Genomic DNA, 72,089 nt, shown 5'->3' on the forward strand with positions numbered 1-72,089 from the left:
GTAAAAAACAGCTAAATGTCATAGCTGGAGCTATCTCTGGCTATAGCCTCACTTACCTGTTGAGAAGGACAACAACTAAATGGTTTAGTCGGAGATTTAAAATCTTGCTAAGGATTTGTCCGATTGGCTGTCACAGTCGGTCCCGTCGCCACCAGTGCTGCCGCCACATCATTGATCAGCGCTTCGAGCAGACTGCCCGACCCTTCCAGTGCTGCTTTTGCATCTTCCAGGCCCACGACCGCCTGCCTCACGATCCCGTCCGCCACATCATCAAGCAGCTGTGCCCAGATGGGGTGGCAGGCAGTGGTGATGACGAGAAAGGCAACGAGAAGGGGTTTGGCACCCATTGTCCCTCTTGCTAAAGACTAGGGATGAAAACGGATTGGATACGAACGGATATCACCGATATTATATTTGTTTTTATATTTCTGTCCAGATTCGGATTTGAATACGAATAGTGCCAACTATGTTGGATAGGATACGATTGGATATCGACATCATAAATATGCGATTTGAGTATTCGGATACGAATACGGTATCGGATGTTGGATATCCGGACTCAGATACGGACAGATCTCAACCCCTCTAAACGGATTCGGTTTCGAATACGGTCAAAAAATATCCATACCGTTTTCATCCCTACTAAAAACTGATGTTGCAAGGGATGGATATGCTGGTTGGTTGGCACAATGGAGGAGTTGGCAGGGGTGGTATTTATAAATACACAGGGCATCCCAGTCCTCCCAACCAATGGAGTAAATTCGTAAATTTAATATGCACATCCATAACAACCAACGGTACCGATATAAGGGTGTGTTTGGTTGAGCTGTGGCTGTGGGAAAAAGCTGTTGTGGGCTGTGAGCTGTGGGAAAGCTGCTGTGGGCTGTGAGCTGTAGAAAAACTAAAAGCTATTTGGTTAAACAAATATAAAATATACCTTCTATCTTTATCTCTCTTGAAACAACTATGAAAAAGCTTTTTATGCCACCAATTTCGAAAAGCAGAAAGCCAAAAGCCAAAAGCAGGGTTAAACCAGCTTTCAAAAATGTACTACGAAAAAACAGCTGTTTCTGAAAAAGCAGCCTGGAAAAGCAGCCTCTTTGGTTGGGCTTTTGACTTTTTGGGCTAAAAGACAAAGCCAAAAGCCCAACCAAACACACCCTAAGTACCGTTCGTAATTGACGCTACTGGCCAGAGAAGTTGCACACAAGGCTGAAAAAATATAGGCACAGTGAGTAACAACCAACGTACTAGGATAGGGTGATTGGATCGCCATATTACATGATTCATTTTTCTTCCGCAAACTTTCCTTCCCTTTCTCTCTTTCTGTAATATATATGGTATATATGGCCGATTTAAGTATTTAACTCAACGACTTTGACACGTGTAATTTCTTTGAGTTGAGGGTCTTAGAGCATCTCCAACACTCTTTCCTAAATTCACTCCGTAAATTCTCATTTAGAGAGACATTCTAATAAAAAACTTTTCCTATATCTTCACACCGTTCAAGAGCTCTATATGGGGCAAAGCTCTAGCTCTAGGAAATATATATCTCTAGGAAATCCTGAATCTGGAGCTGTAAGCATGTAATGTGTATTTACATGACTTATTTCGTTTATATTTTAGATTAGATATAAATATTTAAACCACTTTAATTTAGTCTAGATATAAATATTTTAGTACTAGGATGATTGGATCGCCATATATGGGTGATTTAAGTATTCAACTCAAGGACTTTGACGCATAATTAATTTTCATGAATTGAGGTTCTTAGAGCATCTCCAACACTCTTTCCTAAATTTGCTCTGTAAATCCTCATTTGGAGAGACATTTGAATAAAAAACTTTTCCTATATCTTCTCACCATTCAAGAGCTCTATATCAGGCAAAGCTCTAGCTCTAGGAGATATATGGATTTCCTAGTGCTGGTCACTTGTAACTCATGGAAATCCTGAATCTGAAGCCATATATAGGCACCTAATGTGTATTTAATTTTTTATATTTTAGATTAAATATAAACATTTAGTTTAGTCTACAAATTACAGATCAAGCATCACATCTTAGAGCTAGAGTTGTGCCAAACATGCCCATCTTATACACACTTGGAGAGTTACTTCTGCTCTCTATCTTTAGGTAGTGAGAAACCAGAAATAAATGATGTTAGTATTTTAGGATCTAATTAAAAAGCTGTTGGAGGACTTTTTTATTCCCATTAATATGAAAGGATATAGATAGACTCGTCCCACAGAAAGTTCATATAATTTACAAATAAAGTCCGATGAAAACGAATATATTATATAAAAAGTGTAAAGCTTAACATTAGGTATAATTTTGTAGTTGACAACCTTTTTTAGACTCTTTATAGCCTAATTAGTCATTTGAAATTCTTAGGTTTTGAAATTCAAGTGTTTGATTCTTTCAAACGATGTTGGATGTTAGCACGGTACATACAAAAGATGTAACTCGTATCACTATTTAGAGCTTTGTAGTTGACCACTTTTATTTTGTATTTGGGATAGTTTAGAGGCCGCAAATGTTTGTTTTCATTTATCAAAATTTGAAATTCAAGTTTCAATTTTAGAACAGCTGATCTATATCGAAGCTACAGTCATTGACATGATCTACACCTTTGAAGTCGAATACTTTTTATTTGTTTTGGTTTAGTGGTCCAAATGTTCTTTAGACACTGTCATATCAATTTATAGATTTAGAGGTGCCTCGGGAAATCATTCCCACCAAAGCGTCTAAAGGAAATGTAGTTCTATTGAAATCACTAACATGCTTATATAGGGATGGCAATAAAGGCTCGCCTTAGGGTTGAGCTCTTGAAGTGCACGATTTTCAAAGACCTTTTGACATTGTTCATCTACTCGTGCCTAGGCTCCCATCTAGAATATACTAGCGATTTGCGCGCGCCCATGCGTGCCGAACAGAAAACCGGATTTCTAAACCATGCAAGATGTTCAAATACTACATATATATTACATGAGACATAAAGTACATAAACTGGATTTCTAAACCGGTATGCAAGGTATCCAAATAGTACATATGTCTTGAGACAGTCCTAGGAAAGGAAGCCAAGGAGGCATAAGGTCAATTAACCACAATTAACCAGAATTTTCCACAAAATGGAGTAAGGAACATAAGGTCAATCCTAAAAGCAGAATCTCTAGACTGAATGCTGAGATGCTTGGACATTACATATATTTTACATACATGAGTCATAAATTGAGGAGACAGTTTCTAGACCGAGATGGTGCAACATTGCATATTGTACATGGACAGTCACAGTACTTAGCATACGTGTGACAGGAGTGCAGAGCTAATGATGTTATTTAAGTAGTGGCTGCTCTTGAACTTCTCTTGAATTTCATGGCTGGTAATGGAGCTTCCAGCTCTAATCAGACAAACTTCCAAGTTCCAGCATGCTAAAAAAGGCAATTTTTCCCAAACCAGAATTATAATGAACTGAAAACTACATCGTGCAGTGTTGGAAAAAATTTATTCCAAGTCAAAACCGTAGAAGACAATGATAGAAGAATAGCATGTCTCTGGTCTACCTCTAGAGCTGTTGAAGGTTTGTTCACACTAAAATCATGATTGCTCAGGCAGCTCACACTTAGCTATTATATGTAGGGATGAAAACGGATCGGATACGGACGGATATCACCGATATTACATTTGTTTTCATATTTCTGTCCGGATTCGGATTCGAATACGGATAGTGTTAACTATGTCGGATAGGATACGATTGGATATCGACATCATAAATATGCGATTTGAGTATTCGGATACGGATACGGTATCAGATGTTCGATATCCGGTCTCGGATACGGACAGATCTCAACCCCTCTAAACGGATTCGGTTTCGAATACGGTCGGAAAATATCCGTACCGTTTTCATCCCTAAATATATGTAACATTTTTCTCTAGCTATAACTTCCAATACAAAACACATTATAAGTTTGAAATACCATATGAACCTAATAGAGATGATCTTGGCACCTGGGTTTTGCATCTTCAGAGACTTTCCAACAGCAGATCCTGTACTTTATGACTTATGTGCCTGTACCAGATACAGATATGCCCACGTTAGCAGAAATGTCCTAAAAAATTTCAGGTCTTGTATATCAATTTGTAGATAATAGGCAATGTATTATGATATCAGGTAGAATATAAATTCTAGTGTCCTTAGCACCAGTGTTCTTATGAATTTCAGGTCTTGTATATGATATCATTATACCAAACTGAACTCTATCAAACCTCATTATATTAGAGTGCAAGTGTCATAAGCTACAACCTGTGAGGAAACTAAAAAAGCTAAGCCATGTATTTAGTGACCAGGCATACCAATTTCATTGAACCAAAACATGAAGGGTAGAAAAGCATTGATTATTTTCAGAGCCCCCACCTAGGACTGATCATTGGTAAGGCAAAAATGCTAATGACAGATCATAATAAAAAAATTGTAAAGGAATGATTGCTTTTAGGTTATTAGGTATAGAGGAAACACGTCAGCCTGTCAGCCATGTTGGATTGCATAGAGGAAATAAAAAATAAGCAGCAGAAGAAACATAGATGAAAATAGCAGGACCTTTCTATACATAAAAACAGAACAGATATCTATGACGACGATAGCACGAATGATAGTAAAAAATATGAATCCGAAGCATAGAGGCACTGAGCAAGCATTAGTCCCCAGGGTGTGAATTACCGACCAGAACCGTACCTCAGTTCTACATGTTTTAGACCTAGAAGTTACTCCTACCCGCCAGAACCTCAGTTCTAGATGTGTAGACCTGCAAGCACGAAGTAGCGTAAGCAACTGCAATTGCATGGTAACCGCAACTCTACGCTGGCTCTAGGCCGCTAGGCAGTGGGCAACGCAGCCACAGGGCTGCGTCAGCTCTGGATTATGCGAGAAGGAACATTATTTCTAGCAAAGACTAAAAGTAAACAATATAGAAACTATATCCATCAACAAATAGTCAACTGCGTAAGATGGACAACATAATAGTCAAACAATGGTCTATACATAGATCAAGCCTTGTAAAGGAATACGTACCTAAGGAGGTAATCATCTCTCAAGCCTCAACAATGAACACTTGCCTCCGGTTGCCAGCAAACACCAATGTTGTTGATCCCTTTTTTAACCAATCAATTTCTTTAGCCATCAGAAATGTATAGTGGCTGAAAACAGGGGGATGTCATAATAGCTGAAGAAAAAACTGACTGACAAGGTGGTCATGAATATACATGGGCGCAAAGCATCCACAGAACATTCAGATCAAGATTATTCGGACCTGTAAAGTCCAACAACTATAAGCAATCTGATGGAAAACACACATGACCAGACAGCACATGGCAAATCTAAACAAACAAGACACACGAAGCAATTGAAATCAAAGAATGTACCAGCTCACCTCTGATTCTACTTGACTGTACGAATTGATTTATGGAAAGAACCCCTTCTCTTCCTTGACCACCCTGCATCACAGTACACGGAGGAATAAGCATCGGCAATCAGCAAAGGGAAATAGGAAAGCCCAAAATCCTAATGAACATAGAAGGTAAGAAAAGCATAGAGGAACCATGCTCCATCCGTCTCTGCCTTTTCGACCGGGCATGGCCCCTCCACTCTCCAAACCACAGTAGCATAGAAATCAAAATGGAGAAAAAGAAACGGAAAGCACACCGGAGCACAGACGAGAGCACGGACAGATGCATCGAGAAAGAAAACGTGGTCCGATCTCGCCGGAACCCCGCACGCTGGATCGATTGGTGTTGTTGGGAGGGGGGGGTCGCCACTGCACCCACCACGCCCTCGACCGGGTCACCGCCTTCCGCTCCCGTCGCTCCATCAGCCGGGAAGCCGCCGAGATCTGGCCTCAACGGAGGGAGCAGACGAAGCATGAGCCTGAGAGAGGACTGGGAGATCTGAGCTTCACGGAGCTAAAAAGAATGAGAGCGAGAGACAGGAGAGATGGTACTACCTCGCTGTCGACGCTAGATCCACCGCTGCCTGTGCCAGGGCTGCTGTGCTGGGCCACCCATCACCAGGGCCCGTCCTCACCATTGCGCCGCCACATCGGGGCCGCTCAGGCGTCCGCGCCGGGTTCCGCCCGTGCTGAGGCCACAAATACCAGGGCCACTGTGCAGCCGTTCTTCCGCAAGAGAGAGAGAGAGAGAGAGAGAGAGAGAGAGAGAGAGGAGGAGCAGACGAGCGTTGGAGGCACATGAGAGAGGGAGGAGCCGTGAGCAGAGTGGAGAGAGAAGAGAAAAGCTCGGCGGACAGGGCTGATATTCCTTTTCCCGCATGCCAGCGGCACAGGCTCCAACCAATGAGCGCTCGACAACGGAAAGCGCCCTGACAGGAACCTCGCGCTGGCCATTTCCCGCTCGACAGCGCACCAACGTAGCACTCCAGGTCAGCACCTGGCAGGGAACGGCCGTACAGTGCAAGCATAGGAGTTCAGACACCCTCCACCCGCAGATCAACGGGACACGAAGTTTTCACTGACGTAGATGCGCGTGGCGCCCTCCGGGGCCTGCGGCTCTCTTACTTAGTAATAATACCTAGATGCTGCTGGATAGTTGGAGGCCTCAAGATTAGCATCAGATGGTATCAATTCGTGATGACACCCTACGACTAGCATGTAGACTGTCTAGATGTTATGAATTAATAGTCATGGAGTAACCGTCTAACTTATATCACCACTACAACCACTACAAGCATGGGTTTTAGAGGTAGCTAAAACTAGCAATATAGGCGGTATTCACTACTACAAAAAAAACTTAACCGAGGCATTTTGCAAAGGGGCTCGGAGGCGGAGGATTTTTGAACCGCCTCGGTTAATGCCTAGGATTAACCGAGGCAGTCATTTTTCATTAACCGAGGCGGTCACAATCAACCGCCTCATAAAATCGATTTATAGAACTCCTAAAATATATTAATGGAGGTGGGAATACCCTCATTTTCAGAGGCGGGCCTCTTATAAGGCCCGTCTCGGTTAATATGGCCAAGCCCACCAGGAAGCCCATTGAGCCTAGAAATCAGGTCACACTATATAATGAAATGAAACCCTAAATCCACTCTCTCCCTCACCTGTCTATCTCCCTCAGCCGCACTTTCTCAGACTCAACCGTGCCCTCCCTTCCCCTCGTGATTCCAGCAGCGCCGCACCTCTCACGTGTGCCCTCCCCTCCCCTCCTCTCACCTACGCCCTCACTTCTCCTCCCGGCGGCGCCCCTCCTCTCCCCCTCCCGGTGCCCCTCCACTGAGTAGGCAGCGGCGGCGGAACCCTTCCCCAACCCGAGCAGACAGCGGCGGCGCCGCCCCTCCCCCACCTGAGCAGGCCATGGCCGCGGCGCCACTCCTTCACCCAACCAGGCCATGGCGCTTCTCCTCCACCGGAGCCACTCCACCCGATGACGGCTGTGGTGCTCCCACCACTAGAGCAATGGCGGCGGTGCATCTCCGAGCGTTGGATTCGTCTTGCACGAGGTTCTCTAGGCAGTGGCGAGCTGGATCCCAGTGGCGCGGGGCGGATTCGGCTTGGGAGTGGCAGATTCGGCCAGCGGCCCCTACGGCGGGCGCTCCGACGAGCAGTGGCCGGATTCGGTGATCGGGTGGCCTCCTCCAGCAAGCGGACACGACGACACTGCAAATCTGGCGAGTAGAGTGGCGCCCCATGGATGGGCTCGGTGGTTCCGTGGATGGGCTCAGCGGGCTTGTCCATGGGTTTTCATTTTTTTGGTTAACCGAGGCGGGCAAAGCAACCCTCGGTTAAGGTCTGATTAACCGTGATGTTTTGGCGGAGGCATTTGCGGTACCTGTCTCGGTTAATCCAAAACACCCACCTCGGTTAAACTTAGGGCCTGTTTGGCAGGGCTCTAGCTATGAAAACACAGCTCCAAAGTAGGTGCTCCACCATGGAGCAGCTCTACGGTGGAGCTGACCTTCTCTGTTTGGTACAGCTCTAACTCTATGACCTATATGTAATTATGAAAACATATCCAAGGGGACAAACATAAAAACCACTTCTTCCTTGTTGAGACCCAAGCGCAGCCATGGCTGGCCTCCTATGTGGCACATGGTGGGGCCAAGGCTGGCCCAGCGCAGCCATGGCCAGACTCCCGCGCCGGCCTCTCCCTCGGTCGCGCTAGCCCCAACGCGCTCCGCCGTGCCGGCCTGGGCTCGCCATGCCTAGTCACGCCGGCCTAGGCTTGCCAAGCCTGGTCACGCTGGTGGCTCCCCCACCGCTGCCAGAGCCCGAGGGATCACGATGCCAGCCGCACGTGGCTCCTCGGCCGCATCTCTGTCCCACGAGGCCACCTCGGGGACATCTCGGTGCTCGCTCGCACACGGTACTGTTTGGCACAGAGGAAGAGGTGGCGGGGTTGGTCGGTGGTGGGGCTGAGCCATGGCGAGGCGCACTCGTAGTGGGGCTGGTGTAAGGTTGAGATGGCAGACTAGAGGGGGGTGAATAGTCCTTTCTAAAATTAATCGCGTCGGCTAACCGAAATAAGTGCGGAATTAAAACTATCGGTCTAGCCAAGACTACACCCCTCTATTTATGTTCTCTAGCACCTTCCAAAGATCCTAATTAAGCAACAAAGGTGCCGGGCTAGCTAGAGATCACCTAACCAATTTTAGAAGCAAGGTCACACAAACCTATGCCACTAGTACTTTAAGCAACAAGGGAGCTCCTATACAAACTAGTAAGCAAAAGCACAAAGCTATCTAAGCTTACTAGCAATGCTCAATAACAAGGCAACCAATGCCAAATTAGGGAGTGCAATTACTTAGCTACACAAACTAAGCAATGTGACTAACAAGGTTACACAAACCAAATTAGCCACGCAAGGGAGCTACTTCTATGCTACACAAGCAAGAAGGTAACTAGTAAGCTACACAAGCTAACTAATTACAAGGGCAACTACACAAGCATAATGTATATAAAAGTAATTATAAGCTTATGTAATGAGGATGCAAACCAACGGGAAGAAGAAGGTTGACACGGTGATTTTTCTCCTGAGGTTCACGTGTTTGCCAACACGCTAGTCTCTGTTGTGTCGACGGCTCACTTGGTGGTTCGGCGGCTAATTGGCATCACCCGCCAAACCTGCACGTTGGGCACCGCAAGAACCTACCCCAAAAGTGAGGGTAGCTCAATGACACACTCAACTAGAGTTGCTCTTCGTGGCTCCCGCGGGGCGAGCACAATGCCCTCACGAAGCTCTTCTCCGGAGCACCGCACAAGCTTCTTGTGGGCTTCGACGAAGACCACCACCAAGCCATCTAGGAGGTGGCAACCTCCAAGAGTAACAAGCACCACCGGCTTGCAACTCAATCACCTAGTGCCACTCGATGCAACCTCACGATGCAATCGCACTAGAATCGTTCTCTCACACAATCGAATGATCACTATCAAACATATGTGAGATGGAGGGCTCCCAAGCACTCATAAGAATAGACACAAAGTCCCCTGAGGTGCTCAGCTCCAGCCATGGCCGAGACCATCTTCTATTTATAGCTCCATAGGCTAAACTAGCTGTTACCCTTTCACTGGGCAAATTTTGGGATGACCGGACGCTCCGGTCAGATTGACCGGATGTAGGACCTCAGCGTCCGGTCGCCCGATGCTTGCCACATGTTATTGGCTTCAAACGCTGTTCACCCGATCTCAACGATCAAGTGATGAACGGACGCAGCTGCTCAAAGTGACCGGACGCAGGACCCCAGCGTCCGGTCGTTTCTAGTAAGGTTCCAGTCGCGACCGGACGCGTCTGGTCGGCCACGATCGGACTCAGCATCAGCGTCCGGTCCTTTTCCAACTTTTCTGTGTCACCTACGTCACCGTACATCAACCTGACCGGACACACCATGCCAGCGTCCGGTCACTTTCAGCGCCAGCGTCCGGTCGAAGACCGACGCCTGTGCGCTCTCTGCTGCCACTGACCGGACGCAGGACCCCAGCGTCTGGTCACCACATGACCAGCGTCCGGTCCACTCTATGAGACCCTACCTTTTCTGTATAGGGCGCCGGTGGCACCGTCGGACTGTTCGCACTCTACGGGCGGACACTCCGCCGGTGGAGTTCGAACCCTTGTCTCCGTTCCTTCGTTGAGTTGATCCACATCAACTCCAACTTCATCTCCTTTGTAAATGTGCCAACACCACCAAGTGTACACCACCATGTGTATGTGTGTTAGCATTTTCACAAACCTTTTCCAAAGGATTAGCCACTCAACTTGCCATGCCACTCAATCCTAGCAATGATGCAAAGTTAGATCACTCGAGTGGCACTTAGATGACTGATATGCAAACAAGTTTGCCCCTCTTGATAGTACGGCCATCTATCCTAAACCCGATCATCAACTTCTCTACACACCTATGACCGGTGAAATGAAATGCCCTAGGTTATACCTTTGCCTTGCGCATTCCATTCCATCTCCTCCAATGTCGATGCAACACATGCACCAACATGATCAACAATGATATGATCCACTTCATATCATCACGTGATCATATTGGTTCATCGATCTTGACTTCAGTTGCTTTTCACCGTTGCCTTCGTCCATCAGCGTCAAGTCTTGCTCAAGCTTCACCACCACGCGGTCCATCGCTCCAAAGCCTCCGACTTGTCCTTCACGGTTGCAACCGGTCCATCAAGCCAAGTCTTGTCTTGATCTTCTCCACCTTGATCACATGACTCAATGTCATGTCTCATGTGCAATGAGCTCCTTCATCATCACATGTGTGAGCTTTGCAACATCTCTAAGCTATTTTCACCTTCATGGCATATGTTACTCATACATATGTACCTGTGGACTAATCACCTGTGTATCTCACATAAACACAATTAGTCCACCTAGATTGTCACTCAATTACCAAAACCACACAAGGACCTTTCAGCTGGGCCACGGCGAGCCGTGCGCCAGCGGCAGGGTGAACTCCGATGGCGGAGCACTGGCCGCGACAGGAACTAGCAGTGCACGCAACATGAAATTAGATGGAACCGGTATCTTTGTGTATTGATTGGCGGTGGTGGGTAATTTTCACCAACCCCACGAAATTAGAGTTTTCATAGCACCCCTTGAGGTGCTCCATGGATTTGGTAGATCTAGGAGCTAGATCAACGTTTTTGGCGGATCTGGAGTTCTCGGGCGGAATAAATTGGGAGCGAAGCTGTTTTTTAGGATCTGGAGGTACGTGGAGCTCTACCAAACATGCCCTTACTGTAATAGTGATTCTCACCGTCTCTACCTGTGTTATCTCTAAAAATATTCACCCGCCTCAAAAAATCAATTTCTAGATGCAGGTCGAATTCCTGCCACCTCTAGAGAATGATTTCTAGAGGTAGGACGAACCTTGCAGCCACTAAAAATTATTTTCCAAAATTTGTAAATCAGGGGAAAAATAGTAGTTTTTTAAACCCAAGAGAGGTCATATGTCCCACGATTTTTCACGCACGTGAGCCTATGAGGGTTTGAACTCAAGACCTCTAACCTTGCACGTTCCTTCCTTACTGCTGGACCTCAAAATTCCTTGTGGCCAACTAACTGATACATTTCTTTTGTATTCACTTGATTGAATATTGTAATGCACATTTGAGACCCTAAATGAAATCAAATGAAAAACCTTTGAATTGGAAAGTGTGAGACCTCTTTGAGTACTACAACTTTAGTTTAGGCCGCTTCTGGCAGCCAAGGTTGATTTTTTTAAAATTCAAAAAATATTCAAAATCATTAATCTAAAAACAAAATTTCAAGGTACTGAATGATTTTAAATTAAAAAGTTGTTGTATAGTACGAAGTTGCATATCATTTCGAGTAATACAAATATAGTTTAGGTCACTTCTCCATTCGAGGTAATTTGAAAGATAAAAAAAGAATTTCAAAATCTAAAATTTTAAATAGAATTTCTTGGCACTAAATGCTTTCAAATAAAAAATAGTCAACTATACTGTTGGAGATGCCTTCAAGTACTAGAATTTGGTCTAGATTGTTTCCGCAACCGAATTCATTTGAAAAAAAATATAAAATATTGACATTCCAATTATGACAACTTAATATATTTTTTGGGCCTTAAATTATTTCAAATGTAAAAGTCATTGAATACAAAGTTTTAGATACCTTCGAGTAGTACAAGTTTGATACAAAAATAGTATTCATTCGACTTGATTTGCAAAAAGTAACATATTTTTCTTTAGTCCACCTATTTTTAGAGGGGAACCAAATTGCGAGCCAGCTCTTAAAACAAAGTCGCCTCTAATAATTGATTTCTGGAGATGGGTCGGCTAGAAACTATTTCGAGAGGTAGATTTTAATAGAATTGTCTCTATCAAAAAAAGTGAGGCGCCTCTAAAAATGATTTCTGAGTGCCTAGGATATGCCTTTTAACAAAGTTGAACACACTAAACCCACCTTTCAAAAGTCAATATACTGGCATAGTGCCCAGACTCTATCTTATATATGCACTTTTGCGTGCAGGGGCGGAGCTAGAGTATATGTGAGGGTAGTGCATATGTCTTGTGAGTGTATAGCTTTCTACTGTTACAATGTGAATATGGTGAAAATCTGATTATAATCGATGTTTTTTCATTTTTTGTGGGTGTTCCCGCAACCCTTACTGTGTACATAGATTTGCCTCTATTTACATGTTGATCTTGCCACGGTGCGGGTCAGAGTCAGAGCAGCCTTCTGGAGGCGCTTATGGAGAAAAGCTGCACTAAATCAAGCAACAGATGCTTGGATGTGGAGTCAGGCGCCTGGACCCTATGACAATATAAAGACCTAGTTAAAATGCATTCGTCGCGTGTTGTGGTTCACGTTTACTAAAGTAGGCTGTTGTGTTTTTAAATTATCGAAGTAGCTGTTAGTTAGATGTTGTTATCTCCGTAAAAAAAATGTAATTTTCATTTCTTGAGGAGTCAAACAATTTGAATTTTAAATAAAGTTATATAAAAAAGTATTAATATTCATAATACAAAATAAGTACCATTTTAATTATGGAATATATTTTCATTGTAAATTTTATTAGAGATATAGATGTTAGTAATATTTATTATAAATTTAGTCAAACTTTAAATAGTTTGATTGGCTAGCACACCCGGTTTTAAAAACAAAATCAAATTCATCATATGTGTGCCTAGAAAGTCCACACATACAACAATAGAATAGAGGATATCAGAAATAATGTTATATAGTGGAAACATACTTATAATTAGCACTTACGTCAGAGTATAGCGGAACGGTTACTAATCTTTTCTTCAGGCTCCAACTTCACAGGGGACGGCTGACTAGGGTAACATACGTCTTCAGAAACTTAACCAAGCTTCACCTTCTGTTACCAATTCGGGATTTTTTCAAAGTAATTGAAAAGTAAAGCAAGCGTAAGCAAACCACCGCTTAACAAGCATAATATGAGGGGGATGTAGGCTCAAAAGGTTTGACACGACTGAACTGCGATAGGCAATTTTAGTAGATCAAGTTTTATCATTAGAACCTGAGTTGCTAAATTATGCTTAGCTCCAATTTTCACATGATCATAAGCAATGGCAATATGACAATAATTATTAAACATGAGCATCAACATCATAGTACAATAACAACCCATAATTCAGTGAGTTTTCTGTCACACCCAATTTTAAGGATAAAATTGAATGCACTAACTCATATGTGCCCAGGGATCAATCACACACATAAGTTGACAAATTACATAAAGTATCATCACGGTGTCTCTTACATCAAGAATCATAATATAACTTAGTCTTATACATCACAGCGAAAAATAAAAGGTAACTCTCTCACGTGGAACACCATCACAGGGAAGGTCAACTGGTTGACCACAAGCCTAAAAATCCTCCGGAAATTCCTCATACCCGTTGCCATCTGTTACCCATCCGGAATTTTTATTCAAATAAAGAAAATAAACAAGCGTAAGTACATCCCGTACTTAACAAGTTAACATGGGGTTATGAAGCTCAAAAGGTTGACACTAGTTTACTGCAGTTAGCATTTTTAGTACAACAAGCTTTTATTATCAGATATTATCAAATTATGCTTAAGCTCCCATTTAATCCCATAAGAACATATATCAGGGTCAAGTGTACCATATATCATCATAGAACAACTTAAATGATCAATAACAAGTAGTCAATTATTCTATGAGTTTTTCGGGCCGCTCGTAACCGTGAGCACGGCTGTTATAACAGTTTGTTACCCTCTGCAGAGGTGGTGCACATTTACCGCGAGTCGTGATCCCCATATGCCCGGGTTAATTACTCCCATGTCACTGCCAAGGTGGGCGAACAGGGTACACTATGAAGCCATTTCATAGGTTTCTCTAACAAGTTAGGGCCGCTAGGTTTCCTTGGAAGGCAGATGTAGGAACCCCCTTTCCTATGGCACATATCCATCGCGGCTATACTCATAGGAATAGAGGCAGCCCTATACCCAACGTGGCAAGCCCCATTTGTGCCAAAAAGGTAACCTCTAACTAGCTAGAAAAGATCCTATTACTGAGCTAAAGTCACAGCCATATGACTCTTCCGGTTGCATTGTCAGTCCCAGCTTTTGCCGACAGATAAGTCCTTATGGAGGGCCGAGAGCAACATGGTCAAAAGTTATTTGCACCTTCGCCCTATGGAACCGTTGTTATAAATCATGTTATACTTTTAGTTCCATAGAATCATTCATCATCGTATAGATCATGTTCATTTAGAGCACTAGCAATCTATCCATATGCAAATACCCCATAAGAGACAAGGAATTGGATAAACAATCACTAGGATATCCTTACGGGTATCAAATTAGACACATGCAAATGAGTAAATGATTAAGGTGAAATAGGACATCAAGGTAGGCCCATGCTATACTTGCCTTGGTTCACACACTCTTGCTGGTCCTACTGGTCGTCGGAGAATTCTTGGTCGCCAACGTTCTCCTCACCGTCTGAACGCGACCAACACGGCGACATACAACATTCCAAAGGCATTCATGCAAAGCAAACAATCCTATAATTAGAACAATACACCAACAGTATAGAAAACAAGATGAAATGTTTATAAAAAGAATCTACATCTCGCTACGATCACGTCAACACGAAGTTCACGAAAAACAGAGCCAAAACGCGAAAGTTATGAATTAAACGGGATTTCCTACCGTACTTTATTTAATTAAACCTAACCATGAAATTTAAAAGTTGCAAAATTGATTAACAGTGGTACTAACATGTAGCTTATGAAATTACGAAGCTAACGCAATTTGAACGGATCAATTCGGAGCTAAAACGAAGTTTTTATGAGCAAAACAAATCTAGTGGCATTTCTATAAATACTAAAAACTTATTTTAGACTAAAGCAGTGAACTTTACGCTTTCAAAACAAGAATGCGTATTCGGGGATTTACGCTATGGATTGTGGGTTCAAATAGATGAAAACCGAGGGGCTCTTTAGAGAAATAACCCGCGAAGGGGTATCAGCCACAGAGAGCCGTCGGATTTGAAATGAACGGCTCGGATTATATCAGAGGAGGGAGAGAGGAGATGATGGCCAGAACAGTAGATTCCGCGGTGGGGCGCCATTGCCGACGACGAGGAGCTCGCCGGTGCGTGGAAAACTCAGCCCACGGGCCACGGTGTGCCCAACCGAGGCCACGGGGATGATGCAGGGAAGATGGCGAGTCCACCCCGGGACAAAACACGGCCGGGGGATGGCTCGCGCGGCGCCCGCCATGACCGGCAGCGAGGAGGAGCTCGCCGGCGCACTTGTCTAAGGCCCTAGAGGCCACGATTCGACCAATTGAAGGCACCGAGAGATAGAGGGGAACAAGGCGAAGCTCACCATGACTTCAGTCAGGGCGGGGATGAACCGGAGATGATGAATGAAGAACAATGGTGGCTCGCAAGCTCGTAGTCTTCCCTGCTGCTGTGGTTGCGGCTTCCGCGCACGGCGAGCGTGAAGACGGGAGCGGGGGCAAGCAGCAGGGGGAAGCGGCTCGGGCCGGGCTTCCTTTTTGTAGAGGCAGGGGCACGGGGAGGCGCTCCCACGATGCGGACGTGGGAGCGGAGGCAGTTGCAGCCATGACTGGCTGGACCGGGTGCGGGGCAGAGGTGGGGGATGGCGCTGATTTGTGGCCCCGGGCTATCAGCGGCTGAGGGCGCGACGACAGTTGAGGCGGGCAGCGCGGCTGCGGCTCGGTGCTGGGCCAAGCGAGCAGCGGCGGTTGCTGCAGCAACGGTTTCTGCCCGCCTCGGGCGCGGGCGGAGGGAGGAAAGCAGCGCAGCTGGGCCGGCGCGGAGGAATGGGCCAGTAGGCCAGGCCAGCGGGAGTGGGAGCTGGGCTGCGCGGCTGCTCGGGCCAAAAACAGAGAAGGGGAAAGAAAGAAAAATATTAATAAAACTCCTTTTCTATTTCCTAAAACATATTTTCAAAACCAATTCCAATTCTCTTTGAAATTTTGATCAATACCAATCATTCACAAAATTATATGCAGTGACATGAATGCACATACATGTTGCTACTTTATGATAAATTTTAAATTCATGAGAAATTTATTTATTTATTTATTTCTACATTTCATGAGCACAAAATACAGAATTAAATCATTTTAAACCTATTTTCCAAAGGAGGCAAAATTTTAGGGTGTTACAATTCTACCCCCCTTAAGATGAATCTCATCCTCGAGATTCGGGTGACGTCGACTTGGAGATAGGTATACCCCGTCTTTAAACTCTTCTTGAACTCCTTCCGACACTTAGCTAAGGTCTCTTGATCCAAACTAACTTGAAAACTTCTCTGGTAGCTCTACCAAAATCTTGATGGTCTTGAATAAACCTTCGTTGAACCTTTAACCAAACCTCATTGAGACTCTGAGTTTCTCTCACATCTTTGGGTACCACCACGCTTTCGCTGCGCAAACAAGAACGTAGGACACTTCAGCTTCCAAATTCTTCAACTTGGCTACCCCTTAAGAAAAGATAGACTAGGGGACACCAAAATATAGCTTTCATCTACTTCTTGTAGATGAGCTAACTGGTATCAAGATGTTCTGACATCCCAACGATACTCTTGTATAAGGGCAAGAAACATGAAGTTCCTCGCGAGATGAAAAATAGCAGTGCAGTAAAACAGCTGTAACTCTTTTTCTGTTAATCTAATGAAGTTGTAGCTTATACCGTTAGAAAGCTTATAAAATTATCCACAACTTTCTTATAGAACACTTTTCCAATTTTCTACAGTTAACATGGTCGAAAACAATACACAACCGAAACTACTCCAGAATCCAAACAGCACAGATGCATTGCCTTGTGATTTTCGTATCTCCATAACCAAAATAGCTACAAAGGTGATTCTTTCGCTCAGAGAAAGACTTTGAAGTCTACTATTGTTCAAAATTTCTCATGATTTTTTTGCCATCCAAAATCAGAGATATAGCCGAAGAGTGCAGACTGCTCCGAAAAGACAGGATAGAAAAACAGAAGAAAACCAAAACCTGACTATTTATTTCATTAATCCTTATGCCTTAGGCCTATAACTAAATGAAATTGTGAGAACACCCAACAAGATCATTGCAATCATTACAAAGATTCAAAACAATCATAAGCATAATGATAAATCAACAAAGCAATAAAGGTGCACAACTCAATCATTAACTCAACTTGCGATACTATCATTCTCATTATAATAGGGATAACAATCCTAAAACTTATCTTCAGATTACGCAAGAAGGTGGTGAGGAATAGTTCTAAAGGCATGTCAAATCAAGGAGTGAAGATGAGAACAAAGACTTTAAAATAAGAACCAAGTAGAGATGTATAGCAAAGATAGAGATATAGTAGAGAAGAAAATATCAAGATTCATAGAGCAAGGATTTTATAGCAACATCTAAACCTTAAAACGACCAATTTCTACTAGGCTTGCGTCCTACAGTCAACATGGCTCTGATACCAATTTATCACACCTAATTTTAAGGATAAAATTGAATGCACTAACTCATATGTGCCTAGGGATCAATCACACACATAAGTTGACAAATTACATAAAGTATCATCATAGTGTCTCTTACATCAAGAATCATAATATAACTTAGTCTTATACATCACAGCGAAAAATAAAAGGTAACTCTCTCACGTGGAACACCATCACAGGGAAGGTCAACTGGTTGACCACAAGCCTAAAAATCCTCCAGGAATTTCTCATACCCGTTGTCATCTGTTACCCATCTGGGATTTTTATCCAAATAAAGAAAATAAACAAGCGTAAGTACATCCCGTACTTAACAAGTTAACATGTGGTTATGAAGCTCAAAAGATTGACACTGGTTTACTGCAGTTAGCATTTTTAGTACGACAAGCTTTTATTATCAGATATTATCAAATTAAGCTTAAGCTCCCATTTAATCCCATTAGAACATATATCAGGGTCAAGTGTACCATATATCATCATAGAACAACTTAAATGATCAATAACAAGTAGCCAATTATTCTGTGAGTTTTCCGGGCCGCTTGTAACCGTGAGCACGACTGTTATAACAGTTTGTTACCCTCTGCAGAGGTGGTGCACTTTCACCATGAGTCGTGATCCCCATATGCCCGGGTTAATTACTCCCATATCACTGCCAAGGTGAGCGGGCAGGGTACACTATGAAGCCATTTCATAGGTTTCTCTAACAAGTTAGGATCGCTAGGTTTCCTTGGCAGGCAGATGTAGGCACCCCCTTTCCTATAGCACATATCCATCGTGGCTATACTCATAGGAACAGAGGCAGCCCTATACCCAACGTGGCAAGCCCCATTTGCGCCAAAAAGGTAACCTCTAACTAGCTAGAAAAGATCCTATTACTGAGCTAAAGTCAGAGCCATATGACTCTTCCGGTTGCACTGTCAGATAAGTCCTAATGGAGGGCCGGGAGCAACATGGTCAAAAGTCATTTGCACCTTCGCCCTATGGAACAGTTGTTATAAATCATGTTATACTTTTAGTTCCATAGAATCATTCATCATCATATAGATCATGTTCATTTAGAGCACTAGCAATCTACCCATATGCAAATACCCCATAGGAGACAAGGAATTAGATAAACAATCACTAGGATGTCCTTACGGGTATCAAATTAGACACATGCAAATGAGTAAATGATTAAAGTGAAATAGGACATCAAGGTAGGCCCATGCTATACTTGCCTTGGTTCACACACTCTTGCTGGTCCTGGTCGTCGAAGAATTCTTGGTCTCCAACGTTCTCCTCACCGTCTGAACGCGATCAACATGGCGACATACAACATTCCAAAGGTATTCATGCAAAGCAAACAATCCTATAATTAGAACAGTACACCAACAGTATAGAAAACAAGATGAAATGTTTATAAAAGAATCTACGTCTCGCTACGATCACGTCAATGCGAAGTTGACGAAAAACGGAGCCAAAACACGAAAGTTATGAATTAAACGGGATTTCCTACAGTACTTTATTTAATTAAACCTAACCATAAAATTTAAAAGTTGCAAAATTGATTAACAGTGGTACTAACACGTAGCTTATGAAATTACGAAGCTAACGCAATTTGAACGGATCAATTCGGAGCTAAAACGAAGTTTTTATGAGCAAAACAAATCTAGTGGCATTTCTATAAATACTGAAAACGTATTTTAGACTAAAGCAGTGAACTTTACGCTTTCAAAACGAGAATGCGTATTCGGGGATTTACGCTATGGATTGCGGGTTCAAATAGATGAAAACCGAGGGGCTCTTTAGAGAAATAACCCGCGAAGGGGTATCAGCCACAGAGAGCTGTCGGATTTGAAATGAACGGCTCGGATTAGATCAGAGGAGGGAGAGAGGAGATGACGGCCAGAACAGTAGCTTCCACGGCGAGGCGCCATTGCCGACGACGAGGAGCTCGCCGGCGCGTGGGAAACTCAGCCCACGGGCCACGGTGTGCCCAACCGAGGCCATGGGGATGATGCGGGGAAGATGGCGAGTCCACCTCAGGACAAAACACGGTCGGGGGATGGCTCGCGCGGCGCCCGCCATGACCGGCAGCGAGGAGGAGCTCGCCGGCGCACTTGTCTAAGGCCCTAGAGGCCACGGTTCGACCAATTGAAGGCACCGAGAGATAGAGGGGAACAAAGCGAAGCTCACCATGACTTCAATCAGGGCGGGGATGAACCAGAGATGATGAATGAAGAACAATGGTGGCTCGCGAGCTCGCGGTCTTCCCTGCTGCTGTGGTTGCGGCTTCCGCGCATGGCGAGCGCGAAGACGGGAGCGGGGGCAAGCAGCAGGGGGAAGCGGCTCGGGCCGGGCTTCCTTTTTGTAGAGGCAGGGGCACGGGGAGGCGCTCCCACGATGCGGACGTGGGCGCGGAGGCGGTTGCGGCCATGACTGGCTGGACCGGGCGCGGGGCAGAGGTGGGGGATGGCGCTGACTTGTGGCCTCGGGCTGTGAGCGGCTGAGGGCGTGACGGCAGTTGAGGCGGGCAGCGCGGCTGCGGCTCGGTGCTGGGCCAAGGGAGCGGCGGCGGTTGCTGCAGCGACGGTTTCCGTGCGGCTCGGGCGCAGGCGGAGGGAGGAAAGCAGCGCAGCTGGGCCGGCGCGGAGGAATGGGCCAGCAGGCCAGGCCAGCGGGAGTGGGAGCTGGGCTACGCGGCTGCTCGGGCCGAAAACAGAGAAGGGGAAAGAAAAAAATATTAATAAAACTCCTTTTCTATTTCCTAAAACATATTTTTAAAACTAATTCCAATTCAAATTCCAATTCTCTTTGAAATTTTGATCAATACCAATCATTCACAAAATTATATGCAGCGGCATGAATGCACATACATGTTGCTACTTTATGATAAATTTTAAATTCATGAGAAATTTATTTATTTATTTATTTCTACGTTTCATGAGCACAAAATACAGAATTAAATCATTTTAAACCTATTTTCCAAAGGAGGCAAAATTTTAGGGTGTTACATTTTCCAAGCCGCTCGTGACCGTAAATACGGCTGTTATAACAGTTTTACACTCTATAGAGGTTGTACACTTTCACCATGAGGCTTGATTCACCCTTTCGTCCGAGGTGATCAGCCTCTTAACGCACTACCAAGGAAGGTCGGCAGGGTTCACTATGAAGTCTTACAAAGGTTCGTCTAACAAGGGTAGCCCGCTAAGGTTTCCTCATTAATAAGCATGAGCCCACACTCTATCTTATATATGCACTTTAGTGTGTAGGGGCGGAGCTAGAGTATATGTGAGGGTAGTGCATATGTCTTGTGAGTGTATAGCTTTCTACTGTTACTATGTGAATATGGTGAAAATCTGATTATAATCGATGTTTTTTCATTTTTTGTGGGTGTTCCCGCAACCCTTACTGGTACATAGATTTGCCTCTATTTACATGTTGATCTTGCCACGGTGCGGGTCAGAGTCAGAGCAGCCTTCTGGAGGCGCTTATGGAGAAAAGCTGCACTAAATCAAGCAACAGATGCTTGGATGTGGAGTCAGGCGCCTGGACCCTATGACAATATAAAGACCTAGTTAAAATGCATTCGTCGCGTGTTGTGGTTCACGTTTACTAAAGTAGGCTGTTGTGTTTTTAAATTATCGAAGTAGCTGTTAGTTAGATGTTGTTATCTCCGTAAAAAAAAAGTAATTTTCATTTCTTGAGGAGTCAAACAATTTGAATTTTAAATAAAGTTATATAAAAAAGTATTAATATTCATAATACAAAATAAGTACCATTTTAATTATGGAATATATTTTCATTGTAAATTTTATTAGAGATATAGATGTTAGTAATATTTATTATAAATTTAGTCAAACTTTAAATAGTTTGATTGGCTAGCACACCCGGTTTTAAAAACAAAATCAGATTCATCATATGTGTGCCTAGAAAGTCCACACATACAACAGCAGAATAGAGGATATCAGAAACAATGTTATATAGTGGAAACATACTTATAATTAGCACTTACGTCAGAGTATAGCGGAACGGTTACTAATCTTTTCTTCAGGCTCCAACTTCACAAGGGATGGGTGACTAGGGTAACATACGTCTTCAGAAACTTAACCAAGCTTCACCTTCTATTACCAATTCCGTATTTTTTCAAAGTAATTGAAAAGTAAAGCAAGCGTAAGTAAACCACCGCTTAACAAGCATAATATGAGGGGATGTAGGCTCAAAAGGTTAGACACGGCTGGACTGTGATAGGCAATTTTAATAGATCAAGTTTTATCATTAGAACCTGAGTTGCTAAATTATGCTTAGCTCCAATTTTCACATGATCATAAGCAATGGCAATATGACAATAATGATTAAACATGAGCATCGACATCATAGTACAATAACAACCCATAATTCAGTGAGTTTTTCAAGCCGCTCGTGACCGTGAGCACGGCTGTTATAACAGTTTTACACTCTGTAGAGGTTGTACACTTTCACCATGAGGCGTGATTTACCCTTTTGTCCGAGGTGATCAGCCTCTTGACGCACTACCAAGGAAGATCGGTAGGGTTCACTATGAAGTCTTCTAAAGGTTTGTCTAACAAGGGTAGCCCGCTAAGGTTTCTCCATCAATAAGCATGAGCCCCCTGCAAGGGTGACTAACAAAAGACAAATAAACCAAAGTGCACCCTCTTGGCAGACCGAGATCATACAAATCGGAGCCCCTCTTGCGCCTGAAAGCATCTAGGTCCCTAGTTGGGTTTCGATGATTAATGACAATACGTGATAACTGTGACTAACGTGTGTTTTGCAGAGACAATTAAGTTAGGTCACAGTAATGGAGATTCATTGGGCAATCATGGTGGTCATGCCCCTACGATGGAAATCGTTTTGATTTTCAAAGGATGGACGACAAGGTTAAGGATGGACTAGTTCTAACTGTCGTTTGGTGTTGAAGAGACACTTAGAGTAGTTTAGGACTTTGTTTTTCCTTTGGCCATACTATTAAGGGGGGTTTGGACGAGTAGCTTGACCTAGGTGAGTCTAGTCAGTTAGGTATGGTGTACACTTGCTAAATCTTGTACTAGGTAGCTCCAAAATAGCCCTTAGATCCATTGGAGCAAACTTCATTCACATATAATCGAGAGTTGGAAGTGAATGGAGGGTCAAATACTGACCGGACGCTGGCTTCGGTGTGACCGAACTCTGGCGCAGAGTCCGATCAGTTCATTTGATCAAGGTGAAGTCGTCTAGAAGTGACCGGACGCTGAGAGGTGAAGTAACCGGACGTTGAGTTCCAGCGTCTGGTCGACTACAATAAGGTTCCAAAGAGGGAAAATCACGACCGGACGCGTCCGGTCTTTGCTAACCGGACGCTGTCCAGCGTCCAGTCACCACTTAAACACTGGAGTTCGGGGTGAACTGACCGAAGCGTCCGGTCAGCATGACCAGAGCGTCCGGTCACCCCGCAGAGGCACATAACAGTTCGTTTTTCAGCCGGTATTATAAATACTTCCTCTATTCGTGTGTGGGGGTATGTGGGGGTACTTTTGCTCATTCCAAGAGCTAAAAAACACCTTTGTGAGTGCTAAGAAGAGCAAGGTCCTAGTGAGGTGATTGGGATTTGAGAATCCCAAAGAAAGCCCTCATTAGTGAGATCAAGAGTAGCAAAGTGTGCATCCAACTTTCTCATTAGGCTTGTCGTGGTCAAGTGAGAATTCATGCTTGTTACTCTTGGTGATCGCCATCACCTAGATAGTTTGGTGGAGATTGGGAGCTTGGTGATCATCCGGTGGAGCTTGTGGATGACCCAACTCAAGTTGTGAGCGGTTGTGGGTGATTCACCGTGACGGAGTGTCGAAGAATCATCCCGTAGAGAGCACTTGATCCTTGCACGGATCAAGAGGGAGCTACACCCTTGCGCGAGTGCTCCAACGAGGACTAGTGGGGAGTGGCCGTGTTCCTCCTTCCCTTTTTACTTTGAGCATTTACTTTGAGCAATTCAATTCTTGACATTTACATTCATAGAATTATCATGCTAGAGTAGGATTGGAACATAGATTACTAAACTTTTGTGCGTTAGATCAATAGAAACACTTTCTAGGCATAAGGGGTTAATTGGGCTAACCGTAGGGTTTAATTATTGCAAAGAAATTTAGAATTTGCCCAATTCACCCCCCCCCTCTTGGGCATCTTGATCCTTTTAGCGCCTTTTGGTAAGCTACTACTAGCTAGAAAAGCTCCTCATACTGAATTAAAGCCAGAGCCATATAGCACTCATAGTTGTATTGTAAGTCCCGGATTTTGCTGTCATATAAGTCCTTATGATTCCATGTTGCTAAAAAGCACATTTTGAACATCATTGCATATACCATTAGCCAATATTATGGAACTTTCATCATTAAGTAGAGCAACTAGCAAAACTACCACATGCATAAACTCCGTAGGTATCAAGGATCAAGATAACAATGTGCTAGCATAAAATACTTAAGGGTTGATCAAGTTAGACATGCATGGATGTATGGCATTAATGGTGAATAGGTATCAAGGAAGCCTCACATTATTTTTGCCTTTTACACTTGCTCAAACTCCCTCATACTTTGCTTCTGGTCACCACCTTCCGATCTTCAACGCTCACAAACGGTTCTCGTACTCGTAGCAAGCACTACGCATAGGCACACATACAAGCAACAAATAAAAGCAACCACACAAGTTAAAACAGCGTACTAAAAGAGAACTAGTGCTATGAGATCACAAGAAACGACGAAAACAAAACTATCATTAAAAAAACGATTACCGAGAGTTTTATATATTATACAAGAATAGAAAAGCCTAGGTGCTTTATTTGTTTTAATTAAACTAGATCACGTGAAATACATTAATTCAGATTAGTCACCGTACAGTTTAATTAGAAACCGAGCTAAATCTAGTCATGCTTTATTTCTATAAATATGTCTTATATTTATTTAAGTCATTCAAACTATAGCTTGCAAAAGAAATTAAAATGTGAGAGCATTTACTATAACTGCATATGACATGGGTTCAGCTAAACAAATTATAATTTAAAACACATGGATGGTAGCAATTAAATCATATTAATATTTACATATAAAACACGATATAGAATCTATATTGCTTTTAATTTGAAACTCGATTGTACAAAGCATTTATCAAATTAATGTTTAACCAAATATAAAATCATAAATATGTGGGCTGAAGAACGTTAGTGCTACTGCTGCTGCATAGAGCGCGTGGTTACAAAACTAATGCAACACGAACGGAGCAAAACGGAATTAGAATCATTAAACTGTGGAGATAACGAACCAGTGGCACTTCTGTAAATTCGTCATCTTCCTTCTTGGAACAGATATGCAGAACGTACGTGGCCTCCATGGCCATGGTCGATTGGAGCTCTGCAGAGACCCTTGGCCGTGCGGAGAAGGACTGCCAGCTGGGGTGCCACGGTCGCGGATCCTTGGCCACTTGGCCGGCCGGCGGCTTGGTCCGCGCGGGGCGGGGCTGGCCCCGCGCACGGGAGGCCGTGCAAGCAGGCGCGGCGCCGGCCTGGAGCAAAGCTACCGCACAGGGCAGCGGCGGCTTGTGTTGGAACCGCCCAGGATCAGCAGCTCGCACAAGCACACAAACTCACGCGAGAGAGAAGAAGCACACAGAGAAGCTAGCTAGTTCGAAGTGGACACACGCGCGAACACAGACTCTTGCGGCGACGAACGCCCTTTTCTTGTTCTCTGTATTAAACTGACACTTCTGAAAAGGCTTACATGATGCTTATAAAGACTCAATCACGTACCGTCGAGCAACAGCCTCAAACCGGGTCTCACGCGCACGCACGCATGATCTCCACACGGCCCGGGCTTCCACTCGTGCATGAGCCACTCACTCATGCGCATGAACCGGACGTCCTCCGAGCTGACCGGGAGCTACGCTCCAACGTGCTCCTCTACTTATGCATGCAGCTAACAAACCTGAAGACTCACTCCACTAACACATGCAACGTGCTAACTAACTAGCTAGATGATTAACTGACCCACACCAACAACTAGCTCATGCCTCCACGAGAACACATCTCGCCTTTCAGCAAACTGCATGCTAACTAATGCAAATACTCAAATATGAACAAGTCATGATTATTCCTAACATTGCCTCCCCTAATCTTGACTTGCGCACTCAACGCTTCATCACAGAAGGGTTGCTCCGTTATCGGCCTTCGCAAGCAGCGCCTCTTCCTGCTTCTTCTTTGGACATTCATGGGAGAAATGTCCTCGCTCGCCGCAGTTGTAGCACTTGCCTTTCTTGTTCTTTGACTTGCCCTCGCCGTACTCAGAGTAGGTGCTGTTGCTCCCGTCATCATCGTTGTCGCCGCCGCGGCCACCACCACGGCCGTTCTGCGCATCGCCCGCACGTGCGCCGTCCTTGTTGCGTCGCTGACGACGACGTGCCTCCCACTGCTCCTCCGTGAGAAGCAGTTGCCCGGTGCGCTCGCCTCCAAGCTCGACGCCGCCGCAACGCTCCTCCGCCACGCGCAGCCTGCCAACGAGTTCCTCCAGCGACATCTTCTTGAAGTCGGCGAACATCTCGATGGAGCATGCAATTTGGTTGAACCTCGATGGCACAACCCGCAGCATCTTCTTGACGACGCGCTCGTCCTCCATGTCCTCGCCCAACTCGCGCAGCTCCGCGGCAATGGAGCCGATCCTCACGGCGAAGTCGTCGATCGCCTCGCCGTCCTTGAACGCCGCGTTCTCGAACTGCTTGAGGAGGTGCTGCGCCTTGGCTTCCTGCACACGCGTGTCTCCCACGCGCAGCGACTTGATCGCCTCCCAAGCCTCCTTGACCGTCTTCTTCGCGACGAGCCCAGACTTCATCTCCGGTGGCACACCGCGGAGAATGACAGCCAGTGCCCGTCGATCCTTGCCGCGCTCGGCGTTGCCGCCCTCCACGGCATCCCAGAGCTCCATGCCCTCCAGGTTGCACTGCACTTCAAGTGCCCACTCGCGGTAGTTCGTCTTCGTCAGCTTCGGGATCTCGACGCCACCAAAACCGCGCTCCACCACGACCGTACGCGGAGAGCTGGTGCCTTCCTTCACATCACCACCGGCCATCGTCGTTGCCGTCGGACCTCTGCGTGGGATCACGCGCTTCTTCTTCGGCGGCTCTCGTGGTGGACTGAAGGAACCACCGTAGTACATACACCGGCTCCGATACCAAATGTTGGAACCGCCCAGGATCAGCAGCTCGCACAAGCACACAAACTCACGCGAGAGAGAAGAAGCACACAGAGAAGCTAGCTAGTTCGAAGTGGACACACGCGCGAACACAGACTCTTGCGGCGACGAACGCCCTTTTCTTGTTCTCTGTATTAAACTGACACTTCTGAAAAGGCTTACATGATGCTTATAAAGACTCAATCACGTACCGTCGAGCAACAGCCTCAAACCGGGTCTCACGCGCACGCACGCATGATCTCCACACGGCCCGGGCTTCCACTCGTGCATGAGCCACTCACTCATGCGCATGAACCGGACGTCCTCCGAGCTGACCGGGAGCTACGCTCCAACGTGCTCCTCTACTTATGCATGCAGCTAACAAACCTGAAGACTCACTCCACTAACACATGCAACGTGCTAACTAACTAGCTAGATGATTAACTGACCCACACCAACAACTAGCTCATGCCTCCACGAGAACACATCTCACCTTTCAGCAAACTGCATGCTAACTAATGCAAATACTCAAATATGAACAAGTCATGATTATTCCTAACAGCTTGCTCCTCTACGCGCGAACGGAGGGATCGAGAGGCGGGGTCGGAGCGCGCGGCCCGTGGTGGCGCGGAGTGCTGCAGCAGGGAGGTGCCGGGGCCACCGAAAACGAAGAAGAGGCGAACGTCCATGGAGGTGGTCACCGGAAAACGGTCAACAAAGGAAAACGGTCATACGGTGATGGATTGATACAAACGAGGACACTACTGCATAGAGAACAACGAGTCAGAACCTCATGGTGGTGGTGGTTTTCGCCGGAGTGACTCGAGGTGGCCGGAAAAGCTCGCCGGAGAGATGGCCAGCATATATATAGGTGTAGGGTTTGGAGTAAAAAAAACGAGATATTCTATTATTTTCGGAATTAAATAATTTTGTGAATAAAATAATTGCAGAAAAGTTTAGAATTGGTATTTAGTCCGCGGAAAATAGTCCGAAAGCTTCAAAAATTCGGGGAGAATTTGCAAAGACAATTTAGAACATAAGGAACCTGAATAAAGTATTTAGAGCTCATGAAAAGATATCATGGAGCATCTAAAAATTAGATTATGCTCCTACAAAAGTGGGAACAAATTCCAGAAAAATCCACGGAAAGTTTGTAGAGATAAGTTGATGTATGATGAACTCAAAGGAGTGATTTGGAGCAGAAGAAGAGCACCTTGGGATACTCCAAAGCAAAGATTAAGATCAAGAAGATTACAGAAAAGACGGAGACAAGCCGAAGAAAGATAAACGACTTACTAAACGTGTTTTAAAAACTTTACTCGCTCAGAACACAGTCAAACATCACATCATCCAAACGCCCGTCAAATTAATTCAGAAAAATTGGAAAACTCACACTTTTCGGTAACTAAGTTTGTGCAAACTTAAACTAATCTTGGAAATTTTATCCAAATAATAAAATCATTTAATTTATTTAGTGTTTTCTATTCACAACCCAAAATCGAAATTTTTGGAGTGTGACATTGGCACAACTCCCGTAGTTACATTCTTTTATGGACAGAAGGAGTACCATTACATAGGCGCTTCATGATATGTCATTCGCTTCTCTCTCTAAGAGCGTTTGCATTCTACACATACCCTTAGTGCATTGCATTGGTAAGCGGTCTCCTCTCAGCGCTGTAGTTTCCTCGGTCCTACTATTGTGCTAGCATATGCAAGGGTAAACGAAAGACTACCCACTTGCTCTTGTGATCCTAGACCAAAGAGAGACAAATATGATTTCTAGAAAGTGCCCTCCTTCCTTCCTTTATAGCAACGGAGCGAATGGCCACGTATAGTGCAGGGCGCTTTATGCGTAGTTGCTGATCCGTTTTGCCATGCTGCAAGTGATCCAATGAGGGCGCTTGGTAAGCAGAGTCGCCGCTCAACCACGTAACGGATGCTTCAACTATGAGTGCTGCACGCAAGTAGGCGCTTAGGCCAACAACCTTGAAAAAATCGTATGCAAGCGTTGGGAAGCCAGGCTCTTAAATGGGGCCGGGGGTTTCAGTTGTTAAGCGTCTATCAGACAAGAGTTTTGCATGGTAGGTTAAGCTCTAGCTAGTATTAATTCTCCCTTTTCTAAGACTTCATCGCCATACACGTGTCATGTTAAGTCACCTTCTGCAGTTGTTGTAACGGTTGTTATGCATATAAGAACACAAGTATTCAACGTAGCATATCTAGTAGGCTGTTAATTTGTTACTGCGTGCCGTGGAGCCATGCGCTCCTCCCCCGAGTCTCGGGCCAGCACTACTAGATTCTCCACCTCCACTTTTTGTCCAAGTACCGTTGCAGGCAGTGGCGACAAGAAAGAGGACGTTGAGGAGCTTTATACCCACCTCCATCGTACAATTTAATAAAAAATGCAAGACCATCCGTCACAGAAAATAAGCACACTCTGCCATATAGCACAAAGAATTTGTTTCTTTACAATGAGGACCATCCACATAATTCATTCATGACAGTTTCTGTTCAGAGAACAAGTTCCTATGGGAGTCAAATATAAAACATAAAGTGATCCCTCTTAGAATGCGAGCAGCCCTCCTTTCTCCTTCCTTCAGTTTATTCTAGCATTCCACTAATGTGACCATCCATTTATCTTCTTGACCTACAAATAAATGTTGGATTATTTTAATATGACACTTAAGAAGTAAAATCAGAATAGGTTACAAAAAAGACCATACAAAATTTGAACGCTATGAAATTTAAGATAAAAGCTGAAATCTAGAGACTGCAACAGCACAAATATAGAATCAATTCTATGGTGCCCATATAAAAATTCAAATAGGTCCTACCTCATCATATTAGTCCAAAGTGATGTGACTAGACAAAGCCAGGTGCCAGGTAACTGATAAGATGCAATCTGATTAAGAAAGAAATCAACAAAATTTTCCACACTGTCCATCCTCCCAACTGCACTGTCCCTGATTTGAAAATGTTAAAAAAAACTTGACCTTTTTATGCTATAAATTTTTATTTGATCTGTCACCCTGCATGAAAATAGAGTACATTCTTGTAAGTATTAGAGTTTTAGAATATGTCACTGTTAGAACATCTCCATATTTGAATAGTAACATTACTACAATACTTAAAGAAGCAAAATTGGTTAGCAGACAGAGACAAAAATTGTTTTATTGAACAAACATCCATATGAAGTCACGTTCATACTACAGGAAGAAAATACTTTAGCAAATACATGTGATCTGCACATAACACAACATAAAGGTCTTGTGTCACTTAACTTATTTAAAAAATAGAAACCACTGAGACTGAGATTACTGGATAGTCTCATTTCCAGAAAATATCCTAATTGTGTACATGAAAATTAAACTTCAGTACCTTGAGGAAATTCCCATGAGCATGACAGTGCACAAATGGATAAATGGTAAACCACATATCTGCAAGCCATTTAGGAGTACTCAGTTATGGCCAGATTGTTTATACAAGAGAATCATATTTCAGTCCTGTAGAAATATGTGGGATACCGCATCTTCAGTCAGCATACACATCTTCATAGTCAGGTCCACTATATTCCTTGAGAATACACAGAGAAACAAACCTGCAAAGAGTAAATTGTCAATACAAAATTTAACTTACCATCTTGTACTTCAGCGAAAAGTTCATGTGAAAAACGAAAAGAGTTGAATCCTCAATTTGATCCTTAGTCTAGTCATTGATTGTTCCTTTTGCATAACAAGCTACTGATACTGCTCAAGTAACTGACACTACATAACAAGCTTCATCTACTGATACTGCTCGAGGTAAGTAACTGATACTTCATAACAAGGTTCATATGTGCTTCTGCCTAGAAAGGATAATGCTCGAGGTAAATAACTGATATAGCTCATGCAAAGAAGCAACAATATAATACGGAAGTTATATTCCTGTGAAAATACAGTAAGAAAATTATACCGGTCTAACTATGTTAGGAAACTAATAGGTCTTCATCAGGTTTTCTTATGTAAGAACATTGTCAACAATGGGTGCTGCAAGAAAACACTTTTCAGTTTTATCATAATCAGAAGTTGTTGGTCTCTACTTTAATTAAACTGGACACTACAAATTGTACCAAAGTGAAAACATTACTGTCAAATTTCGTTCTTTTATGCAGATCCATTCTAATGCCTAGTCCATTACATGGTTGGAACAAATCAACTGCATCACTTGTACTGAAATTATTGTTAGATAAATATAGAATAACAAGGGGAAAGGAGTGTGAGTACGTCCAGATATTTCCCAACGTGGCTAATCAGATCTCAAATGAAAAATAAAATGTTTTAACTTCCCTGAGGAAAATAAAGCTGGTGCACCAAAATACACAGATCGATTCTAATATTCTTGGGAAGAGAGGAGAGATGGGGATCATACCTCAGTAGGAATCGTGGTGCCAGGAGAGGGCATTGTTTGGAGGGGAATATTCGTGGTAACGATGAGAAGGCAGCCCAGCATCCATCTTCAGATCTGGCAACCACCATCCCTTTCCTCGCCACAACTTGATCTGAAGAAGGTGGAAGGAAGAGGAGGGGTCTCTTCGAACCTGGTTCCCATGGGAGGAAGATGACAGTGTAGACTTGATGGACAGGCCAGACTGCAGTCGCGAGATCCAGCAGGGCAACGAGACAGTTGACGAGCTGCAGCCTGCAGGCATAGGGGAGCGCCAATGAGGATTTGAGTCCTGCAGTCCACAGCCGTGGCACGCCGATGAGGATTTCAGTCCCGTAGGCCGCAGCGGCGGCGCGCCGAAGGGAAGTTGGGGGAGGGGGCGAACCATATGTGCGGTTGTCCATAGAAGAGGAGGCGCGGGTTCACTCGGGATTCTTTTTTTAATCTTATATACGCGGAGGTGGGAGGGAGGGCAACGCATATAGTTTTTGTTCCAAGCCATGCGATGCTAAACAGGGGATCGTAACAAGAACCTACGAGACCCAGTAAAAAAAAAAAACTACGAAAGGTTGAGTTAGGCACGCCAAAAAAAAACCGCCAACGAATCGTAACAGCTACGAGACCCGGTCAAGAAAAACCTAGGAGAGGTTTGCCTTCTGAGTTCCGCACGCCGCGGCCGCTCCTCTCCATCGATCGGACGTTCGGTGATTTTGGTGGTTCAATTGTTTCTCGCCGAGTCGCTCCACCATAGTCTACACAAGCGACGAGTCCACATCAGGCATTCCAGGTACCGTTCGTTTGTCCAATTGCTCCTATTTCCCTTTGTTGATCTATGAAAAATAATCAACGTTTAATTTACCTCCAATTTTTTTCTCTCCTGTGGCGCTGCTTGCTGCCTTTGTATATAGGTAGTTCCCTAGCTTCCTGCCTGCCTTGGCTTTCTCTCCTCGGCTATTGGGCATTGGCCATCGCCAATCGTTGTCGGCGTGCTGTGTACTTTGCTGCGTTCGGGCCTCCTGCGCTGCGCGCCCTGCTGCTTGCCTGCTCGTGCCAACTTCCAAGAACCAGGGACGTGCTGCTTGCCTGATTGGCTGATTGCCTTTCTCTGTCCAATTCCATCAGGCATCATCCGATCCAGATAATTTATTTTATTCTATATTTATATTTTTTTTTGTTTGTATATTTCATGCTTTAGAGGACAATGCTCTGGATTTTGGTTCCTTCAGTTTTAATAAAATAGCTGGGGAGCAATGCTCCACAGTTTTCAGTTCAAAAAGAATTTAACTCCAATCATGTATTTATTTACCTCCAATTTGTATTCTTCAGAGGACAAGATTTGACAATCCCATAAGACATACGGTTCAAAGTGCATACGTGCAGTTAGGGCATTCTGATCTAAGAGTTGAGACTATTTAGTGGATAAGCATTATCTCAAGTTGTCAACTAGGTAATATATATATATATATATATATATATATATATATATATATATATATATATATATATATATATATATATATATAAGAGAGAGAGAGAGAGAGAGAGAGAGAGAGAACTACTATCCTGTATCTGGCTACAGAATAACTTATTCTGTAGCCACTTTGAGTTATGATAATTACTATGTTAATTTACGAGATTATAGTAACTCCTTACTAAGTGGTTTAATATAACGTTATGGTAAATATCCCCATGTGTTATAGTAACCCAACTATCATAAATATGTATTGACATTATAGTAAATTAGTATATAAAATTATAGTAAATGGAAGTGGCTACAGAATAACTTATTTTGTAGCCGGCTACTGAATAGCCTCTCCCTATATATATATATATATATATATATATATATATATATATATATATATATATATATATATATATATATATATATATATATATATGCATGCATGCTAGCTGATACGTCTGTATATATGCACTTTTATTTTTAACACATTTGATAGAATTCTAATTTGTTTTTGTTTGTTGTGATCATCATCATGCAGAATAATGTCACGTGATGATAGGAGTTGGATGCGCTTGTCTCGTTCTTCACCTGAGTGGATGGAGAAACTCCAACAATTTATGGACATCATATTTGGCGGCACATCGAGAGGTGGAACTGCCGCGTATCCCTATCCTAGATATGTATGCATGGCATACAGATCACGGTCTGTGGTTCAGATTCATTTGCTTGCTAGAGGGTTTGCTGAAAGCTTTATCAGGGAAGGGGAAGGGTCAGATGTGGGATTACACAACGAGGACATACAACCGGCTGATGTAGAAGTACACAATGATGCACCACCACCGGTTGATGCAGAAGTCGACAACGAAACATCACCACATGAAGTTGGAGTAGACAATGAAGAAGGCGCACCGAGTGATGACCGTGGTGCCACTAATTTGGTTAGATCCCTAATCAGAGGCGCTATACATGGAGAGATCAGAGATACTGATGACAATGAACAGCCGAATGAACATACGAAGATCTTCTTCAACTTATTACAAGCGGCAGAAAAGGAATTGTATCTAGGTTGCACGAATGCTACTAAGGTCTTTTTTATTGTGGAACCTTTTCAGGTTAAGTACTTGTACGGTATTAGTAACAGAGCATTGAAGGGGGTACTTAATCTGTTCTCAAGGTTTCTCCCTAAAGGCTACTGTGTCCCAAACACAATGGAGAAAGTGCAAACGGTGGTTCGAGATCTAGGCTTGGACTATGTAAAGATAGACGCATGTGAGAAGGTTTGTGTGTTATTTTGGAAGGAAAACGCAAATCTAGATGCATGTCCCAAATGTGGTGAGTCTAGGTGGAAAACGCCCGACGACGGTGCTCATGATTAGTGGGGCGATGTGGATGGTGGTGCTAATACAACAAATAAGAAGTGTGTCCCATGTAAAATCCTACGTTACTTTCCTCTTGCTCCTCGGCTGCGAAGATTATATATGAATGAGAGCACATCATCACAAATGCGATGGCATAAGGAAGAATTGGTCAATGATGGCAAAATGCGTCACCCTGCTGACTCGAAGGCATGAAAGCATGTGGATAGGAAGTATGATTGGTTTGCAAAGGATGTTCGTAATATTAGGCTGGGTCTTGCTTCTGATGGCTTCAACCCCTTTGGCATGCAAAATGTTACATACACCACATGGCTTGTTATCCTAATCCCTTACAATTTGCCTCCTTGGTTGTTTGAGAAACAACCTTATTGGATGATGTCGATGTTGATACCCAGTCAAAAATCTCCTAGAATGAATATTGATGTATATTTGAGGCCCCTCATTGATGAGTTGAAGGAGCTTTGGGAAAAGGGTATTGATACATGGGATGATAAGGTAAAGAAGAATTTTAAACTACATGCTATTTTGCTTTGGACAATTAATGACTTTCCTGCATATGCGATGCTTTCTGGTTGGAGCACAAAAGGAAAATTTGCATGTCCATACTACTACAAGGATACAAATTATTTGTGGTTGAAATTTGGGAACAAACACTGCTACATGTGACATAGTCATTTTTTCCCTCAGACCATCCATGGTGCATGAACAAGATCAGCTTCAACAATGAGGTGGAAACCAGGGAGGCTCCAGTACCACTGTCTGGTCAACAGGTATTGGAGCAGTACAAAACTTTTGATCAAGTGAGTTTTGGAAAGGCGGCATCAAAAAAGAGGAAGCGTGATGAAGATAAAAGAAGGCACAATTGGAGGAAGAAGAGTATTTTCTTTGAGATCCCTTACTGGTCTTCTTTGCTCATAAGGCATAATTTGGACGTGATGCACATTGAGAAAAACATATGCAAGAGCATATTGGGTACTTTGCTTGAAATTGAAGGTAAATGTAAGGACAACGAGAAGGCCCGGCTTGACATGGAACAGCTAGGGATAAGGCAAGATCAGCACCCTATGATTGATGAAGATAATTATACCTTACCACTAGCCTTGTACTTTTTAGATAAGGATGGTAAAAAAAGTTTATGTCAATTTCTACAGGGAGCGAAGATGCATGATGGGTTTAGCTCTAATATAAGGAGATGTGTTGAGGTAAATGCATGCAAGGTATCTGGACTCAAAACTCATGACTACCATATTATTCTACAGAGACTATTACCCTTAGTCATCAGAAAGATTTTGCCAGAAGATGTTGTCGCGCCATTGATTTAGCTTAGTAGTTTTTTCACTGCACTTTAAATATTGTTTCATCACTTGTGTAATATGTTTCTCATTATATTCTGTGATAGCTCGGAACAGACATGGACTATGTCTTTCATTTGCAAGGGGGAACCAGGGGGGACAAGAATTTGCTCAATATACAATAGACAGGGATTCGATCACATTTGGTAACTTAATAACAATGAAATCAAATTTGGGGTATGGTGCCAGGGACTACTTGTACTATAAGAGGAGATGTGGTAATGCTGTAGCAACACTAAACGAGATCGAATATGATGTTGATGCAAATGCAATGTTATCAAGTAATGTGGAGGAGAGGGAGGTTAGATTAGTATTGTCAAGGGATCAAATAACAGAGCAAAATGTAGAGATAACACCCATTAAATTGCCAAGAATGGCATCAATTAGTGAAGACTCCACACATGAGTCAATTGATGATTACAAGGTGTGGCTTCACAATATGCAGGAAGAGCACCAATGCATGGGTAAGTTATGTTGCTGCCCTATTTTAAATGGTTATATTATATTATATTATATTGCAATGGCCACATCACTAATATCAGTATGGTTTTCATAGATTTTAAAGATATATACAGGGAAGACACAGTCAAGACTTACAAAGAATGGTTAAGAGTGCAAGGACAACTCGATGATATTAGTAATATAATAATTTTTCCCAAAATTATTATCAGTCCTTCACGAACCATTTATAGCTTACACATGTGACCTATTGTCTGCAGGTGCATATGACAACCGTAGGAATCAAATAGATTTACTTAATTCAAGACAAGATAGCAATCCAACACCACCTCTGAACCTACCATCTCATGCTCGCGCGTGAGAAAACATAGGGAAATAGTAAGTAATGCTTATTGTGATTTTATTTTGAGGTTCAGTTCAGTTGTCTCTATGTAAATGATTTTATTTAATCTTTTGCATTGTATATTGTTTTGATTGACAAGACTTCCAAAAGAGGAAGGCACGAGGTACCGTGAAAGGATTGACAGCCACCCACAAGAGATCTAGGCAGGGCAGTCATAAGCTTAAACTCCAATTCTCTAGACTTGGAGGAGCTGCAGGTGAGAACACACGCACATTTACTGATGAAATAGTAGTGTTTACAAGGAAAAAAGCACCACTCATTGGAGTGCGAACATGGAGAGATATCCACGAAGATGTAAAAAAATCAATAGCATCTAATATGATGGTAAGCTGTTGATTTGTTTTTGGTTGTGTGCACATTTTTGTTACCAAATTATTTAAGAAGTGACCTAGTATTTATGTTTAATGTTGAAAAGCATAAGTGGGACATTGAGGATAACGAGAAAAACAGAAAAAAGATATGGACCATCGCAAATGAGCGTTACAAAGGATGGTGCTCAACATTTAGTGCTATGTACCGGTCGTACACCACCTATGACGAGAGAATGAGACACAAGCTAGAAGAGTTGGACATTGTTGAATGGCACTATATGGTGTTGTATTTTGGCAGTGAAGAATTTTAGGTTTGATGACATTTATTTTATTCTTACCAATTGAACTTAATGAAATAAAGGCTATGTTTCGAGCACTGCACTATTTTTTTAGAATCAACTCCTTGTGTAGAGGATTAGCAGCAATAATTCTTAGAATCGGCAGAATGTAAAGATACACCATCTAATAGGATCAAAGTCTTTTTCTCAGTGTAGCTATGAGCAGGTAATAACTTTAGAAGCACATGCCCATGCTTCCTTGCATGATGAAATATCGCTAATTTGTTACATTCTTGCCAAATTAGAGGGACCCAGTAACCGGTGATGAGCCAAATAATTTGGAGCATTTTATGTTGACGCACAGTAAGAATGGGTGATGGACAAGCCAAGAATCTAGGGACATCTATGTGAGTATACAGTTTGTACAAACCTTATTAAGTGATGCAAAGTGAATGCCTACAATTTCATTTTCAATGAACTACTTTTATTGTACTCTCTTTGTTAGGATAATGCAAGCAGCAAAATTTCAGAGAGGGAAACAAATGGAGATGCAAACATCATCTCAGACGTGGAAAAAACCAGATTTTCCAGTCAGCCTACAAGGAAACAAGAAAATGCAAATCAACCAAGATCCTTGCTAATGGATACTTGGCAAGGTACCCAACTAGAAGGCAGCTATTGTCTGAGGAATACCAGTACCGCATCTGTTAGGATGCGGCACTCGTGGACGTGTTTTCAAAGCTACAAGAAAGAATTGAATCTCAAGAGGCTGAAAGGGAAGCCAAAATGGAAGAACATAGGCGTCAGATGGAAGAAATGATGAAGGCAATAGAGGCCGATAGAGAAGCATTTAGGCAAGAGTTTATGTCAATGTTGCAAGCAGCACAAGGACAAGCATCATTACAACAGGTAATAGTAATGTAAAATCTTAACTTGCCCAATAGATTTAGTTAATGTGTTTATGTGTCTCTAGGTTCTATACTTGTCCGCTGGTTTAATCTTTTAATAGTTTGTTGAACTAAAATCAATGGCTCAGGTAGTTGGCTACAAACCATGCTGGTAGTAGTTTATTTCTCATATATTGCAAAGGCGTTGTTTTGGTGTAGACATTATGCATATCTGCTGAAATTTGAACGCGTGAACAACATCATTTTTGTACTTTCAAACTGCACTCATGATTTTTATGACCAAAATTTAAATGCAGGCTAATAAAGATGGGGGACAAATTGCAGAGGTTGCTGCTGCAACAAACATGGTGGATGGAAATGTAACAACTATAGAAAGTGAAGAAATTCACATCAGCAGGTAGTTTGAGAATTAAAGAGTGTTTAATGTTATCATGTGATAGTCCATAGTATGGGGCATAATTTTCCCTCTAACTATTGATTCGTAGGATAACCCAGGTAGAAGCCCGCCGCTAACACAACTCACAGCTACTGCAGCGGCAGGTACAAGTACTACTCGCACAACTAGAAGTAGTGCAGTGAATAAGTCACAAACAGCCCAAAACAAAGGAGGGAATACGACAGTTAGTTTTATTACTACAAAAGCATTGAAGGATAATGCAACTAAGAAACGAGCATTATTGTCCAAAAGGAATCAACAAGCTGCACAGGTGATTTTTTTAAGTCCACTACCTATGAATATTTCTGGATCAGATTTCTATCACCGAGAGTGTTTTTTTGTATATACCTGATTGACTTGTAGGCTTGATCATATAACCGTTTCATGGGTAATTTTACTTTTGAATAATTCTACAATTTTATTTGCAAACCTGCTAGTCTTTAGGTGTTTTTTTTTTGTTTTCGTTTTCCTCGTCAATATGACTGAGAATGCAAGCAAATTATCTATGGTTTGAATTGCAAGTTTTGTAAGTCAATCTCTTTATCATCTTGGTTCCTACTACTACTTGTGTCATATTTATCAACAGAATTGGTTAGGCAGCTATTCTGTTGTGGTCTGAAAATATTACGTACTTGCTGTTGCTTTCGTTTGGTTCTCTGATTAAATTAGTCTAGACTTTTGGCTTGCTGTGTGTGGATATCAGTTGTTCTTTTCTTTAATTGGCATGAACACCTACTGCTAAGCCTGTGAACAATCATGCTGACCAAGATCACCTACACTACGTAGAAAAAGGTTTTTAGGGGCAGCTGGTAACCCTCTGTAGGGGCGGTTTTGCCAGCCGCCCCTATGAAAGGGTGGCTACAAATCATTAATTTGTAGGGGCGGCTGGTGTTATCAGCCGCCCCTATAAATCGATTTATAGGGACGGCTGGATATTGAGCTGCCCCTACAAATCAATTTCCAGAAATCACGAAAAAAGGGGCAAAAAAATAGCAAATTTTATTTAATCCAAAGCCCCACCGACAGCCACACACACTCTACGGTTGTAGCATTTTTCATGATTTTTGCACACTTTGTGCCGGCCGGGTTTCGAACTCGCGACCTCTCGTTCGCGCGTAAACTACTCTACCACTGCACCTCATGATCATTTGTGCCTACGTTCTATTTTGGTTCCCCACATATTATACAAAACTGAGCATAAATTGATTATTTGAGGCCATAAACTAATTCAAATGAAAATGTTGTAAACTACAAAGTTTTATAACGTTTCGACATCCAAGGTCGTTTACAAAATTTAAATTTTAAATTTGAGAAATTCAAACGTAGTTTTCCATGACAAGATGATTTCAAATAAAAAAGTTATCAACTACAAAGTTTCATAACTTTTTGAGATCTATAAATTTCATTTTTGCTGTTTGTCCATCCGAGGTCATTTAAAAAATTCAAATTTCAATTTTTTTAAAATTCAAATGTAGTTTTCCTTGACAAGATGGTTTCAAATTAAAAAGTTGTCAACTACAGAGTTTCATAACTTTTCGAGATCTACAACTTCTATTTTGATCATTTATTCATCCGACATAGTGGTAGTAACATTGTTCACAAATATTACATATCCCTCTTATTGTTTATGAAACTATAAGAGAGATATGTAAATTTTGTAAACAATGTTATTACCACTTTATCGGATGAAGAAATGACCAAAATAAAACTTGTAGATTTTGATAAGTTCTGCAACTTCTATGTTCATGATTTTTTTCATCTGAAATCAAATAGTGTTCCAAAATAACGTTTGAAGTTGTTATTTTTTGAAATTCAAAATTCAAATAGATAAAACACGGTCACATGAAAAGATGAATAAAATAATAGTGGTAAGAACACAATAAATCGATAGGGCATGATTTTAGAAATTTTTAGAAAAAAAAATCATCAAATTTGAAGTTAGTATGAGGGAGAAAGACTAGTTACAAGTTTTAGCCAGAGATTAAAAAGAGAAATCAGAGTTCTTCAACAATTTCAAATTTTAATTTCAAACAGTATTTTCAAGTAGTAAATGATCTCAACTGAAAAAGTTGTCAACTACAAAGTTTCATAAATTTTTGAGATCTACAACTTTCATTTTGATTGTTTCTCCATCCGAGGTCGTTTACAAAATTTGAATTTTAGTACTTAATTTTTAATACTCGGCGTCTATTTATAGAGGCACTTCAATATTGAGCCGCCCCTACAAATCCGATTTGTAGGGGCGGCTAGATATAGAGCCGCCTCTACAAAGAAAGCAAGGTATTGCTACAAATCGTTTTTGTAGTAGTGCTAGTGCCTCCTGTCATGACTGTCTTTTGATATTTTATTAGCTTGTTCTAAAGCTGACTTGCTATTGCTCCTGTTAGTCACAGAAGGAATTTTTTATTACCGAAGATCATTCATTAACTGAAAGTTGGTCATTTGAGAAATAAAAAGGAATTGATCATATAGTCTTTTGATGGATAATTTTATTTTGAATGAATCAGCAAATTTGCAAACCCATTACCCTTTAATTTATGATTCCAAATTGCTTACCTTCAAAATGGTTCAGTCCATGCCGTCGTTGCCAAAATAAAACAATTTCAGTTTACCTATTGCATATACTAATGTTAATGATTTTTTTCCAGGAGCAAGATAGAGTTTGAGTGGAGCGCACAAGTGATGGGATGGTCAATGTCAAGCCAACCATTGTTACAGTGCTAGACATAGCTCATTACATTTTGATATGTTCAAACTAGCTAGTGTGTGTCGGATACCTTATGTGTTAAAGTTTTGCGTGTGTTATCGACTAAGTTTGACATTGGATGGTTTCATTAATGATTTGTACGAACAAAGCATATTTTGGTTTAATGGATGTCTAAATGCTTCATTCATCATATATTGTTCGGCATGCAATTATTGTTTGAGGCTACCAAACAATGTGTTGCAATATGGACCATCGGCATAATAATTTGGCATTGCAATATATGCTATAGCAGCAAACAAATGGTGTGGCAAAAAACCTCATACCAATGAAACAGTGGCGAAAGGATTAAGATGCCCAAGAGGGGGGTGAATTGGGCTAATTCTAAATTTTTTTACAATAATTACACTCTACGGTTAGCCCAATTAACCTGTTGTGCCTAGAAAGTATTTCTATTGATCTAACGCACAAAAATTTAGCACCCTAAGTTCCAATCCTACTCTAGCATGGCAATTCTAGAAATGTAAATGACAAGAATTGAATTGCTCAAAGTAAATGGTCAAAGTAAAGAGAGAAGAAGGAACGCGATGATGTTTTGCCAAGGTATCGGAGAGTCGCCACTCCCCACTAGTCCTCGTTGGAGCACCCGCGCAAGGGTGTAGCTCCCCCTTGATCCACGCAAGGATCAAGTGCTCTCTACGGGTTGATTCTTCGACACTCCGTCGCGGTGAATCACCCACAACCGCTCACAACTTGAGTTGGGTCATCCACAAGCTCTCCGGATGATCACCAAGCTCCCAATCACCACCAAGTCGTCTAGGTGATGGCGATCACCAAGAGTAATAAGCACGGACTCTCACTTGACCATGACAAGCCTAATAAGAAAGGTGGATACACACTTTGCTACCCTTGATCTCACTAATGAGGGCTCTCTTTGTGATTCTCAAATCTCAATCACCTCACTAGGACCTTGCTCTTCTTGGTACTCTCAAGGATGTTTCTCAGCTGTTGAAATGAGCAAAAGTACCCCCACACACGAATGGAGGAAGTATTTATAACATGGGCTAAAAAATGAACCATTATGTGCCTCTGCGGGGTGATCGGACGCCCTGGTCATGTTGACCTAACGCGCCAGTCAGTTCACCCCGAACTCTAGTGTTTAAAGTGTGACCGGACGCTGGCCAGCGTCCGGTCAGCACTGACTGAGCGCGTTCAGTCATGATTTTCCCTCTCTGGAACCTTACTAGAGTTGACTAGACGCTGGCCCTCAGCGTCCAATCACTTGACCTCTCAACGTCCGGTCAGTGCTGATGGCAGATCATCTGAGTCAGGTTATATGTAGAAAACTCTATAGTAGCACCATTGTACTCAGCAAGCATCTCAGGCGGCCTCACAGTAACTGCCCTGTGGATCAAGAATGTAATCCAGTGAGCATATGGCAGTTGCCTGTGACCCCTGAACCCCTCTGCAATAGTATCCTCCATCTCTAATAGAAGGAGATCCCAAATATCAAACACTGTCTGCTGCATCAGACAGTTCAGTAACCATAGCTATATGCGAGTCAAGCCCTCGCTATACCCCATCCTCAGTGTCCTCCTCATAATGGCATCAAGCACTCTAGCAGTGGGAGTGAGATCACTGGATATCCTACTAGACCCCTCATCGAATGGCTCTATGAAGCAGTGGTGGACTAGATCTATAGGGGACACCATCCCGCTATGAGGACATCTGGGGGGCGCTGTCTGTCCATAGCAAATCTCATGTAGTCGGACGAGCTGCTCTTGAAGCCTGAGTATCTCTCTGACCCTAGTACTCGTTAGCCTGTAATCTCTACCACTGAATGCAAAGTGTATGAATTTGTGATGTGGGTCAATCCAGAGAGAAGCATAGAACTAACGGACCCAAGATGGAACATATAAGCATGTCTGCCCAAGTAAATCTGTCAGCCTGGGCAGGTAAGAAAGGTAGGGGCAAATGTGCTCTCCAGCTGCTGCAACAATGGTCTCAATGTTACACACCCTCTAAGATCTGAATATAGCCCTACTGTTAAGATATGCATTATAGAAATCTTCCTACAGAGGTGTGTAGAAACCCTCTAAAGCACGCTCATCCTGCCTCGGTGGAAACCACTGCTCAAAATCCACAAATCTGAGCTGCTGAACCTGCTTGGCCGTGGTGGCCCTCAAATCTAGGTGGGTCACGGGAGGAGGACCCTGTGGTTTGGGCGGTGGATGAGAACCCCTCCGTTGTGTATCTGCCCTCAGTGTGACTAGAGCATGGGTACGACCAGAGCTTGACAAACTCATCATAATCATCGACCTCAACCACTTGCTTGCCATTGCTACTAGAACTTTGCTCAATGCTCTTAATGATCAAATCATCACATGATGTAGCTATATCAATCTTAACAACATTGTCAGTAGCTTCATGTGGCTCATTGGATAAATATTCTTGAGCAATAACAAGATTATCATGATTAATCTTAAGAGTAGTATATTCATCTTTTAGCATATTATGGCTAGTGATGAGCTCTTTATGCATCCTCTCAAGTTTATCATGTTTATCTTTAAGCTCTTTCTTAGAAGATTTGAGCTCCTTGAGTTTGGATGACATAGCTTCATTTGCTTCTCTAAGCTCAACACTAGCCTTTTCGGCTATATCACATTTAGCTAAAAGAGAATCATTTTTAGCTTCTAGCTTGTCATTCTTAGCTCTAGTCTTTATAATGATCTTGGAGTATTTATTTAGCAATTTAACAAGATCATCATAAGAAGGTGATTCATATTCATCATCATCACTATCGCTATCATTATTACTAGCATGTTCATCACCACTACTCTCATCATCATTTGATACCTTGCATTCACCCTTGGCCATAAGGCATAGGTGTGTAGAGGATAATGGCGATGGTGGCAGTGAAGATGATGAAGAGTCAATAACAATGGCGGCCACCTTCTCGTTGTCACTATCATCATCGAATGAGCCACTAGATGAATCAATGTCCATGAGCCAATCACCGATGATGTATGGCTTTCCACTCTTCTTCTTCTTGTGGAAGTCCTTCTTGCCATCTCTCTTCTTGTATGGCTTGTCTTTCTTCTTCTCATCTTCATTACTTGAGTCATCTTTCTTACCCTTGTTCTTGTTCTTGAAATTGTCTTTCTTGGGCTTTGTGCATTGGTGAGCTAGATGATCAAGTTCTCCACAATTATAGCAATCCATCTCGGAGATTGGCTTCCTTCTAGAGCTAGTGAAGAATTTCTTCTTGCCATCAAACTTGATGCCACTCTTGTTGAGCTTCTTTAGCATCTTGGTGGTTTTTCTCACCATGATAGAAAGGCTTGCATCATCAACTTCATCATCACTTGAGCTCTCATACTCAAGCCTTGCTTTGCCCTTCTCTTGACTACCTTTGAATGCTAAGTCCTTTTCTTTCTTCTTGTTAGAGGATGAGCCATCTTGAGGTGTGATGTGCATGTACATCTCATGAGCATTGATCTTTCTCAAGATTTGTGTCGGTGTAGCGGTGGAAAGATCACCTTGATGAAGCACGGTCACAATGTGCCCATATTTGTCAATGGGGAGGGCACTCAAGATCTTTCTTACAACATCGGAGGTTGCATTTGAGTTAGTCTAAGCCCATTGACTTCCTCTACAAGAACATTCAAACGTGAATACATTTCATTAGCACATTCTTTAGGAAGCATTTCAAAAGAGTTAAGCTTTTTTCATGACAAGATGATAGCGTTCCTCACGCTCACTCTTTGTTCCCTCATGGAGCGCACAAACATCCAACCATAGTGCATGGGCATCTTTGTGGTTTCTTACCCAGTTGAATACATCTTTACAAAGGCCTCTAAATATGGTGTTCTAGCCTTTGCATTCTATTTTTCATAATTCAACTCATCGCCTTGTGGGTGTGTGGCATCCCGAGGTTTTGGGACACCTTGTGAGGTGGCTCTAAGTATTCCAACATCTAGAGCTTCTAGATACGCCTCCATATGAATTTTCCAATATGGAAAATCATCCCCCTCAAAGATAGGAGGAGGTCCATCCCCATGAGACATCTTTCACTAGGCGGTTAAGCCTAAATATGTGAGCACGAGGCTCCGATACCAATTGAAAGGATCAAGATGCTCAAGAGGGGGGTGAATTGGACTAATTCTAAATTTCTTTGCAATCATTAAACTCTATGGTTAGCCTAATTAACTCCTTGTGCCTAGAAAGTGTTTTTATTGATCTAACACACAAAAGTTTAGCACCCTAAGTTCCAATCCTACTCTAGCATGGCAATTCTAGGAATGTAAATGACAAGAATTGAATTGCTCAAAGTAAATGCTCAAAGTAAAGAGAGAAGGAGGAACGCGGTGATGTTTCACCGAGGTATCGGAGTGTCGCCACTCCCCACTAGTCCTCGTTGGAGCACCCACACAAGGGTGTAGCTCCCCTTGATCCGCACAAGGATCAAGTGCTCTCTATGGGTTGATTCTTCAACACTCCGTCGTGGTGAATCACCCACAACCACTAACAACTTGAGTTGGGTCATCCACAAGCTCTTCGGATGATCACCAAGCTACCAACCACCACCAAGCCATCTAGGTGATGGCGATCACCAAGAGTAACAAGCACGGACTCTCACTGGACCACGACAAGCCTAATGAGAAGGGTGGATGCACACTTTGCTACTCTTGATCTCACTAATGAGGGCTCTCTTTGGGATTCTCAAATCTCAATCACCTCACTAGGACTTTGCTCTTCTTGGCACTCTCAAGGATGTTTCTCAGCTGTTGAAATGAGCAAAAGTACCCCCACACATGAATAGAGGAAGTATTTATAACATGGGCTGAAAAACAAACTGTTATGTGCCTCTGCGGGGTGACCGGATGCTCCAGTCATGTTGACCAGACGCGTCGATCAGTTCACCCCGAACTCCAGTGTTTAAAGTGTGACTGGACGTTGGCCAGTGTCCGGTCAGCATTGACCGAACATGTCCGGTCATGATTTTCCCTCTCTAGAACCTTACTGGAGTCGATCGAACGCTAGCCCTCAGCGTCCGGTCACTTGACCTCTCAGCATCCGGTCACTTCCAGACGACTTCACCTTAATCAAATGAACTGACCGGAGTCTATGCCAGCGTTCGGTCACACCGAAGCCAGCGTCCGATCAGTATTTGACCCTCTATTCATTTTCAACTTTCGATCATACGTGAATGAAGTTTGCTCCAATAGATCTAAGGGCTTTTTAGGAGCTACCTAGTGCTAGGTTTAGCAAGTGTGCACCAAACCTAACCCACTAGACTCACCTAGGTCAAGCTACCCATCCATACCCCCCTTAATAGTATGGCCAAAGGAGAAACAAAGTCCTAAACTATTCTAAGTGTCTCTTCAACTCCAATCGACACTTAGAACTAGTCCATCCTTAACCTTGTCGTTCATCCTTTGAAAACCGAAATGATTTCCATCGTAGGGGCATGACCACCATGATAGCCCAATCGATCTCCATTACCATGACCTAACTTAATTTCCTCTGCAAAACACACGTTAGTCATAGTAATCACGTATTGTCCACTAATCACCGAACCCACTAGGGGCATAGATGCTTTTAATCTCCCCTTTTTGGGTAATTGATGACAATAACTACCTCGAGTATGTGAAAGAGTTGAGGTTTTTGACATGCTTGGTTCATATAAGCTTTTGACAATAAGAACAAGAGAGTTAGGCAAGCTTATATGACCCAAGCCAACATGATGTACTCAAAAGATATGAAATAAGCATGAGTACAAGTAATTAAAGCTCATTCGCATCAGAGTGAAATGCGGAAGCAAAGCAAATGAGCATAGCACAAGAGAGTTAGGCTTGGCTGTGAGTGGATATCAGTTGTTCTTTTCTTTAATTGGCATGAACACCTACTGCTAAGAATCATGTGAACAATCATGCTGACCAAGATCACCTAGTGCCTCCTGTCATGACTGTCTTTTGATATTTTATTAGCTTGTTCTAAAGTTGACTTGTTGTTGCTCATGTTAGTCATGGAAGGAATTTTTATTACTGAAGATCATTCATTAACTGAAAGTTGGTCATTTGAGAAATAAAAAGGAATTGATCATATAATCTTTTGATGGATAATTTTATTTTGATTGAATCAGCAAATTTGCAAACCCATTACTCTTTAATTATGATTCCAAATTGCTTACCTTCAAAATGGTTCAGTCCATGCCGTTGTTGCCAAATAAAACAATTTCAGTTTACCTATTGCATATACTAATGTTAATGATTTTTTTCCAGGAGCAAGATAGAGTTTTGAGTGGAGCGCACAAGTGATGGGATGGTCAACATCAAGCCAACCATTGTTATAGTGCTAGACATAGCTCACTACATTTTGATATGTTCAAACTAGCTAGTGTGTGTCGAATACCTTCTGTGTTAAAGTTTTGCGTGTGGTTATCGACTAAGTTTGACATTGGATGGTTTCATTAATTATTTGTATGAACAAAGCATATTTTGGTTTAATGGATGTCTAAATGCTTCATTCATCATATATTGTTCAGTGTGCAATTATTGTTTGAAGCTACCAAACAACCTGTTGCAATATGGACCATCAGCATAATAATTTGGCATTGCAATATATGCTATAGCAGCAAACAAATGGTGTGGCAAAAAACCTCATACCAATGAAACAGTGGTGAAAGGATCAAGATGCCCAAGAGGGGGGTGAATTGGGCTAATTCTAAATTTCTTTGCAATAATTAAACTCTACGTTTAGCCCAATTAACCCCTTGTGCCTAGAAAGTGTTTCTATTGATCTAACGCACAAAAGTTTAGCACCCTAAGTTCTAATCCTACTCTAGCATGGCAATTCTAGGAATGTAAATGACAAGAATTGAATTGCTCAAAGTAAATGCTCAGAGTAAAGAGAGAAGGAGGAGCGCGGCAAGAGTAGCATGTACCCACCGTACTGGAATAGGGTAGGGTGGTGGAGTACTATGCTCTTGGGTGGCGTGAACCCGTTCTAGTTTTGGAGAATCTGAGTGAAGGTTGATATATGTAGGTCTGGGACCTACAAATGTCGTGTGGTAAGGAATCCCCAGCTGGGTTTTAATCGATTCAAATTGCCATTGCTTCTCAGAGAAGGAGACTCGATTCCTTGATCTGCATCATAGTTAATCAATGGAACATGGTTACTTTTGGATATGATATAAGCTGAGATGAGATGTTTAATAAAGTGATTGAATTAGATCAGGTGCAAACTGGATACCGATGATAACTTAATATGAAGCTAAAACACTGAAAGTAAGGATCCACTTTAGTAAGATTTTCTACAAAAGTTATTCTTGCTTCAAATCTTCCCTTAAGCTTTCATACCCTTGGAGTCTTTTCTTTTAGGCGGGTAAGACTTGTTGAATACCCACAAGTACTTAGGGTTTTGTTAACCCCTGTTGCAGGTCCTGACTAGTGCTACTAATTGAGGTTATGTCGATGGACTTGACATGATTTGACCATCTCATCTATCTTAGGTACTTCACTTAAGTCACTTTCATAGTTCTACTCATCTTTTGGAACTCAAGTGTTACTTAAAGGTACATAACATGTTTTGTAACCTAATGTTGTAAATCTTTCGCAACTCTGATGTATGAAATTTTTGTATCAATGTTGTAATGTTGTGGTAACTCCATCGTTGATCATGTATGAGTTGTAAAATGTGGATGATTTGGGGTTCTCTGAGGACACCCAACAGACTACCGAATTATCTAGCTTTCATGTACAACAGTCAGAGGTCTTTAGGATAATGACAGGTACATGTAGGCTAGCATAATTTGGGTGGTTCTGCCACAGTTGTGCTCCAACTTCAAGGGCATCAGTGCCGCATTTAATCACCTAATGGACCTTTTTAGTTGCAAACAAGTAGAAAGAGAGCCACTCCAAGAGTATTAGCGAAGGTTCATGCACATACTAGCACGCACCCCGAACATAACTAACGAAGCAGTCATCCTAGCTAACATAAATGGCTTACACCCGGGGCCTTGCTCCTCAAGACTCGCAAGAAAATCGGCAACTAGCATCGCGAACCTTCATGAAATCATGGAAAAAATACTATAGAGCCGACACCAACTTTAGAATGAAATCCAAAACTCAGAGAGTGCTGTATCGACCGCCTTTGAGGTCAATGCAAAGGCCACCCCACCTTTGTGGTGATCCAATCAACTTCAATGCCATCAACAGCATACCCTCGCCGAGTCAAAAGCAGCAACAGCCCCAAAGTCCACAAGAAACCCCCACCAATTCAACCCCCTTAATTCTTATGTGGGTGATGGATAATGCAAAAGAGGCCATAGTTAGAAATAGAATTTTAAGTTGCCAAAGTCAACCCCCTTTTAGGCGTCACAGTCCTTACAACATGGGAAGGTCTTCTTCTTAATAAAATACTCAAGGGTTGTCTTACCCTCGTAGGTCGAGTTTTTTTAAGGTTAGCTAACAGCATTAGACAGTATAGACTAGTTTGCTTATTAAATGTGGACTACAAATGGTTTACTAAGGTTTTAACCAACAGACTAGTACCTATTGTAGAAAGGATCATTGGAAAGAACTAGACCTGGTTTGTTAAAGGTAGAATTATCACTACTCCAGAAAAGGGAAACACTACCGGTTCCAAAACGCTACCAGTGACGGGCTTTGCAACCGGCACTAGGAAAGCGGCAGTGATGCCTCTGGCTACCACTACTGGTACTTCACTCGATAGTGATAGGCTTTAAAAAACAATAAAAGGAATACAACAAGCATTCTCGCTGGAGCATGCTCGTTACTGTCGTCGCCCACCGCCATGCTTGCTGGCTATCGGTGCCACTACATCAAGTAGTTCATCCAAGAAAGAATTCATACATCACGCATCATAGACAGACGAGGGATTCAACGTGATCTCGAATTCAATACATCACAATCAAATCATCCATAAATTGATTCGTACATCACAAAGGAGAAGGGTTCAACACATCACAAATTAACTCAATCATAAATTGATTCATAGAACATAAAGAGACAGAAGGTCGGGAGGGAGAGAGAGTGGAGCCAGATGCCGCTGGGCAGGGTGAGTATGGTCTCACACCGAAGGCCGCCCCTTGCTGCTCCAATGCTAGATCTGAGGCCATGTGTCCAGTCGTCGCCCCAATGAAAGATCTAAGGAGACAGAGTATGAGAGAGGAGAAAGAGCAATAGGATGGGAAGATTGCCAGGGAGAGAAAGAGTGAGAGCACCATGAGCCATGTGGAAGAAGAAGCCGCCAGCACTACTCACTTGCCCATGCTCACGCTGGTCATCGGGGTGGATCCGTGTGAGCCGACAATGGTCCACTCGGCAGCCCACCCTAGCAAGCGCTACAGCGGTCGCCCGAGCCACGCGGCCACACTCATGCCGATCATCAAGATGGATCCACATGAGCCGACTGTGGTTGCTCACCCGGCCGTGCTTGCGCCGATCGCTAGCGACAGCGCCGCGGTGGCCTCATGCCCACGCCGGAGAGAGCGAAGAAGTCAGGGGAGAAGTCTATAGAGAGAGATAGGAGAGTGCGATCAGGGCGATCAGAGGGCACCAGTATTGAGACTACCCAAACTTAACTGATTTGGAGTGTCAGACTTGAGGTGTGAGTTCACTGCATTTCATTTTATTTTCTGGTCCAGAGGCAGTTTTAGTATTGGTTCGAGTTAAAACCCGGTAGTAGTACTAGTAGTGTCGGTTTTCAACACCAACCAACAGTGATACTATATTATTAGTACCGGTTGACTGAGAAATTAGGCAAAAAAATCCTTCTTTTCTTATAAACCGGTAGTGAAAGGTTATCACTGTCGGTTCACAAGAAACCAGCAATGATGTTGCCGGTAGTGAATATCATTTTTGTAGTAGTGTATCCTAGAGCGGGTGGTGGTGCTTCTTGAAGTGTTACATGAATTGAGGAGATCTAAGAGGAGAGGGATGATCCTAAAGATTGATTTTGAGAAGGCCTATGACAGAGTTTGGTGGTCTTTTCTATAACAAATTATGGTGGATAAAGGGTTCCCAGCAGAATGGATTTTGTGGGTGTTGTAACACCTCTGGTGTTTTGACCTAATACTAAAATTTGACATGTCATCATGTGCATTGCAAAGCATTCATATAGTATAAAGTTTTGAATGCATTCACTAAATAAGGTTTATTTCATAATGTTGTTATTTCATGTGATGTGATTCAAAACCCTAAATAAAGATCATGACTACAAGGGTCAAAATTCATGTGATCATGTGAGGTCATGTGTCATTTGACTCAAATAACCCTAATGGGCCATGTTACTGGTCAAAAATCAAAATTTAAGTAAAAGGAAGACAAATCAAATTTGAATTCAAATTCAAATTATAAAAGTCCTTTTTGCCCCTTTTGACTAATTCAAAATCCATGTGGAATTTGGGGTTGAGGCAAAAAGCAAAGTTGGAGATTATTTTATGTATATCAACTTTGGTATTCAAAGTTTTTCAAGTTTACATATAAAATTTGGAGTAATTTTGAAATGATTCAAATGCTCAAATGCACCCCAAATTCAAATTTCAAAATGGAGGCAGAATTTGAAAATGTTCCTAGAAGCAAAGTTGTAGAGTTTGAAAAATTGAACAACTTTAGAAAATTTGAGAGTAATTTGAAAAATGGACTCAGTGGCAGTTCTGTAAATATTTCAAAAATCAAACTCCACCTCTCTGCTTGCCGCCGGTGCCACGTGGATGTCGACGCCGATCAGATTTTGCCGCTTCCTCGCGCCTTGACACACAGCTGGTGCCGTGGCGGGTCCGTCCATGCGCTATCATCACCGGGCAGTCCCTGCCTGGCTATAAATAGCAGCCGCCGCCGTCATCGTTCCTGTTTTTCTCCTCTGCTCTGCTTCGCCGCCAGCTAGCTCCACCGCTCGCCGTAGCCACCGTCGAGCAGTCTTCGTTGTGCCCAGCTATGCCAAAGCGATCGCCTCAGTCTTGCACTTCCCTATGACTTGCTCACGCCGCTTGAGTTGGCCGGAGTCGCCCAACGCAACTGCTTCTTCCCCGAGCCCGGCCGGAGCTCCGCCACCATCGCCTCGACGTGGCCAGGCCATTCCAGACCATCTCCGTCTTCACCAAGCCCACTGACGTGACCGTGGTGAGCCACTGAATGTGATGGTCACTTTGCTTTTGACTCTACCGCAGTCTTATCGGGGTTACGCCATGAGCCGACATGCTCGAGCCACCATGGCCAGCGTGGAGTCTTCTCTGGTGTACCTTCTGCCATTCCAAGAGAGGGGATGGGTTCGTAGGAGTGTGTAGGTCATTTATGTGAGGTTTGCCTCGCCGGAGCATCACCGTCGGCGCATTTTGGGGCCGGCCAGTGAGGACAGCGCCGCCGTGATCAGTGTGGATCGCTGACGAGTGGGGTCGGCCTATCAGTGCGAGTGAGGAAGAAGAACAGTGCAATTTTGTATTTTCTGAAATTGTGAATAGTGCTGAAACTTTGGGAATTTGTAGGAAATTCATCCTAGCTCCAAAAATTCTGAAATTTTGTGTGTAGCTTTTGTACATGCTCTAGTATGGTTCAAAAATTTGAAACTTGAAATTTAAATATATTTTTAATGTTCAAATATTCAGTCCATTAATTGATAAATGCAATTTTCATGATTTTTGTAGGTCATTGAATAATTCCAAAAATTATGAAATTTGTTTTGGTACACTAATTTGTCATGAGGAAGCTTACATAAAATTTTTAGGTCATTTGGAACAAGTTCATTTTTGGGCTTAATTCCAAATTAATTCAAAAATAAATAAAGGCAAACCCTAAATGTTTGATTAGTGTTGGATCTTGTTTTGGTCATGTTTTGTGACTAGTAGGGTTTCAAGATCCATTTGGTCAAGTCACATGTGTGGTTCTTGATGGTAGGATTGCAAGTTGATTTTATTGGCTTGCAACTGTACCGTGAAAGAAAATCATTTGCGGGGTGTTTTTACATTTCATGTACCATGAAAGCATCATGTTTACATTATCATCATGTTAAAGCATATGTTATTGTTTCGTGTAGAACCCGAGAGTGAAACGATTCTAGTTGAGCAAGTTCTGGAAGAATCCCCGGTTGTCACAAGATTCGATAATCGTGGTACTGATCCGGAACCTGAGATCATCAACGAAGGCAAGCCCTAGTTTATGCATTAAGCCATTACCTTGTTTACTTTGAAAAGTTTATCATCTATGTTACTTATTGCATTAAGTTGTTTAATTCAAATGTTACCTACTTCATGCATTACCTACCTTGATAATTGTTTACCATCCTTGAAGATGTTTTCATTTATAAAGGTGTAGTATGCTTAGTATGCTTTATGGTAGGCTTTCAAAGTAAAAGTTTTGATACAATCAAAGATGGCATACTGGCCAAAGAAAGAAAGAATGTAGAATGAACTACTCGGGTAACTTATCTTGAATGTTGGGTAATGTTGCTGACTATGCGCTTAAAGGCCACTCATTGTGAATCTTCTAAACGAGACACTTTGTAGTATTGGTCACATACTCTGGTAAGCCTACTTTGGCTAACCCGATACTAAGACGAATGCCCACGCACTGGGAGTGGAGAGATGGCGGGAGTAGCGTGTACCCTCGTGGCTGGAATGTGGATGGATTTAAGGTGTGTTATGCTCTCGGGTGGTGTGGAGACAACTTAGTATAGGAGGATCCGGTAGTGAGGTTGATATATGCAAGATTAAGTTCTACATATGTCATGTGATAAGGAATCCCCAGCTAGGACTTGAATCAATTTGAATTGCTGGTGCTCCGCGGATATGGAGACTCGATTCATTACAGAAGCAATGCAGGACTGGTGAATTACTAAAATATGAGAAAAAGAATGGAATGAGAAGGAATGGAATATGGGAAATGTATATTTAGTTGAGATAATGAACAAAAAGGACTTAGGGGTAAAATTTGAGAATAGGATAAATATAGTAAGCTTTTGGCAAAGGACTTTGAATTTTGCTACATCCTTACTTTGTCCCAAACCCCTGCATCCCTAAAGTCTTACACCCGTTACGTCGGGTTAGTCTTGTTGAGTACTTTTGTACTCAGGGTTTGTTAACCCTTGTTGCAGGTGAGTCACATGCGCAGGCTTGTTTTGGTCCCTGCTGCATGTCGGTGTTTGAAGTTAATGACGATGAGGAATAATGAATGGCCTTTGGACAAGGCACTAGTTTGTATGACAAATAAAGTTAATATAATATTATCCCGCTACTATGGTTGTATGACACTTATGGTATTGTAAGTTTGAAAACAACTGGTTTGTAACTATGTTATCTTAAGACTTCCGCTATCTTTTACTCTGGTATATATTTGAATAAACTGTTGTAATCTGCAATGTCTGTGATTGGGATCCTATTTGAAAAGAGAATCGGGGATGATTCGGGTTTCCCAAGGACACCCGATAGACCTATTGAGTTGTTGGGAACTCGTGTACGCTATCCGAGGTCTGTTAAGACAACGATAGGTGCACATGGGCCTGATTCCTTAGGAGGTTCTACCACAGCTGGTATCAGAGCAGTTCCCATCTAAGATCATTGTAGGTTACTTTGGAAAACCTTCAAATTGATTTGGATCAAAGAAAGTAAACTTGATATTTTGAAAGTTCAATTTCTTTCTTCTTACCTTTGATCTAGACTCAATCCTATCTTATTTGAAAGTTTGTGGCGGATAATATGCTTAGGTTTGTCCTATGTATTAAAAATCTAGTACTTATGATTATATAAATCTTTTGTACTTAGATTCATAAGATCAATTCATGCATCATGCTTGAGCACATTGCATAATAATTCCCCTTAATAGTGGTTGGGTAAGTAATGTCAATCCCATTCTTGCTAACCTCCATTATCCTCAAGATAATCTTATAGTCCTACCCTAAATTCTATAGGCTATGTCAAAGACCAAGAAAACTGCACGCAAGTCCACCGGACCTCATGGAGTCCCTCGTCACCAGTTGGCACCAAGAAACCACGAGCTTGGTGAAGGAAGTGCCAAGACCCTAGGAGAGGAAGGATCTTCAAGCAACCCCGCCAACATCGAGAACCTTAACAAGGAGCTCAACACTCTTCGTCGAGCTCATGCCAAAGATCAAGAAGAGCTGGCAGAAATGCAAAGGGGTATCACCATGATAATGGAGCTACAGAATGAAGCCTAGACACGAGAGGATGCAGCCAATGAACGCGTCAATGAGTTGGAGTTCTACGTAGAAGACCTAGAGATGGACAATGCCATTCTTCATGAGAATGTTCACATGTTGTATGCTCAACTTCATCCTCCTCATGGGGATGGTGAAGTTACAGATGAAGAAATGATTGTAGATCCAGGAGAAGTCGAGAATGAAGAAGAGGAGGAGGATCCTGAGGAGTTAGTGTACTTCTCAGATGAAGATGAGGTTTCGTCCAATACGGGCACGGATGCCAAAGACTGAGAGCTTGGAGTAGTAGTAGTTCCTTTACTGCTTTCCTAGAAAACCAGGGTTGTCTTATGGGATACAAGACATGTAATATAATTAAGAACCCTTTATAGCATGAAACCTTTTAAATGCTTTTAATAAAGAATAATGTAAGTAAATGTGTTTCTCTAACAGATGCCTTGTCCTATCACCCGAACTGGTGCTAGTGGCTCGCATGACGATGATGAGTGCCCAAATCCTCCACCAATGCCCTCGACTATGGCAGATGCCATAGCCACACTCGTCAACGCAAAGGTAGAGAATGCTAGGCTATTAAGGGAGTTGGCGTAGAACCAGTAGGCACCATACCCTAATCGTGGCCGTCGTAATGGAAATGACGAGTCAACCTATGTGGATTTTACTGACACACATCCACCGGTGTTCTCTAAGGCAGAAGAACCTTTAGAAGCAAACGATTGGCTTAGGACAATAGAGCAAAAGTTCAAGCTGATTCACTGTATCGAGGTTCAGAAACCAAGGTTTGCGGCACAGCAACTCTGAGGAGCTGCTAGTGCCTGGTGGGCAAATTTGGTAGCAGTACAGCCCGCTGGTCACCAAATCAACTGGAGGGAGATCAAGGATGCCTTTAGGGCACACTATATTCCAGACGGTGTGATGACCATGAAGTTAGAAGAGTTCTTGGCTCTTAAGCAAGGGGAGCACCCGGTGATGCATTATGTTGGGCGTTTCAACCACCTATCGCAGTATGCTATTGAGTATGTGAATACTGATAGGAAGAAAAAGAATCATTTTCTTAGAGGCCTGAACACTAAACTTCAGACCATGATGGCAACTTGTGGTAATCCAACTTACCATGAGACAATCAACATTGCTATCGCTTCGGAAGAGAATTACCGCCGACACAAGGAGGCAAAGAAGAAGAAAATATTTGCTTCCAGATCGTCGAGTGGAAAGCGTCAGAAGATCGTATACCATCCTCAGAATCATGGTCATATGCCATTCCGCCCACAACAAGGCCAAAGTAGGCAGCAAATCTTCATTCGCCCTGCAACTAATACGCCTTATACTCATCAAGCACCGCAGCAGCAAAATAATACAAATAATGCAAACCACAATGCTACTCCCTAGAATCACAACTTTCCATGCTATAATTGTGGTAAACCCGGACATTTTTCCCGAGAATGTCCATATCCTAGGAAGAACAATCCTGATGCACCCAAAGCCCCTGTTAATCAAGCTTAGAATCAGTACAAGGGCAATGCTCAGAACCATCAAAAGGGTCAGGCTGAGAAGAAAACTAGAAGGGTATTCTATACTCAAGTGGAATCTATTCCAGAAGGAGAACCAATTATGATGGGTATGTTTCCCATTGCTAAGCATCCTGCAATTACCTTATTTGATTCTGGTGCATTCCATACATTCATCAATCGTACATTTGTTGTGAAGCATGGGATAGCTATTGGGGAAACAAAAGAACCCTATCATATACAGTCGCCTAGGGGACGAATCTGTACAAGGGAGGTAGTTCAGCATGTACCTATTGATTTGGGAGGTTATGAGTTCCCTACCAATATGCTGATATTAAAGGATCAAGATATAGATGTGATCCTTGGTATGAATTGGTTAACTCAATATGGGGCTATCATAGATGTACTACATAGAACCATAAGGGTAAATGCACCTGACAGCAAAACCCAACTTCTCATCCAACTTCCCTTTCCTAAGAGTACAGTGGAAACAGTCTATGCAACTATTGTTGAAGGAGCCAAGAAAATTTCAGTGGTACGTGAGTTTACGGATGTCTTTCCCGATGATCTGCCTGGTCTGCCACCAGACCGAGACGTAGAGTTCAGAATTGATCTGAAACCAGGGACAGCACCAGTGTCTAGAAGAGCATATAGGATGCCACCCAAAGAACTAGTAGAATTAAAAATGCAACTACAAGAGTTGTTAGACAAGGGTTTCATTCGACCCAGTTCATCACCTTGGGGATGCCCTGCTATTTTTGTGAAGAAGAAGGACCAAACCTTAAGGTTATATGTTGACTATCGGCCATTAAATGAAGTCACCATCAAGAACAAATACCCCTTACCCCGAATTGATTTGCTTTTTGATCAACTTGCGGGAGCTAAGGTATTCTCGAAGATAGACTTAAGATCAGGCTACCACCAGATTAAGATCAGACGTGAAGATGTGCCAAAGACAACGTTTACTACCCAATATGGACTATATGAGTATCTAGTCATGTCTTTTGGGCTAACCAATGCCCCGGCTCATTTCATGTACCTAATGAACTCAGTTTTCATGCCCGAGTTGGATAAGTTTGTCGTGGTGTTTATTGATGACATTCTTATCTACTCTAAGAGCAAAGAGGAACATGCGGAACATCTCCGTATTGTTCTACAAAGATTAAGAGATCACCAACTATATGCCAAATTCAGCAAATGTGCCTTTTGGTTGGAGGAAGTACAATTTCTGGGACATGTGCTATCTGCTGAAGGTATAGCTGTTGATCCGGGCAAGGTAGAAGAAGTCCTTAACTAGAAAGCACCTACCATTGTTCATCAAGTTCATAGTTTTCTAGGGTTGGCAGGGTATTATCGTCGGTTCATTCCTGACTTCTCCAGAATTGTGAAGCCAATTACTGGACTGTTGAAAAATCAAACTAAGTTTGTATGGTCAATAGAATGTGAAGAGGCCTTTCAGACATTGAAGAAGTTGCTGACAACTGCACCAGTATTAGCACAACCTGATATCGAGAGGCCATTTGATATCTATTGTGATGCATCTGGAATTGGTATTGGCTGTGTTTTTATGCAAGAAGGCAGAGTCATAGCATATGCTTCTAGACAACTCAAGAAGTATGAAGAACATTATCCCACCCATGATCTTGAATTAGCTGCTGTTGTCCATTCACTCAAGATTTGGCGACATTATTTATTGGGCAATATATGTCATATCTATACGGATCACAAAAGTTTAAAATACATCTTCACCCAGTCAGAGTTGAATATGAGGCAAAGAAGATGGTTGGAACTTATTAAAGATTATGATTTAGAAGTGCACTATCATCTGGGCAAGGCTAATGTGGTTGCCGATGCCCTGAGTCGCAAGAGTCATTGTCATTGCCTAATTGTAGAACCTATGCAGCAAACATTGTGTCAAGAGATGGAGCATCTGGATTTACAAATCATAGAACAAGGTTCCCTGTCCAACATTGTAGTTGAGTCCACTATCAAAGATCAGATCATTGCTGCTCAACAGAAAAGTAAGGGCATAGCCCATATTAAGGATAAAGTCAGATCTAGGAGATCAACATGTTTTAAGATTGATGAATCAGATGTCGTATGGTTCAAGGATAGATTGGTAGTACCCAAAAATCCAGAGCTACGAAAGCAGATTCTTGATGAAGCTCATTCTACAAGATACTCCATTCATCCGAGTAGCAACAAAATGTATCATGATCTGAGAAAGAAATATTAGTGGACCAAAATGAAAATAGAAATAGCTCAATATGTAGCCAAGTGTGATATTTGTCAGAGAGTCAAAGCAGTTCATATGAAGACTGTAGGTCCATTACATTTGTTGCCAGTTCCATCTTGGAAGTGGGAAGATATTTGTATGGACTTCATCGTGGGATTGCCCAGGACATCTGCAGGCTACAATTCAATATGGGTTATTGTTGATCGGCTAACCAATATAGCTTATTTCTTACCAGTCAGAGATAAATATTGAGCAGAGCAGTATGTAAAGCTTTATCTTGATAGAATCTTCAGTCTGCATGGGGCACCCAAGACCATTGTCTCTGACAGAGGGTCATTGTTCATATCCAAGTTTTGGAAAAGTCTACATGAGTCTTTAGGAACTAAACTTATCCGTAGTTCTGCTTATCATCCGTAAACAGATGGACAGACTAAGAGGGTAAATCAAATTCTTGAAGATATGTTAAGAGCATGTGTCCTTTCCTTTGGTGCTAAGTGGGATGAATGCCTTCCCTTAGCTAAATTCTCATATAACAATAGCTATCAAGAGAGCATTAAAATGGCACCATTCGAAGCATTATATGGCCGTAGGTGTTAGACACCTTTAAATTGGTCAGAAGCTGGCGAACGTTGGTTCTTTGGGCCAGATGTGGTCAAGGAAGCTGAAGAGAAAGTTAAACTCATACAAGCCAATATGAAGGTAATGCTGATAAGAGGAGACGACCGCTAGAATTCAAAGTGGGAGATTATGTCTACCTCAAGGTATCACCGATGAAAGGAGTTCATCATTTTGGGATTCGGGGAAAGTTGGCGCCCTGTTATGTCGGTCCTTTTTAGATCCAACAACGATGTGGACCAGTCGCCTATTGCATCAAGCTACCAGATCACATGTCAGCGGTGCATGATATCTTTCATGTATCTCAGTTAAAGAAGTGTCTTTAAGTGCCTGACCAAGAAATCGACTTTGGTGATGTAGAACTAGAACCTGATTTGACTTATGCCGAGTACCCCATTAGAGTCTTAGATCAGAAAGATCGAGTTACTCGAAGGCGTACAATCAAGTTCTACAAAGTACAATGGAATCAACACACTGAAGATGAAGCTACTTGGGAGTCCGAGGATTACTTAGAAGAGAACTTTCCTGACTTCTTCACTTCTATCTAGTTGCAATACCTTGTCTATATTGTAACTTATCTTGTTGTTAACAGAATGGAAAACCCCCTCACTAGCCTTTTGAATAAAGTTATGATGTGTTAGCTTGACACATTTCCTTTTCCATTACTTAGCCTTAAGTTTTAAATCTCAGGACGAGATTTCTTTAAGGGGGAAGGGTTGTAACACCTCTGGTGTTTTGACTTAATACTAAAATTTGACATGTCATCATGTGCATTGTAAAGTATTCATATAGTATAAAGTTTTGAATGCATTCACTAAATAAGGTTTATTTCATAATGTTGTTATTTCATGTGATGTGATTCAAAACCCTAAATAAAGATCATGACTACAAGGGTCAAAATTCATGTGATCATGTGAGGTCATGTGTCATTTGACTCAAATAACCCTAATGGGCCATGTTACTGGTCAAAAATCAAAATTTAAGTAAAAGGAAGACAAATCAAATTTGAATTCAAATTCAAATTATAAAAGTCCTTTTTGCCCCTTTTGACTAATTCAAAATCCATGTGGAATTTGGGGTTGAGGCAAAAAGCAAAGTTGGAGATTATTTTATGTATATCAACTTTGGTATTCAAAGTTTTTCAAGTTTACATATAAAATTTGGAGTAATTTTGAAATGATTCAAATGCTCAAATGCACCCCAAATTCAAATTTCAAAATGGAGGCAGAATTTGAAAATGTTCCTAGAAGCAAAGTTGTAGAGTTTGAAAAATTGAACAACTTTCATTTTTGGAGATTTTCAACTTCTTTAGAAAATTTGAGAGTAATTTGAAAAATGGACTCAATGGCAGTTCTGTAAATATTTCAAAAATCAAACTCCACCTCTCTGCTTGCCGCCGGCGCCACGTGGATGTCGCCGCCGATCAGATTTCACTGCTTCCTCGCGCCTTGACACACAGCTGGTGTCGTGGCGGGTCCGTCCGTGCGTTGTCGTCACCGGGCAGTCCCTGCCTGGCTATAAATAGCAGCCGTCGCCGTCGTCGTTCTCGTTTTTCTCCTCTGCTCTGCTTTGCCGCCAGCTAGCTCCGCCGCTCGCCGTGGCCACCGTCGAGCAGTCTTCGTCATGCCCAGCTACGCCAAAGCGATCGCCTCAGTCTTGCACTTCCCTACAACTTGCTCACGTCGCTTGAGTTGGCCGAAGTCGCCCGACGCAACTGCTTCTTCCCCGAGCCCGGCCGGAGCTCCGCCACCATGGTGAGCCACTGAACATGATGTTCACTTTGCTTTTGACTCTACCGCAGTCTTGCTAGGGTTATGCTATGAGCCAACGTGCTCAAGCCGCCATGGCCGACGTGGAGTCTTCTCTAGTGTACCTTCTGCCATTCCAAGAGAGGGGATGGGTTCGTAGGAGTGTGTAGGTCATTTAGGTGAGGTCTGCCTCGCCAGAGCATCACCGTTGGCGCATTTTGGGGCCGGCCAGTGAGGGCAGTGCCGCCGTGATCAGTGTGGGTCGCTGATGAGTGGGGTCGGCCTGTCAGTGCGAGTGAGGAAGAAGAACAGTGCAATTTTGTATTTTCTGAAATTATGAATAGTGTTGAAACTTTGGGAATTTGTAGGAAATTCATCCTAGCTCCAAACATTCTGAAATTTTGTGTGTAGCTTCTGTACATGCTCTAGTATGGTTCAAAAATTTGAAACTTGAAATTTAAATATATTTTTAATGTTCAAATATTCAGTCCATTAATTGATAAATGCAATTTCCATGATTTTTGTAGGTCACTGAATAATTCCAAAAATTATGAAATTTGTTTTGGTACACTAATTTGTCATGAGGAAGCTTACATAAAATTTTCAGGTCATTTGGAATAAGTTCATTTTTGGGCTTAATTCCAAATTAATTCAAAAATAAATAAAGGCAAACCCTAAATGTTTGATTAGTGTTGGATCTTGTTTTGGTCATGTTTTGTGACTAGTAGGGTTTCAAGATCCATTTGGTCAAGTCACATGTGTGGTTCTTGATGGTAGGATTGCAAGTTGGTTTTGTTGGCTTGCAACTGTACCGTGAAAGAAAATCATTTGCGGGGTGTTTTTACATTTCATGTACCATGAAAGCATCATGTTTACATTATCACCATGTTAAAGCATATGTTATCATTTTGTGTAGAACCCGAGAGTGAAACGATTCTAGTTGAGCAAGTTCTGGAAGAATCCTCGGTTGTCACGGGATTCGATAATCGTGGTACTAATCCGGAACCTGAGATCGTCAACGAAGGCAAGCCCCGGTTTATGCATTAAGCCATTACCTTGTTTACTTTGAAAAGTTTATCATCTATGTTACTTATTGCATTAAGTTGTTTAATTCAAATGTTACCTACTTCATGCATTACCTACCTTGATAATTGTTTACCATCCTTGAAGATGTTTTCATTTATAAAGGCGTAGTATGCTTAGTATGCTTTATGGTAGGCTTTCAAAGTAAAAGTTTTGATACAATCAAAGATGGCATACTGGCCAAAGAAAGAAAGAATGTAGAATGAACTAGTCGAGTAACTTATCTTGAATGTTGGGTAATGTTGCCGACTATGTCGCTTAAAGGCCACTCATTATGGATCTTCTGAACGAGACACTTTGTAGTACTGGTCACATACTCCGGTAAGCCTACTTTGGCTAACCCGATACTAAGACGAATGCCCACGCATTGGGAGTGGAGAGATGGCGGGAGTAGCATGTACCCTCATGGCTGGAATGTGGCTGGATTTGAGGTGTGCTGTGCTCTCGGGTGGCGTGGAGATGGCTTAGTATAGGAGGATCCGGTAGTGAGGTTGATATCTGCAAGATTAAGTTCTACATATGTCGTGTGATAAGGAATCCCCAGCTGGGACTTAAATCAATTCGAATTGCCGGTGCTCCACGGATATGGAGACTCAATTCATTACATAAGCAATGCAGGACTGGTGAATTACTAAAATATGAGAAAAAAATGGAATGAGAAGGAATGGAATATGGGAAATGTATATTTAGTTGAGATAATGAACAAAAAGGACTTAGGGGTAAAATTTGAGAATAGGATAAATATAGTAAGCTTTTGGCAAAGGACTTTGAATTTTGCTACATCCTTACCTTGTCCCAAACCCCTGCATCCCTAAAGTCTTACACCCGTTATGTCGAGTTAGTCTTGTTGAGTACTTTTGTACTCAGGGTTTGTTAACCCTTGTTGCAGGTGAGTCACATGTGCAGGCTTGTTTTGGTCCCTGCTGCATGTCGGTGTTTGAAGTCAACGACGATGAGGAGTAATGAATGGCCTTTGGACAAGGCACTAGTTTGTATGATAAATAAAGTTAATGTAATATTATCCCACTACTATGGTTGTATGATACTTATGGTATTGTAAGTTTGAAAACAACTGGTTTGTAACTATGTTATCTTAAGACTTCCGCTATCTTTTACTCTGGTATATATTTGAATAAACTATTATAATCTGTAATGCCTGTGATTGGGATCCTGTTTGAAAAGAGAATCGTGGATGATTTGGGTTTCCTGAGGACACCTGACAGACCTGTTGAGTTGTTGGGAACTCGTGTACGCTATCCAAGGTCTGTTAAGACAACGATTGGTGCACGTAGGCCCGATTCCTTAGGAGGTTCTGCCATAGGTGATGGATAATGCAAAAGGGAAGAGTGTTTGTCAATGTGAATGTGGAAAGGTGTCCTTATTTTAGAACTTTTAGGGGCTTAAGGCAAGGATACCCTTTTATCCTCATTACTTTTTAATTTAGTAGCAAATGCTTTGGGGTTATGTTGGAAGAGGCCATACATAAGGGGCACATAGAGAGAGTACTTGAGGAACTAATTCCTGGAAGATTTCTCACATCAATATGCAAATGATATTGTTATTATGATTGATGGATCTAAGAGCTTAATCAGAAATCTTAAGCTTATCCTATATTGTTTGAATGGTTATCAAGGCTCAAGATTAATTTTCACAAGAGCGAAGTCTTTGTTTTTGGCCTAGTAGGGAGAAAAGAAGAGATAGCTAACATGTTAAATTGTGCCTTAGGGGAGTTGCTTTTGAAGTATTTAGGTATCCCTATTAGTGATAATCATCTGAATATGGGGGCATTTTTACCGGTGACTCAAAACGTAGTTAAAAGACTAGACCCTTGGAAAGAAACACACCTTACATATGGGGGGAGATAGATTTTTACTAATAAATGTTTGAGTAGTATCCCTCTATATTGTATGGGTTTCTATAGACTACAGGAGGTCATACATAAACAAATGGACATCATTAGAGCTAAGTTTGTTTAGCAAGGGGCTAAAGAGAAATTTATGTACCATATGGCCAAATGGGAGATGATAAGCAGACCTAAGGACCAAGGGGGTCTGTGAATCATTACTACCAAGATTATGAATGATTGTTTGTTAGTGGAGTAGATTTGGAAGATTTTCCAAGAGCCTGATGAATTATGGTTCAAGACCCTAAAGGCTAAATATATGGGGCTATGGGGTTTCTTTGACTCCAATGTAAAAGGGAGCTCACAATTTTGGCATGGTCTTCACAAGGTTAAACATCTTTTCAAGTGGGGGTGAGGGGGCTATTTTCAAAGTGGGATGGTAATTATTGTAAGCTTTTGGCAAGGTTGCTAGTTACATGATGTGCCACTAAACTTTTCTATGATGACCTTTTCAAAATGGTGAGAGAACCTGAGTGTTCAGTAGGCACAGTGGATTATAGATTTTAGGAGATCCATATCTATGCAGGAGTATAATAAATGGTTGGTGTAGGGGACCATGACGCCTAAGAGGGGGGTGAATTAGGCAACTTAAAACTTTACTTCTAACTATGGCCTCTAATTCCACCTAATCAAAACCTATGCAAGAAAGTAATCTATCTAATGTGCAACTACGGTTTTGCTAGGTGTGTTGCTATCTCTACCACAAAAGGAGTTATGTAAACAATGTGAATGCAGAAGGTAAAGATGAGGTAGAGATGCAAACTCCCATCGATGACTACGGTATTTTTACCGAGGTATCAAGAAGCACTCAAGCTTCACCCTAGTCCTTGTTGGAGCCCTTCGCAAGGAATCCCTCGCAAGGGCCAAGCTCCCGGTCGGGTAATTTGGTGGATAGCCCTGGGCCTTCCCCATGCACAAGTGGGTCTCTAGTGTGCCTTCTGGCAAGCCTCTCCCGGACCGCTCCCCGCCGTCTTCACTATCAAGCTTCTGGCCAAACCGCCGCAGGCCTTGTTCCCTTTGGTACACGGTGGTGGCCACACCACAAACGTGGTTGGTGTGATCTCGCAAGACTACAACCCCCTCTGATGTACAATGATGGTGCGCACAAGCACCGAGAGGTAAGAGGTATGCAAACCTCACTAAACACTAGGCCTAAACCTAGAGCAAGCGCATAAGCGGTGGTCTAATCAACTTAAGCACTTCGCAAAACACCTATGCTAATCATCTAATGAATCACTAAGCACTATGCAAGTGGAGATCACTAAAATGGTGTATCAACACCCTTGGTATGTTTCCTCAGCTCCACACTACTCAAATGGATGGTTGGGGGTCTATTTATAAGCCCCACTGAGAAAGTAGCCGTTGGGGATGAAATCCCGCTTTTCTGGTACTAACCGGATGCTGCTTTCATCCTGACCAGATGCGTCTGGTCGTCCCGACCGTTAGAGTGCGATCAACTGATCGGATGTTGACAGCGTCCGATCACATGCCACTAGACGTGTCCGGTCACAATTTCGCCGCTTTGGAACCTCTCTGGAGTCGATCAGACGCTAGAGTCCTATGTCCGTTCGATTTGCAACCAGCATCCGGTCAGTACTGAATGTGTTACCGGGATGATGAACAGTACCATCGGTGCGTTCAATCACTTCCAGAACTCAGTGTCTAATCACTACTACTGACGCCTGCTGTTGCTGAACATCTTGATTGGAGCATCCGGTCGCTACTTCACCAGCGTTCGTTCAGTGCGTTCAGTCACTTCTGTGAGCTCGTTTCTTCATGATCATACATCCGGTTTGGTTCCCATCTTCGTGCTTGGACTTTGCTTGATATCTTATGTCTTCTCTTGTGCTTCTAAGGTCTTGCTTATGGTGTTGATTGTGAGATCATCATGTTACCTTCGTCCAAGTCACGTCTTGCACCCTATTGAACTACAAAACAATCACTTGCAAATTCGTTAGTCTAATTTGGTTGTGTTGATCATTAAACACCAAAATCCAAAGTAAATGGGCCTGGGGTCCATTTTCCTTACAATCTCCCTCTTTTTGGTGATTGATGACAACATGACCAAAGCAAGCAAATATTAAAGGATTTGGAATTTAAAAACTATCTACTTGCTAGGATGTAATGCAAAGGGCAAGGTTATACGATGCTAAAAGATACCAAATGTAAACATCTTTGGAAACTTATCTTGCCCTTGCAAATGTCTCCATGTGGCATTATGGATTTAAGCCTCCCCCTAACTCCATAATCCACTATCCTCCCTTTCTCGGACCATTACCACTTGTAAACTACCACTTAAATTATTATGATTGGGCTTGCTTTTGGTCCTAAAAATTCTCCCCCTTTGGAATCAAACACCGAAAAGGAAGACATTAGTAGCTCAATGGAGGGTCAAACTTTGTGATCCTTTGTATGTGGAGTGGAATAGGTCACAAAATTTGACTCTCACATTAAATAGACTAAACTCCCCCTAAATATATGCATACATATGACAAAGAATGTAGTTTATGCATAACTAGCAAATTAATGCTCAAGGGAGTTTTAATCTATATAATGCATGAAGAAAGCATATAAATATCAAAGTGAAATCAACATAATGATATCGGTTTAGAAATACCACATGTGAAAACCAATTTGATTTATACCACTTGTAATAGATGGAGGATATTTGAAGTATGATGCTTAATTCCGGGGACTCCATTTTCCTTACAATGAGACTACTACACACATGATAAGCTTGAAAAGGTGTTAGTCTCAAAGCATCCAACTTGTAGAGTAACATCCCCCTAAATTTGTCCACACAAGCATGGAATACTTGTAGAAGACATGCACATTGATTTTATAATAAAAATACCACTTGAAAGATGACAATCCATGAATGTGAGAATCATTTTCAAAGGTGATATTCGGGAGAAATTATCTACAATTTGGACTTTGGCACATATTAGATAAACAATTGTAAAACAAGCTTGTGTCGTGCTCCTGAATAATTTAAACCATGTAGGTTAGCTCCAAGGGTTAAGAGTGAAACCGAGCAAGCCTACCATAAGATATACCTAGTGTATGCATGACAAAAGATTAAACATGCAAATGCAAACCTAGGCATGAAAAGTAACTTAGATGCTTAAAGATACCACTTGTAGAAAATTAAATCTAGTTACCTAACATGAGAAGGGGAATTTGGGTCCTTAGTATTCACTAACTCACTTGTCAATATTCTTGTCCATCATGATGCACCCCATGAAATGCACCTGTACTTTGCCAAGTCTCCAAATTCCCCGAAGTCCATTAGACTTCTCACTTCCCTTTTGGGATCCAAATCTTCTTGGTGCTCTTCATGTTGGAAATGATCTCCTTTGGCACCCAAATGCGTTTGGCCCCATTGTTGGCTTGCTTGTTCACCTTGATAGCCACCACCTTGTCATTCTTCTTCTTCTTCAAGAGATAAGATGTGGAGGCCTTCTTGTCCACCTTGTTGGTGTAGGTGTTGGAGAGCTTGCTTGTTTGCTTTTTGTTTTTCTCTTTCTTCTTAGCTCCTCCCCCATTCTTCACCTTGCACTCATAGGACTTGTGGCCTTCCTTGTGGCACATGTAGCAAACCATGATTTGTCCTTCATCAAGCTTCTTCACTCCCTTGACGGTGTTATCTTGATGAAGTTGGGATTGCTCCTTCTTGCCTTTCACTTTAGTCAAGTCCTTGGTGAGGCGAGCCACTTCTTGCTTGAGTTGCTCATTCTCCATTGCAACCTCTTGTGTGCATGTATCTACAACAACTTTCTCAACACAAACTTGGTTGCGCAAAGGTGAGTCTAAACATAAATCATTGCAAGAACTAGAGGCATCCTTTTTAGGTATGTCAAAGATAGAACTTTTCTTTTTAGGTGCCTCGGTGGGGGTAGTACCGATGGCTTCAAGATTAGCAACTTTATTAGCTAGCACAACACAATGTTTGCATATAGTTTTCATTTTAGCAAGCAAACTTTTATAAGCTTCTTGTGAGCTAGCTAACTTTTTCTTTAATTTTTCATTTTTCTTAACATGTTACTCATCATTGATTGTGCAATTATTTATGTTTGCACTAGTCTCAAGTTGCTCAATTTTAGTAGATAGCTCCATATTAAGATTGGTAAAAGTTTCATATTGTTCAAGCAAAGTAGCATAAGCTTGTTGTGAGCCTTCTAGTTTTTCTTTTATTTTTTCAAGCTTCTTTTGTTGACTAGTGCAAACTTTAGCAAAGTTAAGTTTTTCTTGCACAATTTCATCATAAGAAGGTAGCTCATCATCACTATCACTATCATTGTCACTATCACTAGGGATAGACTTTTTGTTACCTCGTGCCATAAGGCACACACGTGAGGTGCTTGATGATGAATGCTTGTGCCCGCGCCTCTTGTGGTGGTCTTCTTCTTCACTTGAAGAATCATCCCATGACCTTATTAATGTGTTGTGCAATTATTTGTGTTTGCACTAGTCTCAAGTTGCTCAATTAGTAGATAGCTCCATATTAAGATTGGTAAAAGTTTCATATTGTTCAAGCAAAGTAGCATAAGCTTGTTGTGATCCTTCTAGTTTTTCTTTTATTTTTTCAAGCATTTTTTTGTTGACTAGTGCAAACTTTAGCAAAGTTAAGATCTTGCACAATTTCATCATAAGAAGGTAGCTCATCATCACTATCACTATCATTGTCACTATCACTAGGGATAGGCTTTTTGTTATCTCATGCCATAAGGCACACACATGAGGTGCTTGATGATGAATGCTTGTGCTCGCGCCTCTTGTGGTGGTCTTCTTCTTCACTTGAAGAATCATCCCATGACCTTATTAATATGAGGGCTTTGTCCTTACACGCCTTCTTCTTTGTCTTGGGTGTGGGCCTGTTTGGACAAACTTCCACAAAGTGCCCCAACTCGCCGCATCCATAGCATCCTTTCTTTCTTTGCTTATTTCTTTGATTTGTGAAGATGAAATCTTGAATTTGGATGGGCACACCCTTGACATTGAGCCTTTGGATCATCTTCTCCACCTTGTTGATAAGTTTGATTGATTCTTTATCAAGGTCGGAGGTGGAGGAGGAAGATTGATCATCATCACTTGAATCATCATCATCATCACCATAATCATCATCTTCTTCTTTATCATCTTCACTTGAGAAGCTTGAGCTTGAGCTTGAGCTTGTCTCAACTTGCTTGCCCTTCATCTTCCTTTTCTCACTACATGTGAGAGCTTTGCCTTTGCTTGATGATGAGGCTTCTTCTTGATCCATCTTGCGTGACATTTCAAATGCCACTATCTTGCCGATGACTATGGTCGGGGTCATGTTGCTCAAGTCCTCCATGTTGTGAAGGATGGTGATGATGCTTACATATTTATTTTGTGGTAGCACGGAGATGATCTTCCTCACGATGTCTGTATCACCTAGCTTTGTTAATCCTATAGAATTGAGCTCATTCATAATTAGATTCAACCGAGAATACATATTATGAACAAGCTCATCATCATTTATTTCAAAGGAATCATAATTTTGTTTAGCTAGACAATGTTTTTGCTCACGGAGATTAGTTGTGCCATCATGGAGCTCTTGGAGTTTTAACCAAATTTCATGTGTCATATTTTAGGTGAACACTTGGTTAAACACATCCATGCTAAAAGATTCAAACAAGCAATTTTTAGCTCTAGCATTGAAATGAATTTCTTTTTCTTCACTCTTTGTTGGTTTATCGAAATTCTTAATGAGTTTCATCTCGTCACGAGTGACTCTCCAAACACCCAAATCTACTGCCTCAAGGTGACAAGCCATTCTAGCTTTATAGTAGGGGAAGTTAGTGCCGTCAAAGTGCGGAGGCCTAGAGGTATCCATCCCAACCACTCTAAATAGCATCGACTCAATGGCGGTGAAGCCAAACGTCCAAATTGAGCCAACCGGCTCTGATACCACTTGTAGGGGACCATAATGCCTAAGAGGGGAGGTGAATTAGGCAACTTAAAACTCTACTTTTAACTATGGCCTCTAATTTCACCTAGTCAAAACCTATGCAAGAAAGTAATCTATCTAGATGTGCAACTACGGTTTTGCTAGGTGTGTTGCTATCTCTACCGCAAAAGGAGTTATCTAAACAATATGAATGTGGAAGGTAAAGATGAGTAGAGATGCAAACTCCTATCGATGACTCTGGTATTTTTACCGAGGTATCAAGAAGCGCTCAAGCTTCCCTCTAGTCTATCGCAGAACTGACCAATTTATAAGAGTACAAATACAATGGCAGCCCGCAAGCGGTCGCACTGTCATACTTGAACCCATATAAACCCGGTAGTCCGTCAAGTACCATGACGGGTCTCGATAAATGACTTACAACAACCAAGATCGTACATGATTCAACATACATGTCACAAATTACATAAAGTTCACAGATACATTTCCAACATCAGAGTATGAAACAAAGTTATTACAACCGAGTTTGATAGATAAAGCGAAAGCAACTTAAGTTTGAAAGTAAAGTTTCCAACATAGTTTAATACAGTGCCGAAATACGATCACAATCCACAAAAGCATGTAGAGGGATTAATAAAGAAGCCTGCCCAAGGCTTACTCCTCATCCACAGTGGGATAGAAGCAACTCTTGCAATAACCATGATATACAGTGCCACCTGCAACAATGGGAAATAAAACCCTGAGTACAAGAAGGTACTCAGCTAGACTTACCCATCATAAACCAGAAATAAAATGACTCCAAGGATCATGCAAGGTTGTATAAGTGGAGAAAGCTTGACAACATTTTGCACAAAAGCGATTAACTCAGTTATACAATTATGATTCCGTTATCAAGTTGATTATAACTATCCATCTCTAAATTAGCAACTAACATATGCCAAACATGTGGTATATCATTTTAAAAGCACACAATAGTAACCATAGCCGGTATTGTAATTCCATATTCATTCGAACCATCATGTTCCATAATACAGTTACTATGATGTTGGGACTAGCCAAGTTTCTCACTATCCGGGAGAGACGGTGATTCGAATCGATTTCAATCAGCTGGGAATTTATTCCTAACACAAACCTAGGCAGACCAGATCATTAGTCACCTAAGGTCACCTTTAGCACAACTCAGGTCCACATTTCATGGGTTCGTACTGCGCCGCACAGTCGGGGACACCAAATGCCAGGATGTTCAGGCCTAGCCTGCCCTTGGGCTCAGTCTAGCTCCCTGTAAGGAGCGTACAACAAAACAGGACCCGGCCTAAGTTGAGCTACTCGGCTTCATGGTCGAAACGAGTTATCCGGCCAGCTAAGTGATAGGCATGCGTTCAATCTTGTCAGAAGCGCCAACAACGGTATGGTCCTTAATCGGCATAGACGGAATCACACGAGTAAACCAATACATAGACTCCGCCCAGCCTTGATTTTCTTTTACCCCATGGTTCTGTTCCACGATAGCAAATATAGCCAACCATGCTCCGGTATCCACCTATATCTCACAGGTGACAGGAATTCACCCGACTTCTATCGGTCTAAGCATGGCTAAGCATATATTC

General features: G+C 42.2%; 1 protein-coding gene, 1 long non-coding RNA gene and 1 pseudogene across 3 annotated transcripts; 1 reads left to right on the forward strand and 2 right to left on the reverse strand.

The window, feature by feature from the left end:
* Positions 1-3,912: 3,912 nt before the first annotated feature.
* LOC136490186 (uncharacterized) lies at positions 3,913-5,945 on the reverse strand. Its single transcript, XR_010767543.1, has 3 exons — positions 5,065-5,945; positions 4,729-4,798; positions 3,913-4,065 (listed from the first exon to the last, which is right to left on the reverse strand). It is a non-coding gene; the product is annotated as an uncharacterized lncRNA (long non-coding RNA).
* Positions 5,946-29,573: 23,628 nt separating this feature from the next.
* Positions 29,574-32,029, reverse strand: LOC136490187 (uncharacterized). Of its 2 annotated transcripts, XM_066486664.1 has the most exons (5): positions 31,564-32,029; positions 30,681-30,754; positions 30,535-30,593; positions 29,991-30,185; positions 29,574-29,803 (listed from the first exon to the last, which is right to left on the reverse strand). In XM_066486664.1, exons 1-2 carry the CDS (start codon positions 31,980-31,982, stop codon positions 30,688-30,690), a joined length of 486 nt encoding a protein of 161 aa, XP_066342761.1. In that variant the 5' UTR covers positions 31,983-32,029; the 3' UTR covers positions 29,574-29,803; positions 29,991-30,185; positions 30,535-30,593; positions 30,681-30,687. The 2 variants fall into 2 exon arrangements, with proteins under 2 accessions (XP_066342761.1, XP_066342760.1); XM_066486663.1 differs by having other exon boundaries at positions 30,535-30,754; positions 31,564-32,027.
* A 3,091-nt stretch (positions 32,030-35,120) lies between these two features.
* On the forward strand, positions 35,121-38,935 carry LOC136488599 (uncharacterized; annotated as a pseudogene).
* The last annotated feature ends 33,154 nt before the right edge of the window (positions 38,936-72,089 follow it).

Source organism: Miscanthus floridulus, chromosome 10, assembly GCF_019320115.1.
Source record: "Miscanthus floridulus cultivar M001 chromosome 10, ASM1932011v1, whole genome shotgun sequence".
NCBI lineage: Eukaryota > Viridiplantae > Streptophyta > Magnoliopsida > Poales > Poaceae > Miscanthus > Miscanthus floridulus.

Coding starts and splice junctions, on each gene's coding strand:
- LOC136490187 (XM_066486664.1), bottom strand. CDS start 31,982: ATGGACAACCGCACATATGGTTCGCCCCCTCCCCCAACTTCCCTTCGG. Junction 30,755..31,563: donor GCACCACGATTCCTACTGAG/GTATGATCCCCA, acceptor TACTCTTTGCAG/GTTTGTTTCTCTGTGTATTC.